Source organism: Haliotis cracherodii, unplaced genomic scaffold (genome assembly GCF_022045235.1).
Source record: "Haliotis cracherodii isolate W230 unplaced genomic scaffold, xgHalCrac1.p SCAF_19, whole genome shotgun sequence".
Taxonomy (NCBI): Eukaryota; Metazoa; Mollusca; class Gastropoda; order Lepetellida; family Haliotidae; genus Haliotis; species Haliotis cracherodii.
In genome coordinates, this window is record NW_027266274.1 from 10,026,327 (window position 1) to 10,083,395 (window position 57,069).

Below are 57,069 nucleotides of genomic sequence, written 5' to 3' on the forward strand. Positions count from 1 at the left end.
TCTTTTACATATTACATAACAGCACTGCACAACATTTGAACAGTTGCAGTAACACACTACGGTAATCGCATTAAACACCATTTTCAACTGTACATCCAACGGGTGTTCGGGAAAAGGTGAGCGTATCCTGCCACACAAGTGGCACCCATCACAAACACATGCAAGGACAAGTCAATTGTTCACCTGACCAAAGCACGGAAACACACAATGATGCCCGTCCTCACTTTTACCGAGCATGTAAATTATATTGTCCGTCTAAAACATGGACGAGTATAAACAATATGTTCATTCGCGTAATACATGTCATACATTTTGACAAAATGTATTGACTCGGAGCATTATTGTTAATCACAACGTATAGACTCGGCATGCAGTTGAACTCATCACCCATCCCATTATTGATAATCCTTCTTGAAGATCTATGAAATCAGAAGCTGCAACACTTTATCTTTTAATTGGTATGTCAGACTTCTATTTCAGAACTCAGTTTTATTTGCACGGATCACTATGGAAGGGACATTGTCGCATTGTCGCATTGACGCCCTTACAAAAACAAGCAAAACGTGTCAAAATTAACAAAAGCGCGACAATTGGCTATTTGTCGCATTGTCGCGTGTTTGCATTGTCGCTCTTTGAATAATCCTTTTCTTTATTTTACAAAAGGACGACGATGCCGTAACGCGACATTTTCATGGTCAAAATATGTCTCGTTGTCGCATTGTCGCATCATCACAAATGTGTATAAAAGGCGTAAAGTTTAGTTAATGCTGCAGTTAGGAAGCGATAACCAAGTTACATCTGTCTTAGAAGTTCAACCTGATACATGTAAGTCTTGAAATGAAAACACAAGTCCGTCCGCGAGTCCCTAACGTTTTATTGTGAGCTCTTCTCTAAAAGTGCTTAGTCTTCGATTCCCAGTTCCAAACACGTAGTACCTCATCAACAATCCACATACCTCTAGTGCAGTGGTCTTCCGGATGATCTTACTCTTGACCGCTTAGACAACTGACGAATGCACCGCCTGACCTGTGACCTCGTTGCACCCCTCATGAGGTGTTTGCCGAAGGGAGAGGGGTAGGAAATGTGTGCTCCAGCCCAGCGCAGAGCTCGCGACTCACTGTATACTGAATGTTGTATACAGTATATTGCAGTTGATATACTGTATACTGCATGTGATACTTATTAGCGGAAATGTTACAACTTTCAAGATTCAAGATTCAATTTGCGTTTATTTCATATACAACAGACCGCCGTCATATATCACTGGAATACTGCTGAGAGCGGCGTTAAAACAATTTGTTTTCATAATGGAGCGCTGCAGTCATTTAAAATAGAACCGTAAACATATGTAGTACCAACTCACTCACTCTGTTTCGAATAATCAGCAGAAAATATATTATTAACCAGGTCTTTGGGAAGAGATATCAGATTTTTATAAGCAGTCACATAGGGATGATAAAGGACCCCTCGCTGACTAGGTTCTTGTTTACTTAAGAGCAGAGTTGGCCATGTTAGATGATATAACCAAAATCCAGGAGCTCCGGCGGGGGTCAAGCTGGTCTTGTTAGCGCATGGTATGAGCTGTGGCGTTGTCCCAAGAGAATAATGTAAAAGATGAGACCAACTCAAATCCATAACGATTGGGAAAGTCTAGATTTCCACAGCCCTAGCCTGAAATTAAGAATTGTTCTAGGCTCCATTTTATTTGTATTATGTTCATTTTGTAGACATGGATGGACCAACCAGGAGAGAAAGTGATGGAATATAAATATCACATGTTACCACTGATCCAGTTAAATTCATCACACAATAATATATTGGTATTTGACATTACGGCATTTGATTATTAGGGCATGATCACGTACATGTTCACTGTAGTAATTGTGCACACCAGTCAACTTGATTATAATTTTTATTATAGTGTAGCGCGGCATCAACGATTACTTTATGATATCCTCACTTGTCATCGATGTATTGACATTGAACAATGGACGACAATTCGAAATTCTTATAAATAGCTTCAATAGGGACAGCGCCGGTGTCAGTACAATTTTCCTAGTTAAAAATATGTCTCTACAAAATATAATCTGAAGCAGACAAGAACAATATTTTTTTATTAATGCTTACTTTCATGGATAGAATTGAGGCAATCTAGGCTTGCAAAATCGTTCTAGACTTGAGCCGGATTCCTTTTAAATTTAGACGAACGGGCGTCAGTATCGCATGGAGAACTGGGACATCCTGAATCAGTGTGATCGGATATGTTGTTGAGTTTCGGTTTGGGGCTGTTTGATGAATAGAACAAGGGCTCATGAACATGGGCACAATGTAGAGATTAAATCATTACCACCTCTCTTTATATCAGATATGTTATTGTGATTTGAAATCTCTTTTGGATAATTGCGAGTTATGTACAGTATACTCTGTATTCTTTCGTCATGGTAGCATATATATTTTCTATGTTGCTTTTTTAATTATCCAAAAATAATGATAACTACAATGTAAACCTCTCTTTGGAGATATACAATAATACTACTGAAGGGCATATCTGAAAAATGGGACTTATCGACAAATATTTCTTTCTTAAATACTACCTGTTACAGGCATTCTGATCATTATATTATACTTTGTACAGTTTAAAAGTCAAATAATGGCAAATTGTGTATCTTTCTACATTTCGAATTAATTATAATTTCTGCAATAAAACCTTAGCATCAGATAGTGATATAAACGAATATGATCTATACTGTGATAAATGAATTATCAATTTCGTATTATGAATTAGATAAACAGAAATATGATAGTAAAACAAATTATTTTAATCTGTTTGTGTGAGTAGGTAACGAGAGATCTAGGCAAATCATTAACGTAGCCATTTGTGAAAAATGAAATATTAAAAGTTTAGGGGGTTGAACATGTACATTGAATGACAGGGAAGAAAGCAACGCAATAATTAAATTATGAATCAAATTATGTTATAAATATAACAGAATATATAGAAATATAATTTTAATTTCTCATTGTTGGAAGATGTTTAATATGAGATTTTGCTTGTTGTTTAACGCCGCACTCAGCAATATACCAGCTATATGACGGTGGTTCGTAAATAATCCAGTCTGGACCAGACAATCCAGTTATCATCACCAAGAGCACCGATCTACGCAATTGGGATACGATGACATGCATCAACCAAGTCGGCGAGCCTAACCACCCGATCATGTTAGTCGCCTTCGAACAAGAATGGGTTGTTGAAGGCCTATTCTAGCCCTGATCTTCACGGGTAATGTTTTTAATAATAAGGTACAATGAAATTCTGTATATGTCCATAATAAGTGTGTATAAGTAAATGGATAATATATCGATACACGCCAATTAAACGGCTGCATATGGTTCTTTGATTAACTCTTTTACAAGTCTATATTTCAAGACATGTATTTGATATTCATAATAACTCCACAATGGCGACAAAACGGTACCAGCATCACATATCTATATAATTACTTTTAAGTTAAATCATGTATCTAAAAAGTAAATTAGAAGGATTAAAAATATACACTTCCGACATTTTTCGGGTTGTTTTTCGTTTGGATAGAGGAGTAGTGACAGTAGTGACTGGTATCTGATGGGTGCAAACAGGTGTCGAGTGGCTCTAATTTCGTAGCTCTAAAGATCAAGACGGCGATACAGACCGTGATGCAGTTTGTCTCACAGTCCCTGAACCATATTATTTTCCCTTCCGCCCAGGCCTTACTGCAATGCTATAGCCCCAAATGAAACAAGCCTAGATGTTCAACGGGTTCAGTTTGAAATTTCCATCTCACTTGGGCTCCATAAATTTAAATATAGTTTCTCGTTTTAACCAAAATAATGTATTTTCAGGGACTAAGCGTTTGTCTAACCGTGAAGTACAACTATCCAAAAGATCCCATGCATGTCTATATTTCTTCAGACAGCCTCTCCATGTTCCTATCTATATGTATCAAAAGACAAATGAATTAAATATTACAGCACTGGTGAATAGGTTATATGCGCATGTAAGCGTCGATCTACAATATCCTTTGCGCAAAATACATATATCTGATGAATTAACGTAGTAATACTACGCAAATATATGCCCAGATGTATACATAAGTTTCATCTCGTGATCTTTATTCGTGCTTTTAGCTCTTTTTCTACATTGGATTATGAGGTGTTACATCACACCAGAAAGCCAGGTCCAAATTCAAGTCATAATTTCATGGTCCGTCTTGTATTTTGGAAACCAATATCGCAACATGGCTAAATATTGCTAAACGTGGTATTTACCCGATTACTCACATAATTATTCCATTTTCTTCGTGCACGTTCTACAAACATCTACGATCACTATCTATAAGGAGGTATATCTATATTCATCCAAATGTACATACATATATGTCCACATACATATGTATTAAGCAAGTCCCACATTCTTCCTTAAAAGATAAATGCTAAGCATTTCCTCTGTAGGTATTTATATATGTAAAAATCGTTTTTATGACTACAGTGAATTTTGCAAGGCTACTCTCATAAATATCGGAGGCCAGGGTTCTTCTATACTCGCATTAATGTGCTGACTTATTATTGCGTTAATTTCATGATTTACAGTATTCATGAAGAACATTTCACGTGGGACCAACAGAGGGAAATATGACTATCGACTATTTTTTTATATTTAGCTAGCTCAAACGATCTATTGGTTTGATTTATTGTTATGGTATCCACAAAATAAGTAGGATCCGTTTTTTCCCGTGTTTGTTGTTCTTTGTGTAACGCCACACGTAGCAATATTCCAGTTATATGACGGTTGTCTGTAAATAATCGAGTCTGGACCAGACAGTCCAGTGATTGATATCACGACCACCGATCCACGTAATTGAGATACGATGACATGCATCAACCAAGTCAGCGAGCCTGACCACCCGATCCCTTTAGTCGCCTCTTACGACAAGCATAGTCGCCCATAACGGCAAGCATGGGTTGCTGTAAATCTATTCGGAACCGGATCTTCAAAGGTCAAGTGGGATTCAACTGATATGTTAAGATGAAATAAAACTGAATTATATGTGCTGTTTACATATCAAAGTTTGCCAAATTGTTACAAAATGTTTGGCCACAGCAAGGCTACGTATTCACAACTTATTGTGGTAGGCACAGTATAACTCATGAGTCTGGACTGAGGGAGGGCCGTATTCCTCCTTGTGGGTCACCTGCTTGGCAATATGGGACGGGAAAACTGCAGGGGGTAGGGCAGTTAAGTTGATGGTACAGACAGATAACAGAGATCATTTTACAAATGTCAAACCTCATTCCACAGCGAAAGCTGAAACTTGGTGAGATTTACAGAACAAAGGCAGTTATTTCTAGTTTCTTACTGACTCTCGAGGATACATTTAATAAAAATTCGTGTGTGCGACACTAACTTTGGGTCACAATCTTTCTGTCTTCTTTCATTTGTCATCTGAAATACCATCCCTTCGTGCACTTGTGCTTCCTGCTCAAGTTACCAAACACATCCTGTTTACGTACACCTGCAAGATATATATTACGCCGAGGAGAATTTACGATTATACGTTGATACGTCTAACTGCTGGCCTGGTACGCAATGTCATATTTCCTATCGCCAGGGATCACAGGTGTGATACCAGTCTCCCTCAAGGAGACGTCTGATTAAACTCTTTGCTTCGTCAATGCGTCGTCTAGCCCAAATCGGTAACTGGTACCACTAACAACGATACAATGGCGTACAAAGACTTACAATGAGTCAAGCATCCGTCACTCGATTTTCATTTTGATTGATTGTTTGATTGATAGATTGATACATGGTGAGTGAGTGAGTGAGTGAGTGAGTGCCTGTTTCACTGGTATGTCCGGATCTGGGTACGGGTCACCGGCTTAGCGTCACCGATCTAGATATATCTATGCAGGAATAGGTCATCCATGCGGATAGCGTAATCTCGATTAATGTATTCAGGAACCTTTCGTGAACAACATTTATTGAAAATGCTACCGAAGAATCAAACAACTTTAAGATTTGGCTTCTGTGGTGGAATCATTCTAATATTTCACATAACCGTTAACGTACTTCTTGAATGTTGTCACGCCATTCATTCAGACAGATCTCGAAGATATGTTAATATCTATGCGAGGACAGCGGATTAGATATCGCGAGGCCGGTTCACAATCCGTAAAAGCCTGTGATATGCCATGAATAGCCCATTGCATCTCCCGTACAAAGACTTTCTTTTGTACGTGTTGTCACAGAGCCACAAACTTAGGTCAATGGATCAGATAAAAGCAGGACTGCTGGAATCGGTTGAGGTGAACCATGACATAAACTCCTACTTGACAACCGCTTTAAGAAAGTGCCGCCATTTATGTACACAGCCCTGTGGATGAATGAACGACCTAGCGAAGCCAGTAGCGCCACCTAGTGAGATCAGAGACCATATAATAGATGGTCTCTGGTGAGATATAATGGAAGAAGAACAACCGAGAGTTGAATCTTGACATACTCCGGTGCCATCTGCAGAACCTTGTTAGCAATGGCACAGTGATTTATGAGAGTTTAAGTCAGTCGGATTTTACGCCGCATTAGCAATATTACAGCAATATCACGTCGGGGGATTCCCACATTGTGCCTATGATATGCAGAGAATCGAACCTGGACTTTCGGCACGAGGAGCGAACTCTTTTACCACTAGGCAACGCAAGCGGCCTTGATCATATGATCAACCTAATGTGTTTTCATTTTTCAGATGTTAAAGTTTGCAATCACAGATAATATTTATCACCACTGTAAAATGCAAGGATATCAGCATATCATCACCATCACCATCATCATCATCATCATCATCATCATCGCCGTCACCATCATTATCATCACCACCACCATCAGCATCAGCATCGCCACCGGTATCGTTATCACAGGTATATACGGTCCTCCACACAGAGATTAACGAAGGGCATCTATTTGATCAGGGGTTAGTTAAATATCTATAACAGCTGTGTGTCAGTACATCCAGTTTCTGTCAGTGCAGAATAATACCAAGTCGGTCAGCTGTGAACACGGTTTTCATAGGCAATAGACGGATTAGCATATGAACTATGATTCTCTTTAGGTAGAAAAAGATCCACGATGTTCGACCTGGTAGACGTGTGTAATCAAACAGCACAGCATTGGTCTTTGATTGACTGTGGCGTCAAAACAAACTCATTCATGTACTTGAACTGAATGTTCATCTTAATTGTTATGGATAGTCACGGAGCCGTGATCCAGAGAACAGGGTGTCATTAGATAAAATGAAGTAATAATAGGATTACCAGAAAAACGGGGTATAACACCCAAGCCAATAACCTCCCCTCAGGAACACCAGAGTAAGTCAGTACAAGATTGAAAACTGCCCCATAAGTATGTATGACAGGCTAGTCGGGTATTGCTACTTGTATATGTGAAAACAAAGTTATTAAAATTAATAGCAAAACTGATGAAAGTCACCAATAAACGTGTATAAGTGTTATATCGTCACTGCAAAAATAATGAGTGTTGTCTTTAGTATTAACATTCAAATACGTGATATCTGTATTAACGATATTGTCTACGTTCCACCGGTGAGTAAGCGTTAGCCTTACTATCTCGTAGTATAAATGTTGCAAGAAATTGTATTTCTGATGACATCACGATACAGTTTTTTACGATGCATCACGTCTGCACCAGCGCTTGATAACAGCCTTGTGTTTGGGTGTTTCAGTAGTTTAAACTGCTGTTCTTGATGTTGTTGAATCAACTTTGATACTATGAACAATATAAGGTTATATGAGAGTATGACTTTAGAATGGTAACTTTCGTTAATGTATATCTGATATAAATAAATATATATATATATATATATATAAAAGGATGACATAAATAGAACAATGAGTAGTACGTCCAGATTAGTGTATAGGCAACATTTAAAAGTAGATAAAAGAACACAATCGTCCGGAATACAATGTATAATTCTAGTGCACTTCCATGTGACTATATAGCATACAATAAGCTTTCGGGTCCAATTTGGGTCGGTTTGGGTGGCAGCTTAGATATCCATAGAGTAGGTTCATCTCGGAATCTCCCATATAACTGGGGCTCCTCTTCATTTTAAATGGAGTTACTTGTTTCTTTCAAAACTATACAGTTTTAGAGACTAAGCATTAGCCTGAATAGATATCACCAGTTTGGAATTTGAAACTAATCTGTTTACAGTAACAGAACACTGTCATGTACAAATGAGAAAGTGGAATCCCGTCAGTTAGGCGGACGAACCTTAAAACTATTAATAAACATTAAAATAAGCAATATCGGGAAAATGTATATGCATATACTATCTGGCAATAAACACCAAGATCACCTTCTAAAAAAATAAGTTTTAAAAGCCGGTTGATATTCTTTTGCGTATTTGACGATTATATAACTTTTGAAAGTATAAATCCTTTTCCTATACTCAGACTTTCCTGAGCCTTGCGCTTTCCTAATTATTTTGACTAAAATTATTACCGTTATCATTGTATTTGTTAACGGGAAATCCGTGCCGATCAAGTACGTGCCATAAATTAAAGCGACATTGTACGATTCCGAACTCATCCTGAGACTGTGTTTATGAATCACTGTCAAATAGTGGTGACGTATAGTGGAAACAATGCGCGAAATCGCGCATGCACAGAACGGAAAATTTGGACAAGGCATTAAGCAACCCGCATGCGCAGAACGACTGATTTCAGTACTTCCGCTAAGCGCTTCGAGGAAAGCGTCAAACTCGGGGCCTGTAATCTGACACGCGAGAAATGACCAATGAAATCTGAGAAGTAGGAATACCGGTAGACGCTGTTGCTTGATTGACAATGCCAATCAAGAAAGGGAGGAGCTTGATGATATCGTTCTCTCCCAGTAAATTCCGATGTCAAATAACGACGTTATTTGGACGGAAAAACGATGGTTTGAAAGCGTCCAAATAACGTCGTTTTTCCGTCCAATGACCATATACGGAAAAAAAACGACGTTTTCGTGTTTGCAGTGATTACTGACAGAACAAGGAACATTCTCGGGTTAATCTGGATTTTGATCCATTGTTCCACACAAAGATATGCTGAAGGCGCCCGAAATACGATAACTCTGGAACAGTGCGCAATCATCTTGCCATCTTAACCAAATGGGGATCTTATAACCTGACCTTCTGGTGTGTCTTCTCATTACCATCCTATTCTACCGAGAACCTATTCACCACTGCGAGTACAGGGTCAACAATAGGAACAGAGCCTCTAGCCTAAGTTTTACCACCTGTTATTCGATGGCCAAATTAATCTGGCGGTGTCACCTGTTATGTAGTCATGGCCGTCATTCCTTGTTGGAAGCTTGGCACTAATAGGTCCACAACATGAAGAGGAGACTAAGCTGGGCCGAGTTATCTGGCTGGTTGGCTGTGTGCTATCATTCCCCGATGGACCGTTGTTCATGTTTTCAGTCATTGGTTTGTTTTATCCAGAGTCGATGGTGAGTCGTAGTATGGCTGGAATATTGCTTAATGTGTCGTTAAATACGTTAACAGTATCAATCACGCCATAGCAGGGAAACCTACTTGTGATCGTGAACAATACATTTCACCACTCCAGTCTGTCTCTCATTTCTAGTACAAGGTTAAGAAACATTTGTGCCTTCATCAAATTTAGTCCAAACCCATAATGAGTGCCATCAGGAGTTGCTACTCCTTTCGTCATGTTAAACGTATCGAACACGGTCACGCCATATCGTTCCATCCTGTCTCTCATCAACTGGTTAAACATCCTTGTCTTGTACAGTTCTTCTTCGATGTCGACTTTGCTGACAATCACAGATCTTGAATGGACTGTAGACCAAATTACCTTTGGCCACACGCTACCATTGTCTATTTGGTTTTGTAGGAATGGCCATAAGAATTTATGGAATACTTTTGTAAAATCGTAGTCCTCATGTAAACCAATACCTGCCACTAATAAGGATTTGTTTTCACCGTAAAGGCTTGTGCCTAAGTCAAGGAATGTTTGGGAGAAGGATGATCTAAAATATTCAAAAAACTGAAACCTGACAGAATTGTTACAAACAGTTACATTCCGTTTAATCCAGAAAAGGCAAACCTTCTCAGTGAGTATCTTCCATCCTGCACATCGATTCTGGATATCTGTAGCAAGAAATGATTAAAAGGGGTTATTTCATAAACAGAACAGCGACATGAGTTTTGAGCGGAAAAAGTATACCGAATGTCACATCATAGGCGTATTTACCATGGTAAATCATTGACATGGGTATGATGCTGACCAACAAGGAATAATACTTGTAAAGAATCTGTGATTCAAGCCCACGATAAAAGTGTCTTGGCGCAGCTATTGAGGGTATTTTTGATTTTGTTGTTTTCCGCAACAATCAGCAATATCTCAACTATATGATAGCCGCTGAAATGAAGTGAAAATGGTGGGGTGAAATGAGGTTAAACGGCGCGTCCAAAATTATTGCACTTATATTGCGACGTGCATGCATGTGTGTGTGGCTGCTTGTACTAGTCCAGACTAATGCCGATTTTGTAGTGCTACCCCACTGAGATACCATGCAGCAGTTTAACATGAAGACTCAGGCACAGTTTACTGACTCCAAGCCGACCAGCCCTTGTCTTAGCCCCTTAATGCCGAGCGCCAGGCAGAGTTACAAGTACCACTCTCTGATCAAACTTTCTACCAGCCGTCCAGGCTATTAACGTCCAACACAGGCATGGTGACATTTAAACGCCTCTTACGACCAACAACGGAATATAGGGAATCTATTGTAATCCGGGTTTAAATGGGTTATGGCCAGAGTAGAAACAACATTGTTAAAAGGGCGTCCTCCAATCGTTACAATTTATGACGCACAATCCTGATGCACGCCATTGTAATACTGTAGTAATATTGATGTGTTTGAACATCCTCGCTCTATCTTTGTAGTGTGGAAACAATGAGAGATGAAATACTTGCCCTATATCATGACATATTGGTTTTCGTGGTTTTCAACTACAAATATCCTACTTCATTATTCATTTGTACACTTAACAGATATACCTTTCGGAGCGTTGCTGTCAATAGCTCCATCGTGGCCATTGTTTGTGAGCACAGTGAGTAGAACAGTGTAGAGATGGCGCATCAGAGAGTCTCCGACAAAAGCAACTGTCGCACCCTGTAGAAGGTCACATGCTTCCTTGGCCGTGAAGTTCTTCACCATACATCGGGGATCTGCAGGCTGCCAGGTTGAGTACTCGGCATGAATCAGATTCCGAAGATCTTGACAGCCCGGGCACTTGCAGTCTTTAAAGGTTTTGTTGACACAAATATTATCATAGCAACATGGCGTCGGTCCATCCGGATCACACAGCGCGCGAAACCATCCATTCCCGCCATCAGACGACACGCTGAAACATTTCCCATCACTCCTCTGGAGCGTCTCTGCCACACCATGTTCCCTTCTAGCTGAAAATATATAATCATCTACTTTGTGTCTTTCCAAGGACGTTAAGGGTCGAGTCCGCCATCTTCCCCGCATCATGCATTCTCCCACATCCGGGCATTTCCCAACTCCTGCAAGCCCCAAATGGGCAAAATTATTTGTATTGCAGACATCTGGCTCCACTGTTTGTATTATTTGGTATTCTTTCTGAGTCATCATATATGATAATGTAAAGATCCCAAATAGGAATGTAATGAACTTCATTGATCTGATTTTGACACATCTGCGCGACAACATATTGAAGATAGGTTTCATCTTTTTTCCAAGTTAATGCCACTCTGAAATTTAAACAAGAGATAAATTATGTGTTGTATTAATATTATGTATACATAGCACCAATGGTTCATAGTGGGAATTTAAAATTCATAAAACAGATTACGATATATTTGAGAGAGTTGAGTTGAGTTTATAGTCACTTTTAACAGTGTCTCTGTTATATCATGACGGATCAGCTTAGTGTTAGAGAACGAGATGAAGGTACGGAGATACGAGTCTCAGATATGATACGGACAGATGATATACCAATAACAATTTAAGTGTATATATGATATACAATATATTCAAAAGGAGTAACACCCGATTATTTTCATACGTCTTCAGCAAACCCATGCTTGTCTAATGGGATCGGGTGGTCAGGCAAGCTGACTTAGCTGATGCATGCCATCTTATCTTAATATATATGGTCAATCACTGGATTGCCTGGTTCATACGCTATCATTTAAAGGGCGTAGCTGGAATATCACTGAGTGTGACGTGAAGCAAACAAATATAAGTATTCTTGAGCACCGACATTTAGGCGAGAACTAGGCATCCCAATAGTCACAAACTGTTCTCCCATTCTTGCTCATCTGTTTCTTTGTGCATATGAATCGGAATATTCTCCTCGGATTGGCAAACTCAGAACGAGATATGTTGGCCAAGAAAATCAACTCAAGCTTCAGGTCTATCGATGATCTGATATCGTTCAATAACCATCAAATTGCCAATTCCTTTCACACACCTAAACTAAAAATAAACGCCCAGCGAGGTCGCCTCGTGTGTCTCATATTTAGATGTGTGCATGAAGATTCAGAGTGACAAAACACTTTCCACAAGACAGTATGACAAGAGGGGTGACTGCAACTTTCCAACAGTCAACTTTCCTTTTATGTCGAGCAGTATTCTCGGCAGCTACAGTCTTTGGTGTCCACATTTCACAACATTTGACGTACAATCGAGCATAATCTTTCAAACACAATTTCAAAGAGCGGCATACGATTCTTCCTTAAATGCTGTTTACAGACCTTTGTGTGTTTTCCAGTAACCCACGCATGAACCGTTCACGTGAATAAAAGGACCTCGTTACACATAGATATAATCACCAAGTCTGCTATTTCATGTATTACTAAAGCTTGAAAACTGGTAGGGGACAATCAGTGCATACTATTGACCCGAAGGAAGACACACATCAACGTTGCCATGGCACCTGATCAAGCAGTCCATTCCGAAGCGATGCTCTTAATTGTTGTAGGATTATCGAGTTTTGAATAATAACGTCGACTGATCGTCTATAGAAATTAAATGGCGCAATGACCCGTGAAGATCCGCCTTGGAATTGATCTTCATTCAGCAACCCATGTAAAAGGCGACTATGCTTTTGTCGTAAGAGGCGACTAACGGGATCGGGTGATCAGGCTCGCTGACTTTGTTGATGCATGTCATCGTATCCCAATTGTGTGGATCGATGCGCATGATGCCAAACACTGGATTGTCTGGTCAAGGCCGATTATTTTACAGACCGCCGTCAGATAGCTGTAACATTGCTGAGTGCGGCGTTAAACAACAATTATAAACAAACAAAAGGCGCAATGTCAAAACTTTAAAATATATTTGAAAAGTATATGTACTACTCAAAAGAAGTTAAAGAACATCCGATTCTCTCATATTTCTTATATTGGCATGAGAGATTAAATATAGTAATTTGAAGGAATCTGGTGTTCTTTCACTTCACATATTTTGGCCTTGACATTAGCCTTATACAATGATCAGCAGTAACACTATAATTATGTACCAGTAATTGTATATTGTATCCATCTGTATAAGTTTCTATTTAAAATGTAACGCGTGACGAATGAATAGTTTAAAACGTTAAATGATATCCAGCTATCGCGTTCAGTTCAAAATGAAACTCGCAAGTATCGATTTAAACCTCTACATTGAAAATGCATTCATGTTTATCTTAGAGTTATTTCTATTGCTGTTTGCTTAGCCGCATGTAAGGTTGATATGTTGATAGTATAAGCTAATCAATAACTTTGCTGTCAGGTATTGCCACATAGTCAGCTATCTCGAGAGACCTGGACATTTGGCCTCCTGTGCTACACTCATAGACAAAAGTAAGTCTCTCTTGTGTATCATATTGTGATCCCATTCACATTGAAAGATTAAAGAGTACCGCTGTTGACTTGGTGCAATGTTGCCCAATGGCCCACTATCTACTGATTTTTAATATCACTAATTAAAAGTCGGTAGGTTAAAAAGGCGTTGTACAGGATTGTTGTAATCAACTTAAAATTGGATTTTGATCGGTAGGTGGTAAAAACTATATTGACCTGGTTTGGGTCCTTAAATATATTATGAATCCTTTTTATTATCAAAGAGATCGATCTGTACCGTCTGCGGTATTTCTAATATTAATTTTGTTTTCTGAAAGTTAATTCGACGGATCTGTAAGCCAATAAAACAATGTAAGACTAAAGTTTGAAGTTAGCTGCTGTTACCGTAACTGTGCTGCTCTCTTTAAACGAGACCCGTGAAGATCCGGAGTAGAATAGGTCTTCAGCAACCCTTGCTTGCCGTAAAAGGCGACTATGCTCGTCGTAAGAGGTGACTAACGGGATCGGGTGGTCAGGCTCGCTGACTTGGTTGATGCATGTCATCGATCCAACTTGCGTGGATCGATGCTCATGATATCAATCACTGTATTGTCTGTTCCAGACTTGATTATTGACAGACCGCCGTCATACAGGTGGAATATTGCTGAGTGTTGTTAAACAACAAACCCATCAACCAACTCTATAAACGATTTTGATATTGCCTTGTCACTACACAGAGCTACAGACTGTCCAATAGTGTTGTAACAACAGTTCTTTCAGTTACATAAAACAAACTCGGTATACTTTCTTTTGCCACGCAATTTATAAGGAAATTTGATTATGCTCATTTAACCATCACTCATTCCTCCAACAGTTTGTAAAAGTAATCTGTGTTGGGTAATCTCGTGTAAAAATATACTGGTTTGATGAAGACTGGGAAGGAAATGAATTTGCATCCACATGACCCCCTGCCAAGTTTGAAATATAAATATTTACCGAAAAGAGCGAATTTTCAAAGATAAGATGCCTGAGATACCGGTCAGCAGTTGTGTATTATGTGAAATTATTTGTTTTATTGTTTTAAATCAATTTTTTTTTTTTTTAAATTAAAAACATGTAGAAGTATTCTTTGAGTGCTGACTCAGCACCAGTACAGTTTTGAATATAATATGGCTAACTTAACGTATATTCAATTGAAAATCAAGGATATTTATTATTTTGAATCATCTGAGATTTAGAATTTCTTTTCCCCTCAGTTTATGTTCCTAGATCCAATTCTGCTGCGCACTTTATAAGCTTCCGCAAAGTGTTTCCGTTGTAATCCCCTTTCAAAGACACTTGCCTTTAAATACGAGTTTAGATCAATCAACAGTATATTGACTTTTATTGACCCATCCCGAAACATCAAACACACACACACACACACACACACACCAGTCGGACCCTGATCGATTGTCGCTGTAGTCTTTTATACATATAACTTGCTTTGTATCCTGAACGATTCCTACACATTGTATAGCTTAGTCTGCAATTAGCCTCGTAGCCCGGGGTTACATGAGGGTCTGACACGAAACACTTTGTTTGTCGCTTTTGTCGTTATCGCCAATGGAGACCCAGCCGTTCACTGGGCTATGTAACTGTAAGAGATGACCTCTTTTTCTACACTCAGATAGAGCTGTTGGGTTTAATACTAGAAGAAGGTGTTAATTCAAAGTGTACTTTTACCACAACGTTTTATTATTAATACTTCACATGTATACAAAATGTACACAAAGAAGGCATAATCATATCATATTGCACGTAGAAATAACGACTTCTCTGCCTTTAATAGAAAATGGGCTTTGTTTACTCAAACTGCAAAATAACTTATTGACTTGATGCTTGCAACATAATTTGATGTACCATAAATACCGCATCTTCTTAATTGTATACATAAATATACCTTCATCTGTACCATGATGTGGATTATGCCTTAGGCCTCCTCTGTACCACATCCTTTTGAGAAGTACCTGTATTCATAAAGCTGTACTGGGGGCACGGGTGGCCCAGTCGTCTAAGGCGCCGCGATTCGCTGTGCAGAGTTGCGTCCCTTGGGCACGCCAGAAACCTATGATTGTGGGTTCGAATCCCGGTTCGCCCCGATTATGTTTCTAGGTTTGTTAGCACCATACCCGTGCTCGTGGGTTTCATCGAAGTGGTAAACGTCTGAGACCTGCATCACTTCTTGCTTTCCTCCCACATTAAGCTGACACGCCGTGATATAACTGGAATACTGTTAAAAGCGGCGTTAAACCCAACTCACTCACTCACTCATAAAGCTGTACTGTTTTCCGAGTGCATATGTATCCTGTGTATATGACTGAATAAAAATTTATTTTAAAAAAAAGGCACAATCATAAAACACATGTTTGCATCTTACTTGCATCCTTTTTTAGCATATATAACATGTAAACGTCAAAATGGCATACAGTTTATATCACTTTATTTTGTTTGTTTGTTTGTTTGTTGTTTAACGCCGCAGTCAGCAATATTCCAGCCATTTGACTGCGGTAAATAAACGAGCCTGGACCAGGCAATCCAGTAATTGACATCAAAAGCATTAATCAACGCAAGTGGGATACGATGACATGTATTAATCAGCCTGACCACCTGATCCCGTTAGTCGCCTCTAACGGCAAGCATGGGTTATTGATGCATGAAGACCTATACTACCCGGGTCTTCACGGGTCTGATGATGTTGGTAAGTGAATCGATTCCATATAGCTTCTCATGTCTATATTTACTCTAGATAAAAGCGACAAATGAGCGTTTATGATAAGAAGAAATCTCGGCCCAAATCACGCCCGTGCAAGACGATAGCGGGCAGTGTCGATGGGCTTGTGTAATCATATAAAGGAGTTTGTTTATTTTTTATTTATTATTCAACACGACACCTTTTCAGGTGACACATTCCCACATAACAGCAGCAGCAGCAGTAGTATTAGTAGTAGTATTAGTAGAAGTAGCGGTAGTGGAAAGTAAGCTGTTTATTAAGAAAGGCATACACATTTAATGTACTATATAAAATAATAGCGTCCAGACAAAATTCACGTTGGAGATTCAAACTTAAAGATTTATAGTACGGCATTTCCATTACAAAAATAAATATATAAAAATTAGAAATTTAATAAACAACGTTTTAATGATCAAGGAAGAAAAAACGCAGATCATAATAATCACTCCAGAGAAAAATAGATGTGTTCTTGCAGCTCAGACATGTGAAACAAGAGCTCAGCGTTAGTGTTCGCTCAACGCACGAGGCGTAGTCACCTGGCATACTATTCACAACATCTACCCAACACCAGGCATAGTACGGCTTTGTTATCATGGAAACGCTTTCTTTAGTTTAATATTCCTGTCACAGCGCACGGAAATGCCCAAAAGAACAACAGCGAATTGGATTAGTTATTCCCATCCTACAACCCGAATTGAACTCTACTGTAACTGATAGCCCGTTCAATATTGAACGAACAAAGAAAAGTTGTTAAACAATATCCAACATAGAAAGGTTAAAGAGAAAACACAATTGCACTAACCTTAAAATCGCCATTTATCCAAAAGTCGTATCTGTAGAAAGGTTTACGTTCGAGCTGTGAGTCATAGGACAGCATCAGGTAGGTCACCTATATAATGAGGCCCTTTTAATCTCAGCAATATGGGTTCGTACCCTACCCTGTCTTTGAACACTCTAAAGAGACAGATATTATCGCAAATCGCACACGGGTCAAGTACAGCCAGTCAGGGCGTGAGCTAGTATGTGCAGGTCAGAGCGTAGTGATAACATAAGTTCACGGTAGGAGTTGCCAGGTGCAGCAGACAGCCCGCATATCTTCCCGGCGTGGGCGCGGCCGGGTACCTTTGTGATATTGTTGGGATATTGCTAAAAGCGGCGTAAAACCATACTCACTCACTCATGTGAGGCATGCACCGATAAGCTCTCTGGAGATATGACTAGTAACTGGGTGGTTAGTTTGCTTTAAAACGGATAAAATACCTCCATAGATGGAAACAATATGTTACACAGAACAAAATAGAATCACATGGATTGTGTTTCCAAACAGAAGTGTACTCGAACAGTATGCGAAAAAAATAATGATAATGAACTCGTAGAATTTTCGGGGGCACGGGTGGCCCAGTCGTCTAAGGCCCCGCGATTCGCTATGCAGAGTTGTGTCCCTTGGGCACGCCAGAAACCTATGATTGTGGGTTCGAATCCCGGTTCGCCCCGATTATGTTTCTAGGTTTGTCAGCACCATACCCGTGCTGGAGGGTTTCACTGAAGTGGTAAACGTCTGAGACCTGCATCACTTCGGGCTTTCCTCCCACATTAAGCTGACACGCCGTGATATAACTGGAATACTGTTAAAAGCGGCGTTAAACCCTACTCACTCACTCGTAGAATTTTCTATTAACAATATAAACAGTCAATATATTTAAAGATACACATACTGTATTTTCAATGTAGAGCTAGCTAGGTTACTGCGCGTTCGGTTCCAAATTCAGTGTAACGTAGCTCAACATTGAAAACAAAGTATGCTTATCTCCATTCTACCATGACTAAATAAAACGCGAACTCTTTTGTGTTAGCAAATATATTGAATGACGCGGCATGGGTTGAGTCCAGTGTTTAGAGTGGGTTGTCGATCTGATTTACGGAATCACTAACAACAGCCTTAGAACAAAACATGGCGTTACATTCTTTTTAAATTACTCAGATGCTATTGCATCCCAGCTAATACGAAAATGTTATAAAAAAACATCCGAAAAACATTTTCCGAAACGTTATGGAAATGTTATAAAAATGTTTGTAAAATGGTAATCCATGCCGTGTCTTCAACACTCAGTCAACAAAGAATTTAAGACTCAGTTCTGTGGAGATTTTAATATTTTTTAAAAACTTTTACAACTTTCTAAATTATTGATTGTCAGAATCTTTTTTCTTTGGTTTTGCCTTGATCCACTTTTTTGAAACATAAAACAAATTCTGAAAAACTCTAAAGCAGGTATTTAATATATATATATATATATATATATATATATATATATATATATATATATATATTTAGTAAATTTATTGTACATTATAAAGTCGATATATATATATATATATATATATATATATATATATATAATATAGATACATCCCACTTATTCCATTTGAGATAACGTTTTATCAGTATTCTAACAATAATAGATTTGTAGGTTTGGGGTGGAAAAATATTTTGATATTCATTCAGAAACAGATGAATTCTTGTGGTAACTACAATAGTGTAACCCCAACCCATTTAACGGTCAGTGGCTGAGTGCAGATACAAATCCTAATCTGGCATTAATTTAAAGCCACAAAACCATCAAAAGATACTCGATCTCGTTGCTCATCGTATTTAACAACAATTTCTGCACTTAAGTTTGCATCATTCACAACCTCTGGTATATTTGGTTTATTCCTCAATAGATCCACTATCTCAGTGTGTATCTTCTGGAATGCTGTTGCCTCCTTTTGCCCCTGGCTGCAGCGAAAACAACAATGTTCCACATAACAAAGTTATAACTTGAACTATATTCAATAAGCATTATATTGCTAATCCAAAGATGAAATATATCATATAGGTTCATAACATTATTGGGGGGAAATGTTAGTGCACATTTAATATCAACATAAATAACATCAGAAAATAATACATGTACATCGGCTTACAGATTAGTAACGCAAGTACTAAAATTAAGAAATAATCTAACATATTTTTTCCACATCACTCTCCAAGTGGTCCCGTAAATAATGGAGCCTTGGCGAGGCAAACCAGTGACTGACAGTGAGAAACGTCCTATGAACTCGAAGCACCAAGACTCACAATCAACCAATCCATTTTGTCACCCATTACGATAAACATGGATTATGATCTGGAGACATTCTAAACCGAAATCCAAACGGGAATAGATGTATGAAACACGCATTGTGACATAGCTACGATTCATGCAGTCATTGCGGAACAGTTAATATAAAGAGAGCAGTTTCGTAGCATTATAACCAGCTGGTAACCACATTCGTTCAGTCTTTGGTATCTTTTTACCTCTCATTGTAAAAAGAGTGAATCAAGTATATGAACTTCAACTATTTGGTCCAACATTTAGAGAACAGAGCCAAATCAAGTTCAATATAATTCAACACGTCCTACTTTAATTCTGATAACCCATTTGTCCAGAAACTCTCCATGCTGTGGCCAGTCTCGGTTAAAGGTATTTCCAAAATTCAACATGCTGTTTTTATACATGCTGTGTGCAAACTAAGGAAGACAAAATTAAAAAATAACGTTTTGAAAACTCAAAAATTAAACCACACTCTTCAAAAAAGGAAACTCACAGGTAGATTTTTTAGTAAATTTATTGTACCTTATAAAGTCGATATATTTAATTTAATATCATAGATACAAATATGAAATTTTGGAGCTTGATAGTCACATGTTGTCGTGGTACAAAGGCATTGAAAACTGTTTATTGTCATGTCACATAAGGCCACAAGGTTGCGCTGAACTAAGTATGTCGTGTGACCGCCCCGGGCAGCAATCAGTTTCTATCAGTTTTATTTCACTATTGTTTCAATGTCTCTCCCCGGGTGTAACAGTGTTTAGTTTGAGGTAGGCTTTGTGTCTCTAAGAAATGTATAGCAATTATTTTACTATATTCACATCGTGTAAACTGGACTTCAGTTTACATTAAAATAGATTTGTTTCTGGAGTATATCCCTGATATCTCCATGCATTGCACAAGGAGGACTTGCACAAATAATAAGCTACAGAAGACTTTGCGCATCTACTAACAAAGAAGTTGCCGATTACTGTTTGGGTACTTTTGACCGATTCGCTTCATCTTCAACCGATTTAACTGATTTGAAGGATAAGTGTTAATATACTCCTGAAGAATACAATGCATCCCAAATGAGTTAGTGAGTGCGTGAGTTGGGTTTAACGCCGCTTTTAAAAGTATTCCTGTTACATCGCGACGTGTCAGCTTAATGTGGGAGGAAAGCAAGAAGTGATGCAGGTCTCAGACGTTTACCACTTCGGTGAAACCCACGAGTACGGATATGGTGCTGACAAACCTAGAAACATAATTAGGGCGAACCGGGATTCGAACCCACAATCATAGGTTTCTGGCGTGCCCAAGGGACGCAACTCTGCACAACGAATCGTGGCGCCTTAGACGACTCGGCCACACGTGCCCCCGACTTTTCAAAGGTCCCAGTCACCTCGTGCGCTTGTTCATTAAAAGGGGCAGAACCTATTCAATCGTCACAAGAGTCGAGTGTACGATTCCGACTGTATCATGAACACGAGTTTATGAATAACTACCGAATAGTGATCATACCAGGTGTGAGCGTATCAAACGTCACAAACACATGCAAGTGCAAGTCAGTTGTTCACCTGAAAAAAACACGGGAACGTATGGTACAAGTCAAATTTTGAATTGCATCAGACATAATTTTTGTAAACCGATGCATCGAATTTGGAAATGTCATCTATATGTTTACCATGAAATGTTTTGAAAGCTTCAATAGAGCCTTGAATGATGTAACCCTGATCAAACAACTTTGGAACAAGAGTCATGTTACGCTCTTTGAAATCTTCATGGAAAGAGCATGGTCGATTGTAACTAACAAGTTGTGAAATATAGATGCAAAAGTCTGGAACTGATGGAATATTTCTCGTCATAAAGAGAAACTTGACTATTGGAAAGCTGAAGACATCCCTCTTGTCAGACAGTATTGTGGAGAGTTGTTAGTCCCTCTGAATCTGTCTGCATAGGTCTGAATATATACAGTAGACGGGTACCCATGAGCGTATTGGCGATCATTGACGTTCTGTGAACGTTTTATTGAGCTCAACGCAGAGACAACGATGGGCATTGATGGTGGGGAGCAGTTCATAAGCGTAGTGTGTCCCACCCATCAAGTGAAAGGCTTAAAATGCAACTGCCTACATTATGAAGCACACACCTGTGGTGATTCCGTGTGAGAATATATTTTTCCAGCAGGATTTACTTGTTCTAAGAGGTGAATAAATGGATTAGCTTGCCAGGCTCGTCGATGAAAAACACTTTCTTGTGATCTATTTTTAGCATCTTTATTACATCATGTTTCCACGTTTTTTACAACTCTGTACAATACCTCGTGGACAGGCGCCTCACAGGATATGGTTTCCATGGTAAAAGTAATACACTTTAAAATAAATAATACAAATGAGCATCACGATGCGAATATTGTCACTTTAAAATGTTAATGACATGTAAGGGCTCGTGGACTAAAAGCCTAAAACAATAAGCGTAGTCTCTTATCTCCTGAACGTTTTTCGTATTTTCGACACCATCATTTAATGTACACTTGAAGATGCTCATCAGTTAGCAGAGCCACAGACTCAATTCACCATGAAGTGTTTTTTTCAGTTACCAACATATAAGAGTAACATTTACAACGGCTGACACTGGTTAAAGCGTTTTCAAGTAATTATCCTGTGGTATAGCATAATATAATTTGCCTGCATTCTCTGGTTATCAATTCAACTTTTCATTGCCTCATGCTAAAACACATCTTGAGGCGATGCAGTCAGTATCGCTCGCGTTAATTCATACTGAAGCATTTTGCTGATACCACCAATTGTGTTTAATACAATGTCACAGCCCACACTAACACTAACTTACTTATGGAACAAAGCAAAGCATGAAATACTTGTGTTTTTTGTTTGTTATCAATTTATGAAACGTTTTGGTTATCGGCCTTTTATGTATGGCGACACTGATAAGTTCTTCAACATCATATACACTTGCATAAATATGATTTCTTCCATACACATTGTTCAGGATAATTGATTTAAATGAAACTACCCTTGTAATATGACTAGTCGTCAAGGATAATCGAAGGATGCTATCGTTTACACCAATATACAGTGCTTCACCTGACCCATCCATGTCGAATCCCTGTATATATGATCCCTGATATATCTCTGTCATGGTCTTCAGTTCAAAGTTTGCTTTAATTATCTTCTTACAAAGACACATGTAAAGAGAGTCGCCTTTTGGGTCCACAGACATTGCAGATGGATAATTATGTTTATGCTTTGAAGGTTGGCTTATGTTGAATAACAACTTGAATGTTTCGCCATCTGGTGTCATTGCGTAAATGGCAGGTATAAGCATGCCGTATCCTACAGCTAATATAAGATTGTGTCGTTTAACATCTTCAGCCATTGCAGTACATACGATTTTCGACTTCATTGTCTTAACAGTGTTACCGTCAAGAGAGAAGTAGGACAGCCTAGGTGGCCATGTCTGGGAGAGCATAATGCTATTTATAGCGGCAAAATATGTTACTGCTTTGACCCAGTGTACAGTTAGATTCGAATACAGGGTCATAGTTTGGTTGTGTAGGTGGAACTGATGCACAGGCCGTTCTCCAGCGGACATGTGTTCTATCAATAGAAGTCGCGACCTAAAGTCTTGTGTCTGTCGAACTTTGTTTTCTGAAACTGAAAAGAAGCATAAGAAAGTATAAGCAAATTGTGAGGGCTATCTGTGTTAATGAGTGTGATTTTCCAATATTCCAGTCCGGTCGCAGATGAAAACAAATAACGAATTTTACAAATGGCACCAATGTGTTTATTTTGTTGTGAGAGAGCTCACACAACCCAATCGAAAGAAATATGTTGTCAGATTACCGACCCGCTTACCCTGTTATAAATCAACAGGTGGAGACAACGTGGCTCACCTGTACTCAACTTGTATTTTTTATATGTGTGTGTTTCATTCTGAAAAATAAACCCAACCTACTCAGTCAGTGTCGATGTAATCATTTTACACAGATGTATGGGTATTTCAACACTTCTTGGTTTGTCTTTGTCACGACCCTAACTTGCAAAGGGGTCTCTGGATTACAAAATAGTTAATTTTGCTTTATTTAGTCAGTTTGATCATTATTTTTTCTTGCCTTTATGAACATTGTTAGCACTCGAAATTGTCCCCTGATTGAAGACAATCCTTGAGTATTTTCCACGTTGTGTTCGCGGTCACATATTTCAATAATCATAGACTGCTTGTTCAGTATTTCCCACGACCTAAACTCAAAATTAACTTTGAAAAAGGTCATACTGAATGAAATAGTACGATAGGTTGATTTTGTATTTGATTGTAAATATGGGTTGGAAAATATTTTGTTCCTACCTGTATAAAAATTAATAGCACATGAAAGTTTCCCTGCTCTGTTGAAGAAGATCTTTGAGTATTTTCCACATGTTAAGTTCAAGGCTGCCAACATCTTGGTGTAATGCTGCAGAATAGAATATATTCTTGTATATTGAGGTACCGAAATGTAACCACCAGAAACAGTTGAAAGGATATGTAATTGAAGTGTCAAGTACTTTGAAACATTTAAATACAACTAATTGGAATGGTTAAACACACACAAAAAACACTTCCTAGCCCTAATGAAAAATGTGCAAAGCACATCTGAAACAAGAATTTACCTCTGTGTTGTTGACATGGACAGTCCAGCCATTAGAGAAACCAGCTTGATTCTCTGGAAGAACTTGGCAGGTAAGATGGGAACTTGAATACAGATAAACCGAGCATCCCAACATGCTGTGGCAAAGTTGTTTACACATTTTCGGTCCTGAAAATCCTCTTGTCTCGACTTTTCTGATTAGGATACTCAGTAACAGAGTGGCCACAATGGGGTCAGACATCAGAAACATGCTGTTAATTTTTTCTGTGAAAGTCTGAAAATATATTTAAAAGATGCCTTTTGATTACTTTGTGTGGCAAGGTCACTTGAAAACCTCTTTAGGACATCCTGATATGCTGTGGCATATATGAGTGTGTGGCATATAGCAAAGGTGTCCGAGAATAATTGGGGTCCCTGTCAAGAACATGGGCACTCAGCAATATTCCAGCTATATGACGGCGGTCTGTAAATAATCGAGTCTGGACCAGACAATCCAGTGATTAATATCATGAGCATCGCTCCACGCAATTGGGATTGATGAGATGCAACAACCAAGTCAGCGAGCCTGACCACCCGATCCCGTTTGCCGCCTTTTACGACAAGCATAGTCGCCCTTTATGGCAAGCATGGCTTGCTAAAGATCTATTCTAACCCGGATTTTCACGGGTAGACTACCGCTTGTAAAACATTCTTGTCGTCATGGTAGAATGGCGAAACCCCTACTTGTTTTGATGTCAATTTGTCGAATCTACACTGAGACTACCTCAAGTTCAAAATAAATAAATTCAAGATCAAATTTCACACTAGGAACGTACCTGTAGGCGCTATAGTGGCTTGGCTCGATTGTTGAAAGCGTTTTCGAGCTAGATACTGTCGAAGATCTATGCTTCGTGACATGTTAACAGGACCTTTACGATGAATATTTGAGGTAGATTGTCTGAACAATATATTCATATACCTCTTTGAAAGCAATATGGTTAGAATTATCTACTTTGAATAAGTATAGTAAAATGTGATGTGATTAACGCCACAAGGGTCTATATATTAAGGTTAAATTGTAATTATTAAACCATTACTGTATTTGGAACGATGAAAGGAGATTTATTACAAGAGTTTAACCTATTTCTTAAAAAAACCCAAAGATATTATTGTATTGGATAGCACTGTTGGGATAAGCAGATATAGTTTAGTTCCTCGTTATTTTCATCAGTATCCATCAAGACAGAAATTATCCTCCATGATGTCCCAAAATGATGTCAATGTTATGAGAGGTTTTGCTCTTTATTTCAAAAGAAATTCGTCAGTTTCTCGTTGAGCAGAAATATTAGCCTGTGTTGAAGATATAGATTTTATTTATGGATATATATTTCGTATTTAGAAATGACGTAATACATCCAAATACAACTATCGTATTTGTTATAAGAAATGAAAGTGTACTCCTTTACAAAATTACTCTAATGGCCGACAGCATGAACATTCAAGGTGGCCGTTTAATATTACATCTTGTTTATGTATAACGAAGCTTGTTGAGTTAATGCTTAATATTACTCGAACATGCATACCATTTGATATGACCACACGACTAAACATTCGTCATATTGCAAGGCTGTCTACATTCAAAGTGTCGACATTCAGCTTCTTGGGTCGCTGACAATTAGAGTAAACTCCCTTCGTAACAGATAAAATGTAGCGTTCGTAAAATCTCTGAACAGCAAAACACATTCATACATTGCAGGCTGAATTTGGCCGCTACGTTGATAAACCAAGCATGTCATCCACAAGTAATACCAACTTGAGCAACTAGTCAATGAATTATTGAGCTGCGTTTAACGCTACTCTGAACAGCACTTCAATCGTATCAGCGAATGACATCTTGTTGTGGTAGGAGAGCCGAAGGTAGATGTTTACTTCTTTGATGTAACCCTTGCGTAGCAAGCTATAAAAATGATGTCCGATAAATTCCTATTTTGTACTATATATTCCCGACTTTTATTTCAGGTAAACAACTGACTTGCCTTTGCATGTGTTTTTGACGGGCAGGATACGCTCATCTTTTCGTGAACACCTGTTATTATCCATTTGATAGTGATTCGTAAACACATGCTCATGATATATTTAGAATATTCCATCATTTGAGAAGAGGTGGGTTCATAAGACATGCATCAACCATGTCAGCGAGTCTGACCACCCAATCCCGACAAGCATAATCGCCTCTTACAACAAGCATGGTTTGCTGAAGTGCTTCGCGGGTTGTCAAAACTGTGTGTAGTGATGAAATGTGATATGTACAAGAAACCATATTCAATTATCCATTTGAGTATACTAGCGTCGATGTCTATTGTATTTACGCCCCGAAACAGTACTTTGAAACACATATTATTACAAGTCATATACATGCATGGTACCATGAACTTAATCACTACTATCTCCTTCAATGGTGTGAATTTGCTGGGATCAGAGCAGATATTGTGACGCTGAAGTTACCAGAGTACGTTCCATTTACACCCCCTGTTCTGGCACTTATGCAAGACCATGGCAGTTGGTGACAGCTGATGATTTATGTCCTTCAGGTGACAAGCAGGCGACGCAATAATAATTCCACAAAAAGAGAAATACAAACATTAACACAAACAACTCTATCATCTTTTAATTATAAGAGTTTCGAGACAACAAACTGCGCTCAAGTTTATCACTTTTCTGAGATTGTATTGTATTTAAACCTGTATCGTCCTTGTTTCAAGCTATTATTTTGGTGTTTATTTTCAACCATATCTACAATGTATTTTTAAGCAGTCATCCGAATTATTCTTGCATGTTTTTGCAGCTCAGTATGGCTAGGCCTACTTTCACCTACAGGGAAGTTCGGCAACAGTCATATAATTACACCCCTTTGTTGGTAATGGATCAGTCCCAAAAGCAGCCAGGTATAATGGTCACGGTGTATACAGTGCTAGTAATGTGTATTGTGGTAGAAACTATAAAGAATGAAACATTTCGTCACTTAACGTTGAGTAGAGGATAGGGTATTGATATGATATTAATGAATGCAACTGATCTGAAACAATAAATAGTTATGGGAGATTTACATAAGGTGTATGGGGGGTGGTCGTACATGAATAAATGTTACATTAAATGGGTGTCAGTTTGTAAGGTTGAAAGTGAATTACATCCGATAGTGAAATGCGTCATTAATTACTTGGTAGTGACAAAATGTACATATCTTTTGTTCACGTGGATTTTTTTATTACTGGTTTTAGAATATAATAAAGGTTAAGTAATAAATCAGAAAGAAGTAAACATTTCTCCAAGTCTGGAGAGTGGTTAATAATCCGGCGCCCAAACTGATTTCTGTAGGTGATTTAGAAACGGACAATGTCCGCCCATCACTTTTCAGGTACTTACCCAATATTTCTTCATTAACCTTTATGAACATAGTATTTTGATCCCAAACTTACAATGTGATACCCCTAACCGACACATGAGGAACCAGTAAGTGTTATATCATGGTAACATCGTCTGAGACTCATCTGATGTCAGCTGTATCTACCTCACCATTACCAACACCCCAACAACCCAAGCCTCCAGAACGCGAGTTACCCTGATTCACAGACCTGTAATTCTGGTGTTTGGTATATATACTCAACAACAAAAGTTCCTGTGACACCAATATTTTAGTGTTTTTTTATCACTAGAGTTTGGTTTTCAATATTGTAGTACATGTATGGAATCAAGTTACAAAAACGCAACTGCTACAGAAAAGCATGCATTCCATGCAAAAGTTGACTTTTAAACAAGTCCCATGCATTACACTACCCAAGAATGGGTATAACAAACATGTGCGTTAACGGGATTCCATATGAATTGTTTAGCATCGTGCTGACAACAATTACGCAATTATTCAACATTACAGAAGACCCACCAGACGTCCCATTTTGACAGGAAACCGCCGTCAAGCATGATTAGCAGACAGCGTCTACGCTGGACGGCCATGCAGTGGGGATAAGTTCTATTCACTGACGAGTCTCGTTTTCACCTCAGCCACAGCGATGGACGGATTCGAGTGTACCGACGTCGAGGTGAACGTTGCGTCAATCACTGTGTCATGGAAGAAGATCGGTTCGGGGGCGGCAGCGTTATGGTATGGAGTGGGATTACAGCAAGACAGAGGACCCGTTTGATAGTGATAGAGGGAAATCTCAATTGACAGCGATACCGCGACGAGATCATCGGCCCTTTTGGTCTACCGTTTTTGCGTCGTCATGGCCCAAGCATTACCTTTCAACATGACAACGACCGGCCTCAAATTGCTCGACCTGTTCAGGATTCTCTTCAACAAAACAACGTGAATGTCATCCCCTGGCCGGCTCGCTCCCTGGATCGGCGCCTACGACTCAAACCACGTGTTCCACAGACACTTCAGGAACTTCGAAACATGCTCCAGCAGATAAGGACAGATATCCCACAGGACTTTGTGCGACGCCTGGTCCATTCAATGAGACGAAGATGTGTTGCTTGCATCGCAACCAGAAGTGGACACACACGCTATTGATTTGTAAATTGATATTTTGGCATGTTCCTGTTTTTTTTAAATGAAATCACGCATTTTCTGTAGTCAGTATGGCAAATTAAACCATTTGAGCACTTAGAGGAGTCTTTTATCTTTTGCAAAACGAAATTGATTCAGATTTGGTAAAAAATATAACTTTGCATTAAATCTTATTCAATGTCACAGGAAACTTTTGTTGTTCAGTTTATATATATTTGACATAATGAATCATTGTTGTGTTATCATTCCGCCCTTTGAATTGATACTTGTGCGGTTTCGGTGAGGTGAAATGGGGTTTAACGCTGCGTCGGAGATTATTGCACTTTTATAGCGACGTGCATGCACGTGTGTGTGTGGGTGCTTGTACTAGTCCGGACTGATGCCGATTTATAGTGGTAGCACACTGAGATACCAGTTTAACATGAATACCCCACTCAGACACAATATACTGACTCCGAGCCGACCAGACCTTGTTTAAGCCCCGCCAGACAGGGTACCAACAACTTGCATCTATTAACGTCTTTTGGTATGACGCGGCCGGGGAGCGAACCCCGGACCTTCCGCTCCCCGGGCGGACGCTCTACCACTACACCTGACCTGTGCGGTTTTGATAATTTAGTGAGCCGCTAAATTAGTGACTGAACGAATATGGTACAGTAAACTACGTTTATAACGAACACGCTTATAACGAACTGACCGATATAACGAACTTATTTTTAGTCCCGGCCATTTGTTGTATAATATGCCTATAACGAACTACGGTTATTGTGATCTAAAATTAGTGGTCCCTCTGAGTTCGATTTAACCGTAGTTTACTGTAGTTACACGTAGCAATCCTTGAGCAATATTACATAATATATCATATGTTTCGGCAGATATTCGAGGTTGTTTATGCTCTGGCGATGACGTTCTAAAATATGTGAAAACATACCTTTGTAAGGATCTTATATAAATGTAGTTGTACTTTTGCGATAAACTCCTAAAATGTAACCAAAGAAAGATTGGTTCATTTAATACAAATGAACATATGCCGCAACGTGGAGTCCAGGCCACCTGAGGAGGAAGTCATCAGGTCACTTGAGCAATCTTGCACAGCTTACAACATGACATCAGGCCACCTGAGGAGGAAGTCATCAGGTCACTTGAGCAATCTTGCACAGCTTACAACATGACATCAGGCCACCTGAGGAGGAAGTCATCAGGTCACTTGAGCAATCTTGCACAGCTTACAACATGACATCAGGCCACCTGAGGAGGAAGTCACCAGGTCACTTGAGCAATCTTGCACAGCTTACAACATGACATCAGGTCACCCTAGGAGGAAGTCATCAGGTCACTTGAGCAGTCTTGCACAGCTTACAACATGACATCAGGTCACCCGAGGAGGAAGTCATCAGGTCACTTGAGCAGTTTTGCACAGCTTACAACATGACATCAGGCCACCTGAGGAAGAAGTCATCAGGTCCATTGAATAGGCGACATGGATTACGACATAACATCAGATCTCAACGGAAGGCAGTCACAGCTTACAACATAACATCGGGCCCTTGTTAGCAGTCAGAGCTTATTACATAAAATCAGGTCACTTAATATTAAACATCAAAGGTCCTTGTTAGCACATCGGGTCCATTCACCAGCAGCCCTGTCGAATCACTGCAACAGAAAGTCACAGAATGCAACATAATATCAGGTCACTGGAACAGACAGTCAAAGGTAACAAGAAATCACTCCAGAAAGCAGCAAAGTCGTGGTATCTACAGCCAAACGTAAGATGATTGGACGGCTCTTGTGATACGATCAGGTGAGAGGAGACGATGTCGTGGCAGCATCTGCATCCTAAGATCAGGTGAGAGGAGACGATGTCGAGGCAATATCTTCATGCTAAGAACAGGTGAGAGGAGACGATGTCGTGGTAGTAACTAAATCATAAGATCAGGTGAGAGGAGACGTTGTCGTGGCAGTAACTACATCCTAAGATCGGGTGAGAGGAGACGATGTCGTGGCAATATCTTCTTGCTAAGATCAGGTGAGAGGAGACGATGTCATGGCAGTAACTACATCCTAAGATCAGGTGAGAGGAGACGATGTCGTGGTAGTAACTACATCATAAGATCAGGTGAGAGGAGACGATGTCGTGGTAGTAACTACATCCTAAGATCAGGTGAGAGGAGACGATGTCGTGGCAATCTCTTCATGCTAAGATCAGGTGAGAGGAGACGATGTCGTGGCAGTAACTACATCATAAGATCGGGTGAGAGGAGACGATGTCATGGCAGTAACTACATCATAAGATCAGGAGACGATGTCATGGCAGTAACTACATCCTAAGATCGGGTGAGAGGAGACGATGTCATGGCAGTAACTACATCATAAGATCAGGTGAGAGGAGACGATGTCTTGGCAATATCTTCATGCTAAGATCAGGTGAGAGGAGACGATGTCGTTACTGTAACTACATCCTAAGATCGGGTGAGAGGAGACGATGTCATAGCAGTAACTACATCAAGTTTTGTGGGGCGTCCGCCAGCTGACACAGAAGTAGTCGGCGACAGATGGTTACCATTGTTGCTGAAAATAAATTACCGATTATTGATTGAACAATATTTAGCATACATGTGGATAAAGATAATTTCCCTGACGAAGCATATGCCATCACCATTTGACAAGTGGACGCTGACGTTTAACATAAAGTCAAACTTGAGGTTCAACCGACGAAAATTACATCTGAATTATTTGACCATTGATCAAAACAAACACACGAACAAACTCTAGGAACAAAGAAACTACTAAAAGAATACAGCCCCAAATCAGCTACTTTGCCGGGCAACATGAAGTGGGCCCCCCTGAAGATAATGAAGTACGCCTAGCAAGGCTTAGTTCTACACCGCACGTCACTGTTATGACGTTACACCACTCATTGGGACGCATAACATATGACGTCAGAGTTAATATAGAAAAACGCACAATTTCAAGCTTCACATTGTCCCTTAAACTCTATTTTTACTGTCTTAGTCGATTTCTATCATGTTTTCTGTTCAAGTGTATACATACTTTGAACATGGTAGTAACCGCAACTCTGCATTCAATAACCTATAATTGTACACATTATGCAAATGCTCAAATCGGATTGTTCAGTCAGAAGTGGTTATTGTTATTTGATACCTCTGATTGACCAATCAGAATCGAGTAATTTTCAAATTCATGGGAGAATATTTGCATATCACCGTGGAGGAAGTTCCACAAATAGTTGTTATTAAAGAAGAATATTGAAAATTTGGGTATATCAGTTGAGATTTTGGCGTTTATTTTCATAGTTTACAGGTTATACGATAATGAAGAAACGTATTTGTATATAGATTCTGAAAATGTTAAGCCTGTGTCTTTAGCCAGCTGTATCAGATGGATGGATGGTTTGTTGTTTTACGCCGCACTCAGCAATATTCCAGCTATATGACGGCGGTCTGTAAATAATCGAGTCTGGACCAGACAATCCAGTTAGTTACTGATATCATGAGCATCGATCCACGCAATTGGGATCTATGACATGCATCAACCAAGTCAGTGAGCCTGACCACCCGATCCCGTTAGTCGCCTTTTACGACAAGCATAGTCGCCTTTTACGGCAAGCATGGGTTGCTGAAGACCTATTCTACCCCGGATCTTCACAGGTCAGCTGTATAAGAAGCTACATATCATTATCTGTGATGTGAATGATGAGTTTACCATTGAATGAGTTGTAGGGGCCTTTTCGCCACCAGTCTGAGACAGATGTGAGATACGCAGGGACAGCCAGAAACACTATAGCCAGGGGCACTAGGAACCTGACCGGCTGGTAGGCTATGGCGGTCACTGACAACGCCAAGAAGAACACGACGAAGATGATTGGGAACACCAGGGGAACCTGAAACAGTCCATGTCTCCTACACAGTGGATTCTGTGGACGTGGCATGTTTATAGAGAAGTTTCAGCGGATCCCGGGTGTGCGTCATCACTCTCCTAACACTTCATACACCTCTGCGTGATCACTTCTCTAGCACTCCATACACCTGTGCGCCATCATACTCTAGCACTTCATACACCTGTGCGCCATCATACTCTAGCACTTCATACACCTGTGCGCCATCAGTCTTCTAGCACTTCATACACTCGTGTGTCATCACACCTCTAACACTTCACATACCTGTGCGTCATCAATCCTCTAACACTTCATACACCTGTGCGTCACCCTTATTCTAACACTTCATACACCTGTGCGTCATCAATCCTCTAACACTTCATATACCTGTTCGTCATCATTCCTCTAGCACTTCATACACCTGTGCGTCACCACTCCCCTGACAACGTATTAACCTATGCGCCATCACTCCTCTTACACAGTTTCTACATGGACGTCATCACCATCTAAAACTATTAATTCGTTGACAAATGGATATAAGACTAATTAAATATTCAACTGGCATAACCATTTCCCACATACATATAACTCACCTTGTACACGTCATGAGTGTCTGGGAACTTTCTCCTCAGACGCAATATGCCCATTATAGCCACAGCCTCCGGCAGAGCCCGAACGAAGGAGTAAGTTCCGATGATGCTCTTCACATCCCCCAGACATACAACGACCAGCGAAAAGGCGAACTTAAAAGGATAAAAAGTAAGGTAAACGTTAAAACATTTTGACACTTTGTCGAAAACGTTCCACTCAAATTTCTTATCTCATACAGACCTGCGAGACTGAATAATAAATAATACGAATAATAAAGCAGTCTACACTGACAGCAACGGTGACACCATCGCCTGTAACAATAACTGAGACATCATCGCCAGTAACAGCAACTGTGACATCATCGTCTCCAACAGTAACGGTGACAACATAGTCTGCAACAGCAACGGGGACAACATCGTATGTAACAGCAACTGAGACACCATTGGAAATGGCCATGGGTATGAGAAGCATTAATTATTAATTATTATATTAAATATAGATGCCCTTGAAGTCTGCTTCCTTACCACGAGTAGTACTGTCGGCATCGGCGTCCTGCTTTTAGCATTCACCATTCCCAGGAATCGAGGGAAGACATTGTCTCTGCCGCCAACGAAGTTTAACCTTATAAAAAGAACGTTAAGTCTTTTCAAATCGCGCAAATGCAGACGCACCAAAAAGTTCCAAACTTAGACCAAAGAAATCAACACATACCTTTCACTGTGCCTACTAAAGGCAATTATGTATTTGGGACAGGAAACCATTGACACCGTCTTTTCAGTAATCATGTTTACCCATCGGATAAGATGAAGTGCAAATGTTGACAAACTGTCTTGAAGGAAATATCATCATTGTATGGAACCTTTGTAAACCTGTGAACAAGCCTGCGTTAACAGTCATATGATGACGAAGCAAAAGAAGTGTTGATTTAAAAGAAGAAAAATTCCTTGCGAACGGTTTATTCCTTGATATCAAAGGAGTTTACTTGGACGAATATGAAAGGCAATGGATATTGTCAAATATAACAGGTAATGAATATGTACACATATGCTTTAGAGCCATTGCTGTTGTGGTCGACGACTATCACGCACCTGCTGGAGGTGAAAATGATGGCGTTGGCGACGCCGGCTGCAGACATCCCGATGCAGGGCACCATCGCCCACTTGAGAGGGCCTAGCATTCGCTCACCAAACACCTAATTGCATTGATATGTATGAAGTTGGTTACGATTGCAAAAAGGCGTCAAAATAATGCAATTGTTTTTTTTAGAAGTTATATAAGGTTCCTGACGACGCGAGTATGGTTGAGGAAGCATTCTCTCTCTCATCGATGAATCTGTAGGAATTGAAGTTTTATCATCTCCTAAAACACCATTTACTATAAGCAGTCGTCAGGAAGATATTATATTTAGATGCTAGTGTGGTGTGTAAACAAAAGTAATAAGATAACAAAGGGGGAAACTTAACAAGTGAAGCCAACAGTTAATTGGCGCTTATAGGCGATTAACAATGAAGTATATACTCCGAAACTATTTTTACCTTTGTTATCTTATTACTTTTGTTGTTCTTACAGGTACATGTATATTGTCTGTGCTTCATAGCATTAATTCACCTGATGAAGGAGTAAGTTTATACACCGAAATGTTGTGTTCCTCATGATAAAGAAGTTGACATCCATAAATTCTCTTCACTATGTGTATCACTTCTAAATGCCATTCAAAGACCTGATAGTTATACACGTAACTTTTTTCACAAGAATTGAAGAACATTTTACAAAATGGTTTCTATTAAGGCACGGGCAAACACTTCGACGTGTGTAAATATGATTACATGAAATTGAATTAATTCAAGATAATTGAGAAAACGGTATCCTAAAAGTTAGGTTGACGGACCATACATAACTCCTCAATTTAGAGGTTTCATTTGCAATTTCTTCCGACGTAAAATCACTCATCAACGTAAATTTAGAAGCAGATAGGTATACAACATCAAACGCGTTATTGATGACTTTGTTTACAGATCTGACGATCCGAAACATTAGAAATGCGGATTAAAATAACAAATTTTTACATTCTTTGCTTTTGGCCCAAAGGTATATTCAAACAATTCATGAATAGTCGTTTAAAGGGAAATGTAGACAACCCGTTTATTTCCGGTTCATTCATTCTTTGCACATCTGATCGACAGTATTTTTATATATCACACCGGATCTGGTGGACTGAGGGTCTGCCCGGATAGAGGAACGTCGGTGGTTCGATCCCTTGGCGGTCTCATACCAAGAGATCTTCAAACATAGTACTACTGGTCAGCCTAGAGTCAATATGATATGTCTGAGTGGAGAAGCCAACTATTTCTCAGAGGACTTTAGCTAGCACTATAACACCGGCGTAGGTCCGGACAAGTGAAAACAGCTACACACACTCACACGTGCATGCACGTCGCTACATAGGTGAAGTAATCCGTGTGCGCGACGTCAAACCCCATTTTACCTCGCCTGATACTAAAACCGTTATTTTAGATAAAGAAACATCTTTTGAATCTGTTCATCTTTAAAACATAAAGAAGTGCCACTATACATGAGGTTAATCTCCTATTTCAATCTCTGGCAATGAGACAATCCCTATCCACCTTGCTTGTAAACAACATGAAGAAAGACATTTTACAACTGCAACTGCAACTCCTGACAGAATCTCCTGATTAGTCATGACTGCGTGGTAGGCTACGTTGGCCGTGATGTAGCAGACGGCGGGGATGGCAAGACCTCCGAGAATAGCTATTGGCATCGTCCTTAAACACAAAGAAAGTCAATTCTGTTTCTTTTTGTTCTATATTTGTTTCCAAAATACTTGAACCTTCAAAGATAAGTTTTCAAATTATTTACCTGCACATTGACTTCATGAGGTGAAGTTCTCCGTACTGCTTGTTTGATCCACAGGAATACAACCTACATGTACATGTGCGTTAGGCAACATGACTTGAATGAGTGACCAAGAAGCTCTCAGCAGAAATTCACTCATTTCATATACTGAATACGTGAATCGGTTTCATGACACTGGTCATCTTTCCGGCCAACTCAGATTAACTAGCTTCGGATAGAAGCTGTCTATTGTTTGGTAATCGAGGGGTCATCTCAACACGGCAACTCGCAAAAATATCTCGTCGCGGTATTGTCTTTGGTGTGGTATTCGCAATATTTTAACGGCGCAGAAATAAAGCTGTTTACAGTATTTCAGTATACAATTGCATGATTGCTTAGTGTAGGCACACTCTACACAGCTCATACACGTTTAATTCATTTTGAGAGAATCCATTACACATTGGTGTTAACAGATTATGGATCAAAATCATAGGAACTCTCGGATTTAAAGCCACGACAAACGGATCCTGACATGACTAAAGGGAGCTTCGGATCGCTGGGCCAACCGTGTGTCACCGTGCCCCATTGAAGTGATGGGGCCTCAAATATTTTTTAAGAGCAGTTAAATTCTCTGTACGTACCTCTGTGGTTGGATTATTTCCTCCACTGCGTTGTTGATGTGATCCCTGCAGGATGAAAAATACAGTTAACACATACAATGTGATCCCTGCAGGGTGAAAAATAGTAGAACATACAATGTGATCCCCGCAGGATGGAAAATACAGTTAGCACATACAATGTGATCCCTGCTGGACGACACACATATAGTCAGAACATACAATGTGATCCTTGTAGGATGACACACATATAGTCAGCACATAAAATGTGTCCCTGCAGGATGTAAAATACAATTAGCACATACAATGTGATCCCTGCAGGATGAAAATACAGTTAGCACATACAATGTCATCCTTGCAGGATGACACACATAGAGTCAGAACATAAAATGTGTTCCTGCAGGATGAAAAATACAGTTAGAACATACAATGTGATCCTTGCAGGATGTAAAATACAGTTAGAACATACAATGTGATCCTTTCAGGATGAAAAATACAGTTAGAGCATACAATGTGATCCTTTCAGGATGAAAAATACAGTTAGAGCATACAATGTGATCCTTGCAGGATGAAAAATACAGTTAGAGCATACAATGTGATCCTTGCAGGATGACACACAGACATTGACAACATCAACTGCCTGCATAATCATACACAGATAATGAGAACATAAACTGTTATCCCTGCAGGATGACACACATACAGTGGGAACATAAACTGTTATCCCTGCAGGATGACACACAGATAGTGAGAACATAAAATGTGATCCCTGCAGGATGGCATACAAACTGTTAGCTCATGCATGACCGCTGCAGAATGATACAGACTTAGCACATACATAACCCCTGTCGGGGGACACCACAATGAGAACATACAATGTGGTCCCTGCAGGATGACGCATATCTGCAGAACAAGGCAGAGTCAAACTTACCATCCTACATAAGCATACAAGCCTGCATACAAGGCCAAGGTAAAGTCACCAGGGTTGAGATTGCTGATGACGAACGGGTCTCTGAAGTTTTCATTGTGACCTATAAAATTAATTTTAAGCATAATTATTTTAGAAATGTGATATACGACAAGTATATAAGAATTTAATATCCCTTAAAGATAATTTTACAGCCATAGAAATATAAAGGAGATGCATAATGATATTTTCTCTTTCATATTTCCCCTCAAATTATTAAGTTGCACTGTCCACAAATCATTGTCAGATTTGAGGATGCTACGCCAGCTCCTATAATGACGGTGAGGGAGCTGACCTTGCAGACAGTGGACCTACTAATTATTAGGTGATACACACCAGCCACTATTATGACGATAAGGGAGCTGACCTTGCAGACAGTGGACCTACCGTTTATTAGGTGATACACACCAGCCGCTATTATGACGATAAGGGAGCTGACCTTGCAGACAGTGGGCCTACTATGTATTAGGTGATACACACCAGCCGCTATTATGACGATGATGGAGCTGACCTTGCAGACAGTGGACCTACCGTTTATTAGGTGATACACACCAGCCGCTATTATGACGATAAGGGAACTGACCTTGCAGACAGTGGACCTACCGTTTATTATGTGATACACACCAGCCGCTATTATGACGATAAGGGAGCTGACCTTGCAGACAGTGGACCTACCGTTTATTAGGTGATACACACCAGCCGCTATAGTGACTATGATGGAGCTGACCTTGCAGACAGTGGGCCTACTATGTATTATGTGATACACACCAGCCGCTATTATGACGATGATGGAGCTCACCTTGCAGACAGTGGACCTAATATGTGTTAGGTGATACACACCAGCCGCTATTATCACGATAAGGGACCTTACATTGCAGACAGTGGACCCCCCTTTTATAAGGTGATACACTCCAGCTGCATAACGATGAGGGAGGTGAACTTGCAGACAGCGTACCTACCTTGTATTAGGTGATACACACCAACCTCTATAATGACGAGAGCAAGCTGACCTTGCAGACAGTGGATGTACCTTGTATCAGGTGATACACACCAGCTACTATAATGACGAGAGCGAGTTGACCTTGCAGACAGTGGATGTACCTTGTATCAGGTGATACACACCAGCTGCTATAATGACGAGAGCGAACTGACCTTGCAGACAGTGGATGTACCTTGTATCAGGTGATACACACCAGCTGCTATAATGACGAGAGCGAACTGACCTTGCAGACAGTGGATGTACCTTGTATCATTTGATACACACCGGCTGCTATAATGACGACAAGGGCGCTGACCTTACAGACAGTGGACGTACCTTGTATCAGGTGATACACACCAGCTGCTATAATGACGACAAGGGCGCTGACCTTGCAGACAGTGGACGTACCTTGTATCAGGTGATACACACCAGCTGCTATAATGACGACAAGGGCGCTGACCTTGCAGACAGTGGACGTACCTTGTATCAGGTGATACACACCAGCTGCTATAATGACGACAAGGGCGCTGACCTTACAGACAGTGGACGTACCTTGTATCAGGTGATACACACCAGCTGCTATAATGACGACAAGGGCGCTGACCTTGCAGACAGTGGACGTACCTTGTATCAGGTGATACACACCAGCTGCTATAATGACGACAAGGGCGCTGACCTTGCAGACAGTGGACGTACCTTGTATCAGGTGATACACACCAGCTGCTATAATGACGACAGGGGCGCTGACCTTACAGACAGTGGACGTACCTTGTATCAGGTGATACACACCAGCTGCTATAATGACGACAAGGGCGCTGACCTTACAGACAGTGGACGTACCTTGTATCAGGTGATACACACCAGCTGCTATAATGACGACAAGGGCGCTGACCTTACAGACAGTGGACGTACCTTGTATCAGGTGATACACACCAGCTGCTATAATGACGACAAGGGCGCTGACCTTGCAGACAGCGGACACTGTCTGTATTCCGGCACCAACGCGGACGCTGTAACAGTTACAGGCAACGATGAACGCTGTGAAAAAAAATGGAGTCGAACGTTTATGACATAGGTATCATTTAACAGAGATATTATTTAACATTATACTTTACATATGCCTCGATCTGCCCGATGAAATGTCCGATATCTTTATAAAATTTACCTACTCCTCGAGCTGTCTGATTTAATTCTCGCCAGACAATACCAAAGAAATATTTTACCTTTATCCTCGAGCTGCCCCAGGTAATTCTCGACAATATACCACGGACATATTTACATATTCCTCGAGATGCCTGATGTTATGTCTTATACCAAGAACATATTATACCGATGCTTCGATCTGGGATTCCAATCTTCGGTCATCGGTTTCTGGCACAACTAAGGGATACAACTCTATTGACTTCACCCTCTGAGATTGCATCATCAAGAATTTACGGTTATCAATAATTAAAAGGATTCATAAGACATACATATTTATCAAAAGGGTAATTCGGTTTTATTTGTGAGTGCACAAGATTGTTGTAACATGACGTCTTTGACGAAATGGTCTAGACTTTCTTGAGCTTTGATAACATTCAAAGTTCTAAGAAGAGATACAATTTTATTTTTAACTAACTCCTACATTCCACACCTCATTTCTGATATAGTATGGCGTACGGGTGTTATCAAATTTTATAACGAAAATCGGGAAACTGTAGGGAAACAAATTAAGCAGTCTTAGTCTATAAAGTTGCACGTTAGCCTGATATTTAACACTGACCTAGTATAGTCGTGGCCAGCAGAATTTTGGCTGATTTTGGAGCCAAGTCGGGACACTCCAGGTAGAAAGGCCTCATGATGTATTCAGCAGTGACCAGGCTTCCTAATACGGCCGCTAGGGGGCGCACGACAAACAGCTGAGCCCACAATACAGTAAATCCGGCCATGTCTCCAAACGCTGCTCTTACGTACGTGTAACTTCCGCCAGATTTCTTAATACGGGTACCTGAAACAGCAGACACAACGAACACACACAATTGGAAGGCTGTGCGTTGCAATAGCCACCACCCCTGACAGACTAACTATTGTCATACGAAACGGTCGGGTAGTCTTTAACTTCTTTTGGGTAGTGTACATTACTAGGGCCACTAAAAATTCTCAAAAATAATTACCTTTCCAAATTGGACAGCATGAAATTACAGTCAGTCAATGGGGTGTTCAATGCAACAAAAGACGTCCATGGGAGACATCGAAAAATAGATCTAGTCTGTTTTCAACGCAGAGGCCACGAACATAGATTCCATACTTTTTTTGTAATCTAAAGATTTGAATTAGAAAAAAAGTTAAGATATTGAATCGAAATTCGAAACTTCTACACTGAAAACATAGTAGGTTATTTCCATTCTACCATGAAACAACTCTTTTGTTATAGTGGACATGAATAGTGATGTGGCATTGGTAGATCCTAATATTTTCCGTAGGTTGAAAGCTTGAATGCAGGAATTAGTGAAGATCGGTTTTAATCTGTATATATGTAACCTTTATGTACCCAAATGATAAATTTCACCATAATATGTGAACCACTTCAATGAGACACAATAAAATCATTGAGGCAGATATCCTATGTTCTACAGGGGCGGTGAAGTAGCCTAGTTGCTCAAGCGTTCGCTCGTCACGCCGAAGACCCGGGTTCGATTCCCCACATCCATGGGTTCAATGTGTGAAGCCCATTTCTGGTGTCCACCGCCGTGATATTGCTGGAATATTGCGTAAAACGTTACTCACTCACTCACTCACTCACTACTCACTTCTACAGATGGGACGCCGTAATCATGATGTCATAGTACGTAATCTTTTAGGGCACTTACCTATCTCTTAAAGACTTCGGTACTAAATTATCGAATACCCAGCTCTTCACTGAACTATCGTCTACCTATTTCTTCACTTAACTATCACAGTTCGTCACCAAACTATTCCTGACCTCGCTTACCTAATTCGGCACTAAACAACATCCTACCTAATTCGGCGCTAAACAACCACCTACCTAATTCGGCACTAAACTACCACCTACCTAATTCGGCACTAACTACCACCTACCTAATTCGGCACTAAACTACCACCTACCTAATTCGGCACAAAACTCCCACCTACCTAATTCGGAACTAAACTACCACCTACCTAATTCGGCACTAAACTACCACCTACCTAATTCGGCACTAAACTACCACCTACCTAATTCGGCACTAAACTACCACCTACCTAATTCGGCACTAAACAACCACCTACATAAATCGGCGCCAAACAACCACCTACCTAATTCGGCACTAAACAACCACCTACCTAATTCGGCACTAACTACCACCTACCTAATTCGGCACTAACTACCACCTACCTAATTCGGCACAAAACTCCCACCTACCTAATTCGGCACTAAACTTCCACCTACCTAATTCGGCACTAAACTACCACCTACCTAATTCGGCACTAAACTACCACCTACCTAATTCGGCACTAAACAACCACCTACCTAATTCGGCGCTAAACAACCACCTACCTAATTCGGCACTAAACTACCACCTACCTAATTCGGCACTAACTACCACCTACCTAATTCGGCACTAAACAACCACCTACCTAATTCGACGCTAAACAACCACCTACCTAATTCGGCACTAAACTACCACCTACCTAATTCGGCACTAACTACCACCTACCTAATTCGGCACTAAACAACCACCTACCTAATTCGGCGCTAAACAACCACCTACCTAATTCGGCACTAAACAACCACCTACCTAATTCGGCACTAACTACCACCTACCTAATTCGGCACTAAACAACCACCTACCTAATTCGGCGCTAAACAACCACCTACCTAATTCGGCACTAAACTACCACCTACCTAATTCGGCACTAAACTACCACCTACCTAATTCGGCACTAAACAACCACCTACCTAATTCGGCACTAAACAACCACTTACCTAATTCGGCACTAAACTACCACCTACCTAATTCGGCACTAACTACCACCTACCTAATTCGGCACTAAACTACCACCTACCTAATTCGGCACTAACTACCACCTACCTAATTCGGCACTAAACTACCACCTACCTAATTCGGCGCTAAACAACCACCTACCTAATTCGGCACTAAACTACCACTTACCTAATTCGGCACTAACTACCACCTACCTAATTCGGCACTAAACAACCACCTACCTAATTCGGCGCTAAACAACCACCTACCTAATTCGGCACTAACTACCACCTACTTAATTCGGCACTAGACTACCACCTACCTAATTCGGCACTAAACAACCACCTACCTAATTCGGCGCTAAACTACCACCTACCTAATTCGGCACTAAACAATCACCTATCTAATTCGGCACTAACTACCACCTACCTAATTCGGCACTAAACAACCACCTACCTAATTCGGCACTAAACAACCACCTACCTAATTCGGCGCTAAACAACCACCTACCTAATTCGGCACTAAACTACCACCTACCTAATTCGGCACTAACTACCACCTACCTAATTCGGCACTAAACTACCACCTACCTAATTCGGCACTAAACAACCACCTACCTAATTCGGCACTAAACTACCACCTACCTAATTCGGCACTAAACTACCACCTACCTAATTCGGCACTAACTACCACCTACCTAATTCGGCACTAAACAACCACCTACCTAATTCGGCACTAAACAACCACCTACCTAATTCGGCACTAAACTACCACCTACCTAATTCGGCACTAACTACCACCTACCTAATTCGGCACTAAACTACCACCTACCTAATTCGGCACTAAACTACCACCTACCTAATTCGGCACTAAACTACCACCTACCTAATTCGGCACTAACTACCACCTACCTAATTCGGCGCTAAACAACCACCTACCTAATTCGGCACTAACTACCACCTACCTAATTCGGCGCTAAACTACCACCTACCTAATTCGGCACTAAACTACCACCTACCTAATTCGGCACTAAACTACCACCTACCTAATTCGGCGTATGACAACGCTCCACAGTAGCTGATGAAGCCACAGAACCCCCAAACACAGAGGGAGAGCCCAACAGACGCTCCAGCACCAGACAGCACCGAACTTGGGCTAACGAAGATGCCGCCACCAATGATGCCGCCAGTGACGTAGCTGATGGCGCTGATGATGCCGAGCTGCCGCTTGAGTCCTGCTGCCATGTTGCTGATACTACCAAAGTAAATGATTAGTGAAAGTGGGTTAGTTTGACGCGATTTTTAATAGTATTTAAGTCGGGGCGGACAAAAGCCTACAGGGCCAAAGGTCTCCAGTATTATTTGACTTGTACCATATATTCGCTTTTGTTTCAGGTGAACAGTAGACTTGCCTTTGCATGTGTTTTTGACGGGTGCCACCCGCTCACTTTTCACCTGGTGTTATCACTATTCGATTGTGATTCATAAACACATGCTCATGATGTAATCGGATTCGTAGAATCAACTCTGCTTTTAAAAGAATTTATGAATATGGAAAGAGTTATGTCGCTTTTATTTACATTTATTTTGCCCTGCGTATTACTTGATTCCACTCAAATGCGTTGAACATATAATTGGGCCGCATTAAATTCAAACATGCCGTTTAAAGACAGCATGTATGGTGTGTCTGGTTCATATATTTACAGCTTACCCATCTGATATATCGGCATGAGTGAGATCAAATGCTTCGTTGTTTTTTTCTAATGGTAACAGTGCATGGTCGAATTGGGCTACATTCATGTTCAACGAACACTGGAAATCGACGTTCTTCTAGTTCGGAAATAATTTACGTTTTCAGTTTTTACATCTCTCGTTACAATGTATCGCAACTGATATGTTAGTCTTGAAGAAAGCACATGTGGACAAGTCGGTGTCTATTCTATGTTTATATTAGGATAGAGAGGTCTGCATTTTTTTGTGAAATTTTGTGACAACCCATTTGTAGTAAAGGATATATGTGATTGATGGTGTCTTGCCGCCAATCACGTAGGCAAGACATTTCTCAGTGATCCTATAACGGCTGTATTCGTAAGAAAAACATGAAATTATTCTTTCAGTAATATATCATAGGGACCGTCTCCGTGGTCTTGTGGTAGAGCGTCCGCCCGGAGAGCGGAAGGTCTGGGGTTCGATCCCGGCCGCGTCATACCAAATGACGTTAAAAGATGGTATTTGTTGTCACCCTGTCTGGCGTTCGGCATTAAGGGGCTTAAACAAGGACTGGTCGGCTCGGAGTCAGTATACTGTGTCTGAGTGGGATATTCATGTTAAACTGCGGCATGGTATCTCAGTGGGCTAGCACTATAAATCGGCATCAGTCCGGACTAGTACAAGCAGCCACAAACACACACACCTGAATGCACGTCGCTATATAAGTGCAATAATCTTGGACGCGACGTTAAACCCCATTTCACCTCACGTCACCATTTCATTTAATACCTACGACGTATCAGTTAGGAGTGTATGAAACATAAAATAAACTGTGCTGTCCAGTCATTCTAGATTCCAAGGGTACTGAAACCGGTGTCATAAATATGCACAGAGATTATTATTATTGTAAATGCTAGAAAAGTAATGAAAAGTATGACTATATTTACACACTTCTGTAATTAAGCAATAGAAATTGGCATTAGTCCTATAGTCCTACATTTAACAAGTTTTGGCCACTTTGGATATATAAAAAGCGAAACTAGCCAAGCACTAGCCAAGCGGGATCAGTTTCCATATCTGTCCTTGTAGACTTCTGCGGCTTGGAACCTTTTCCACAAATTAAAACAGTTGGATTTGGCCGAAATATATTCAAATTTTTACTTTGTTTCGTTTTATTGCTGTGTGTACATCCGACTGCACTTCGTAACGTTATGATAGGACAGGCAGACTGTCAACAACGTCTGACTGTGGCCGTGACGTTTCACAGACTAGGGTTAGAGTAGCTTCCCTTTGATAAAGGGCAGTTACTCTATCGGAAAGATCAATGGATTGCCGCGAAAGGCAAGTAAAACAATTTGTGTAGGCAATTGTTGTTTTGCATATATGTAGCTACGCCACTGTATAAGAAACAGGTTTCTGTTGAAACTATATTTGCTTCTGTCACTGTCCGACTGACACATCACTTACCCTCTGACATTAATATAATTTAATGCACACATTCCAGGAAAAATTGAAATGTTTAGGTAATGTTTGTGAGAGATGGAAAGCGATTTTCGAGCACAGAATTAAATAATGACATTATATGATAAAGAGGTTATCATGCTTGTGTGTTTGGGGATGGGAAATATCCTGTATAAGGATAAAACACAATGTATTTAGCTCGCCAAGGCTGGCTAAATACAATGCTTATTCCTAATACAGGATATTTACCATCCCCAAATAACCTCTATTTATTTGAAGACCCACGTAATATACATGTGCTCACACTTATCGGCTGACAGATGACAGAACAGCATTACCCATTTCAACACTGGTATCATAAATCTCAACAACCTTGTAGTAGCTGATAGGGTTCAATCCCAATGTGCCTTCATCCCAATTTTCAAACAGATATTTCTGGGAACTCAGAAAAATTTGGAACTCAGTTTCATTTCTATTTAGGCAAATGGACTGGATCACTATTGTTTGTCAGTTTAATGCTAAGATAAGCATAGGCACACTGTGAAGACAGCGCTGATAGAGTAACGCTGGTCATATAACGAAGTTAGGGCCTATATGATATTATGTACCCCTGCCTTCGTATTTTATCGACTCATATTTTGTATAAGCAATCATTGGATTATTTTCAAAATGATTTAACGTTTTTCGCACATGAGTTTGATAAGAAGGTAAAAGTGTATGACGCTTACCTTCCAGGAGGGTGGCGAACAGGAAGTGCATGTGTTGCCGCTGAAATCGATGGTACCGCTATTGAATGACAGGACAAATATCAACACACTTGCCACGCCCTCATCGCCGGCTCCAACTGTAAACCACAAAATTATTTGATCATATGCATATGGAATAATGTATTATTTAAATCAGGAAACTTAATCTAATGTAATCAATATATGCGCATGCATCGTTCAGCTAGTCATTTATAATAAATACTATATACCACATGTACCGATCAAAGAAGGAAGGTAACTCGATCTTTACTCTATCTTTACAGTGTTATGTGCTCTTCAGAGTTCAAGGAAAATCATCGACGTTATTATCCATGGTTATTATTTTATATATACTGATAATGATTATCAGCTGCGCTGTTCGAATGAAGATGTAATACTAATAAGGGCCTATATTTTCTGGATATAACAGGTTTTGCACCGATACAGGTAATTGCTCAAGCGAATAATTCTGTATCACCTTCCTACCCAGAGCTCCTTGCAGCCGGCAGCCAGCATAGTACCTCTCCCACAGGCCAGCGCCATGTGACGATTCGTCACATTTTACACAGTTTATTCAAGATGTTGCATGTGTTTTTCATCTGTTTTATTTTTTTACAAGTCTACACATCTAAGTAAACATATATCAGATATTGGTTAACTTTCACTGAGAATACACTCTTCAAAAAAAGAAACGCACAGGTAGTACGTAGTTCATTGAACCTGACTTCACAAAAAAAATCCGGTATATAAATTGGATATATGTTATTGGAAAATGTTGGCGGCCTGATATACGACAAACGGCGTGTCAAAACGCAGCCATTATCGATTTGCAATGTCTTAAACGGCATTGTTTTCACACTTGTCAAAATGGCATGGAGGAAAACAGTTTAAGTAAAATACACGTGCAAGTTCTGACATTCGTAGCTTGCTGCTATAAAAAGGCAAGCATAAGCCAATAATTTGTCATTCAATTGTCAACATTTTTTAAGTTCGAAAATGCCGAGACTCAGCGGTGCCGATCGGAACATCGCCATAAGACGTATCCAAAGAGCGGAATCACAGTCTTCTGTTGCACGCCACTTCAACGTCCACAACAGCACCATTCGCCGCCTTTGTGACCGATACACACAGTTCAGTTCCATCGCAGACCGTTCGAGAACCGTCCGACCAAGAGTTACCACCCCTGCACAGGATCGCTACATTCGACTGTTCCACCTACGTCATCGCAATGACACAGCTACGGAGACTGCAGTACGCATCCCTGGTTTGAGGAGGATATCGGACCAGACTGTCAGGAACCATCTTCGCGAGGCTGGAATCCGACCCAGAAGACCAGTTATCGTCCTTGTTTTGCAACAGATCAATCGACAGGGACGCTTGCGTTGGTGCCATATCTTACAGTCTTGGAATTTGAGGAACTTGAGACGAGTGTGGTTTAGCGATGAATCACGATTTCTCCTTCACCTGAAGACAGGTTTTGAAGACAACATGTTTATCGTCGTCGGAATGTCCGTTTTGCCCTTCTTTGTGTACGTGAATTCGACAAATATGGTGGCAGTTGTGTCATTTGTGGGAGGCCATATCCTACACTACGAGATCTCACTTGGTTGTGGTTCAGCGAAATTTGACAGCAAATAGGTACATGAATCAGATTCTTCAACCTCACCTTCTTTCAATCATCGACCGTCAGAGGGAGCTGTTTCAACGGGTCAACACTCCACCGCACACCTACCTAATGCCAACATCAACTACTTGCCCTGGCCGTCGAGACCTTCAGATCTCAACCCAATCGAACACCCCAGGGATGAACTCGATCGACGTGTACGTCAACGTCGGAACACGCTGCAGACACTCCCACAACTGACCAACGCGTTACAAGCAGAAGGGTGCAGAATTCCGCAGGACAGAATTCATACACTTATCCAGTCAGTGAAGAGGAGTTGAGCAACCTTGTGGCCTTATGTGACATGACGATGAACAGTGCCTTTGTACAACAACATGTGACTATCGAGCTCCAAAATTTCATATGTGTAAATATATAGATTTTTTAGGAACCAATAAATATCCTAAAAATCTACCAGTGCGTTTCTTTTTTTTTTGAAGAGTGTATACCCTAAAACGAAAAACACTATTTCCATTTGAGAAGTTATCCTTTGTTTACATTGGTTATATGGCTCCACATGATGTCATCGAAGCCATACGGAGAGCTAGAGATACTGTCACTTTTATGTATAAAGATATATTGTCATGCACCTCATTGTCGTCATTGTAGTAGTGTATCTATATAAATATGCCAAACATTATGTAAAGCGCGCCAAAGGGCTTGCATAAGGCCAGTATGTTCCCATTTCAGAATAAAACGCGCTTGTTTACAAACAAGAGTAAAGTCCGGTCACGTGGTCTGCAACTTAGCCTGTGGCAGTGGTGTTATGCTAAGTCACCACTTCGCCAGAGTGATTCTGCATATCAAATATACCTATACTGCAGTAGAGGTCACTTCTTGAAGGATACGTAAGACTTTCTCTTTGTGCGAGTTTGCCCTCACTCAATAGCGGTTCATATTCCAATAACCTCACACAAAGTGAAAGTCAATTCAAATAATTTTTCATCACAATTTCTTGCCTAAAAAAATGTAGGCCTAGATCAATTTCATATAGTACGTGTGACGTCATGTTTACACTGACAGCCATAATACCAGCTCTATCGCGGAATAATATAGTTCCCCAAAAAGGGTGGTGACATAAGCGTGTTTATGCACAACTTCCACTTCAGAAGATCCGACACAAGACATGTATACAAAAAATACCACCATCAGATGAGACAGGTCTATTAAGAATTACCCCAGTAAGCCAGTCACAAAGACAGCGCGTCGTAATATATTTACATCAGGTACAAGACGTCGAAATGGCCGACACGATAGATGGGAGAGATTTCGGAAGTTATTAATGAAACTGTAGTGGTTCCATGTTTTATTAACCACGCGGTGAAAATACAGGTGGTAAGATACTAATTCCGTACGTCACACGTGTGTTGTACAAGGTTGACCTCGTTTTATTCGTTTTGTTTGGAAGACCGTGACCTCTGTCACACCGGGACTACTTTTTTCATTCATAAAAAATCGTGAGACGTCATTCTCTTTTACAACTACAATAGAGGAATTTCACGAAAGCAAGAGACAATTATGCACACATTATTAAACCAAACAAGATCGTGACACGCATTAAATTCGCGGATCGAGAGTCCATCGGTAGCGTGACGCACCCAACCCTTTCGCGACTTTCAATTTGATTTAACGTAAAAGGTTATGTGTGATGAAATGAAGAAAGTTTAAACTATCTGGACAGATATCTAGACCAACGTTTAATAATCCGGTTGTGCGATCAGTGTCGCCATTCGAAGCGTATCTTGTGACACTGCTTCCGAGGGTGTTTGTTCATGAATGACCAGATCACTAAAATTGAACATTTCCGATACAAATCATTAGAAAACTCCGTAGAAGTGTGCCTGGCTTCTAAGTATGTGACCAAAAACATCCTAAATGTGAACAATAACATTCCATATCTCTAGCGTAAAACGCTGTGAGTAGATCGCGATTGTCTCTTATTATTCCCGTGGTGACCAGGCCTTTCGTTCGAAGTTGTCACTGACATGCAAGGATATTTGAGTTTGTTGATTTTCACGTCTTCACTATAGGGTGGTACAGTTAACATGAATGTCTTTAGCGAACACTCTGATTTCCCTCTTCCAAAATGGTACGGTATAAATTCAGTGACATATCAAGAAAACCGAACCATTTTGATTGCACAGTCGGGACCCCGGCAGTGGGAGTGACCGACTGTTGGTCCGATATTCAAAGCGCGGCGCTTGTCCTATAGGTGTCCTGCGTACTAACAACAATGCGCTTGAATTACCATAAGTTGACGATATTCTTCGAAAAGGATCTTGGGCGTCGTAAACACAACAGCAAGAGCATGTCGTTAATGCGTATTCATAGAAATGCCAACAATACCCATATTTGGGCATATATTAATATTCATGCGCAACCAGATTTTGCAACCGGTTTCAGTTGGGTCTGTCAACGAAGGAAAGTTATTTTGTATTTACACTTAAATATATATTTAGCGTTGGTAACAAATAAAAAAACACATTCCTTCTCGTTAGATACATTTTTTTAGAAAAACGCTTGAACTTTCAATATAGTGTAAACTTCAAATTAAGAAAATATTCCTTTGTGTTGTTACACTACACACACGAACACGACGTTTTTTACAATATATGGACATTGGACGAAAACAGGACGTTTTTTACAGTATATGGACATTGGACGAAAACACGACGTTTTTTACAGTATATGGACATTGGACGTAAACATGACGCTTTTTACAGTATATGGACATTGGACGAAAACACGACGTTTTTTACAGTATATGGACATTGGACGTAAACATGACATTTTTTTACAGTATATGGACATTGGACGAAAACACGACGTTTTTTACAGTATATGGACATTGGACGTAAACATGACGCTTTTTACAGTATATGGACATTGGACGAAAACACGACGTTTTTTACAGTATATGGACATTGGACGAAAACACGACATTTTTTACAGTATATGGACATTGGACGAAAACACGACTTTTTGGGGGACGCTTTCTAACCATCCAATTTGACATTGGAATTTACTGCGAGAGAACGATTTCATCAAGCTCCTCCCTTTGCTTGATTCACATTGTCGGGTTTCCATTGGCCAACTCTCGCGTGTTAGATTACGGGTCTGAGTTTGGCGGGTGCACGTGGCTCCAAGTGGAGGTAATGAATTCTACTAGCAGAGTTTCATGCAGATTGTTTTCAACTTGCTCAAACGTGCCATTCCACGCTTACGTGACTTTGCGGATTGTTTACAGTACGTAATTGATCTAAGACAACGCGACAATCGCATCCTGTCAAAATTATTAGAAAAGTGAATGTTGAAGAAACAGCCACATGTACTTTCCGTTTCGTGGTCAAATGTAACCAACAAATACGTAAACAAAAATCTGTAAACTGCAACTGAATAAGTTGCTGGCTGCCACAACTTATCTTTGTTGGGGGTGACAGTTTGGTATACATCGCCAGAGACAACATACTATAATTCGTCTCTGATATGGCTTGCAATTATAGAAGCAGGGAGGCTAATTGTATGATAAATAGTCAGATGGCAGTGTAACAGAACACTTCATATTATCCTGCGCAGTTATGTTTCAACGTATATTTTCAAGTCAGGAAAAAAGTAGTTAAAAGGTGTAATGTCAAGTTCAATTATTGAATATTTCCCTTACCTCGAGGATACTGGAGTACCACATTTTGTATTAACCTGTATCAAAATCATTGAAAACGCTCAGACTTAGAGAAGGTAAAAAAATAAGAAATACATATACTTTGAAATAGATATTTGGAATTTCAAAGAATCTAGTTAATAATAAATCATTATCTCCCAAATATAATGAATAAATACGCAACGAAATATTACACTTCAATTGAAATATACTATTCCAAAAAAGAAACGCATAGGTGTTTCTGAATTTAAATGTCAACTGAATCGATAAAATATGCTATAAATCTGTTTATAGGAGACTTCTATGCAAATCTGTATTTTAAAAACCACCACCAAAACGCAAAACGTTGTGTTTGATAAGACGTTTTACAAATTTCTGAAAACACATCACTCATTTTGCATTGGGCCATGAGTTGCATGCTATATCTGTCTATAAAAATGCCATGTCGCATTCGAAATGCGAAATCAGTTTTGAAGAGTTTTACGAAGGAATCATTATACCACGTCTAGACGCTGCGACTCCCAATATCGCCATTGGAAGGCTAGGGGCTGGTGAGTCGCAATCTTCAGTTGCAAGACGTCTAAATGTAAGCCAGAGTACGATTTCTCGACTCGCAACACGCTACAACCTTACGGGTACCACAAACGACCGTCCACGCACCGGAAGACCCCGAGTCACCATAGCAGCTCAGGATCGCTACATCCGGGTCCTCCATTTACGTGATCGTACTGTTACAGCTGAGAGCACAGCGGCCAGGGTGCCTGGACTTCGAAGGCCATCGGGGCAAACAGTACGGAAAAGACTGAGAAAGGTTGGACTGAGAGCCCGGAGACCCTACTTCGGGAACGTGTTACGACGTCAGCATCGCATCCAACGTCTCCGCTGGTGCAATAACATGTCGGCCTGGAACTTACGAAACTGGAGGCGCATATGGTTCAGCGATGAATCTAGGTTTCTTCTACAGAGACGGGAATGACGAAACAGAGTTTACAGACGGGTCCATGAACGTTATGCTCCTAACTGTGTACGTCAAGTGGACAGATTCGGTGGAGGAAGTGTCATGATGTGGGCGGCCATATCCTACACCAACCGTACTAATCTTATCCATGTCCAAGGAAACCTGACGGCTGTGCGCTATAGGGACAATATTCTTCAGCAACACCTTCTCCCAGTCATTGACGTCCGGCGAGAGTTATTCCAGCAAGACAACGCCAGGCACGTGTCACCATGGAATATCTGGCAAATAACAACATTCCTGTGCTCCTCTGGCCATCTCGTTCCCCGGATCTCAACCCCATAGAACATCTTTGGGATGAACTTGATCGACGTCTACGTCAGCGTGTACGTCAACCTCAAACTCTTCTGGAGTTAGCTACATTTCTTCAGCAGGAGTGGAGGAAAATTCCTCAACCAGTTATACAGCGTCTGATCCAGTCCATGACGAGGCGGGTCCGAACTGTTATTCGTGCAAGTGGTGGATATAACAGGTACTGACACTTCTGTGGACGCTGAACAAAATCATGACTGTTTAGCCTGTGATGATCATTATTATCGTATACACACGTGGTTCTGTCATGTGCAAGTCAAATTTCATGCTCCTGAGTATGTTTGTTGAATAGTTATACACGTTTGAATTAAACCTTTGTCTCTTCAGATTTCTGCCTTATGCGTTTCTTTTTTGGAATAGTATATATTACACTTGCAGGCTATAATAGGTGCCAGTAGTGTGAATTCTAATAGAAACTATAAAGAATGGAATATTTTGTCACTTGACGTTGAGTAGAGATTAGGTAAAACATGTACAGTTATTGATATTATGATATTAATGAATGCAACTGATCTGAAACAATAATAGGTATAGGAGATTTACATAAGAAGGTGAGTAGATTCCGATTGTTGTTTAATGACATAAGACCACCGATCATACCAAACACTAAGATTAACAAACAGATTAATTATTTACCACACAATTAATTCGAGATAACATTGGAGGGAAATAAGTGTTAAGTCAATGTGTAAACCCAGGTTGTACCACAATGTATCAACCGAGTTTCGATGGTTTTATGTGTAATGTGAAAATCATTGGAGCTTGATGGTTGGTTGATTGGTTGTTTAACGCCACTCAGCAATATTCCAGCTATATGAAGGCGGTCTGTAAATAATCGAGTCTGGACCAGACAATCCAGTGATTAATATCATGAGTATCTATCCACGCAATTGGGATCGATGACATGTATCAACCAAGTCAGCGGTCCTGACCACCCGATCCCGTTAGTCGCCTCTTACGACAAGCATAGTCACCTTTTACGGCAAGCATGGGTTGCTGAAGACCTATTCTATCCCAGATCTTCAGGGATATCGAACAATATTTTAGCAAGAAGGAAGACTTTTTAAATTATATTTACTGACAGCTGCCTGGGTGAATCGACAATGTAACTGAAAGGGTAAACTTGAAATTACATAACTCACTGGTGCATAAAGTTGTTTTGATAACACTGGTGGTGAACTGCACTGATGACGTCCCATGTGTTGTATATTTCAATACAAATAACCAAACAACCAAACAAAACAAAAGAAACATACGAAAAATAAACTCAAACTGAGTATTATAGATTCATATCAATACGATTGCATGCACGATAAATTGAGAATGCAACACGTGGATGCGATGGCAAATTTACATGTACTTTGCAGGACAATGCAGCCGTCGTATACATGTAACAGAGATAAATGTATGCAGTACTGTATGGAGTGAGTGAGTTGTGTTTAACGCCGCTTTTAACAGTATTCCAGTAAGCACAAAGTGATGCAGATATAACCATTTCGGTGAAACCCACGAGCACTGATATGGTGCTGACAATCCTAGAAACATAACCGAACCGGGATTCGAACCCACAGTCATAGGTGCCTGTCGTTCGAAGGGACGCAACTCGAGCTGCCGACGAATTTAAAACTGGGCCACTCGAGCCTCCCCCCTCCCCCCTTAAACATGCGGCGTATCGCCAACAGACGTTTATGGTGTACACTACTTCGAAACTGAGGTAATCGTCGCTGGTCACGTGCCATGTTTTCAGATGAGTCCTGATTCACTTTGCACTTTGTCGATAGACGTGGTCGTGTCTGGCGACGTCGAAATCAACGTCAAGCACATGTAAACCTGTGAGGTAAATCGGTTATAGTGTATGTTGGCATCACTATGACTGAGCGATCCCCACTCGAGGAAGATCACTGGACAGAACCATCGGGACAATATATTGACACCCTTTGTCCCGTTTGCAAGGCATGTGGGTCGACGTTTTGTCTTTCAGGACGACAACGCTCGTGCTCACGGTGCATGAATCGTCAATGCTCACCTCCAACAGCACAACATTAATAGAACCAATTGGTTGGTTGGTTTGTTGTTTAACGCCGCACACAGCAATATTCCAGCTATATGACGGCGGTCTGTAAATAATCGAGTCTGGACCAGTGATTAATATCATGAGCATCGATCTACGCAATTGGGGTCGATGACATGCATCAACCAAGTCAGCGAGCCTGACCACCCGATCCCGTCAGTCGCCTTTTACGACAAGCATAGTCACCTTTTACGGCAAGCATGGGTTGCTGATGACCTATTCCACCCCGGTTCCCCCATTGAACACGCCCGGGACATGATAAGGAGACGTGTGCGTCAACGTCAAAGGCTGCCGAGCTCTCCTTCAAATCGCCATTGGAAGACTCCTACACGGTTACTTCGTTGATTGAAGGACTGTTTGACAAATCGTGGCTACTACTGATCCCAAAACGTCATCATTGACATTTTCCATGTTACCCGAATAATCCTTCAAGATTAGTCTGTCATACAGACCCTGAAACATATACATATGTATCCAATACAGACCACGTCACTCTGTAATGTTTGGCGAGCCTAGATTACTGCAGTATCTGAAAATGAAGAAAGTCTTTTATTATATTTTATAACTATAATATAACAACTGTTTTTTAGGTTCATTTCAGGGACTAGATGTTAGTCTATATCAATAGCGGTCATAACATCTACTGTCATACTTCACTATAGGTTGTAATGTGTCCCCAATTCGTATATTATTATCATACAACTATATCTAGAATTTGATTTACAAATTTGGATATTTTAAATTATTTCCCACTATCCCCTACTTTTTTTAAAGGGTATATTATTCAACTTCGTTATCGACCATGACACAAATTTTATTAAGAGGCAAGCTGATGTGATTTATTCAGAAGAAATATCTAAAATTAGTTACCTGAACGGACTACCAAATATCTATATCGCCCTTGAAACAGTTGTTTTCACACTAAAATGTTTAACAAACAAAAATTGATGTTTGTCGTTATACTTTCCCCACGTCAGGCGCAAAATGTCACCGTCTAATACTTGTAATATTCATGCTGTGTACAATGCTGTGGAATTGAATACGATATTGCAATAATGAATGATACCTTCACTTAGCGAATTAAGTATGCGAAAACGACTTCTCTCTGGTCAGACCACCTCAGGGTTTGGTCCTTGGTAGGTTAATGTACTCGAAGGGGGCACGGGTGGCCCAGTCCTCTAAGGCGCCGTGGTTCGCTGTGCAGTGTTGCGTTCCTTGGGCGCGCCAAAAAAACCTATGATTGTGGGTTCGAATCTCAGTTCGCCCTGATTATGTTTCTAGGTTTGTCAGCACTATACCCGTGCTCGTGGGTTTCACCGAAGTGGTAACGTCTGAAACCTGCTGTGATATAACTGGAATACTGTTTTCAAGCGGCGTTAAACCCAACTCACTCACTAGTCATTTCTCAGAAGTCATTTCGTATTTTGTGGGGGATACTATGGTCTGACGCCTGTGCATTGTCTACATTCACCAATTCATGAGGATTAAAAATATAGTAGGCGTAGCAATATCTAAACATGAAATCTGGATTATCTCCATGCCTCCACAGCTCCACACTCGCGACGTTCCGGGTTAGAATAGT

General features: G+C 40.3%; 2 protein-coding genes across 2 annotated transcripts; both read right to left on the reverse strand.

The window, feature by feature from the left end:
* Positions 1 to 9,651: 9,651 nt before the first annotated feature.
* On the reverse strand, positions 9,652 to 17,568 carry LOC139467132 (uncharacterized). Its single transcript, XM_071248849.1, has 3 exons — positions 17,490 to 17,568; positions 11,119 to 11,838; positions 9,652 to 10,208 (listed from the first exon to the last, which is right to left on the reverse strand). The coding sequence occupies exons 2-3, from the start codon at positions 11,813 to 11,815 to the stop codon at positions 9,652 to 9,654; spliced, it is 1,254 nt and encodes a 417-aa protein (XP_071104950.1). The 5' UTR covers positions 11,816 to 11,838; positions 17,490 to 17,568.
* A 13,917-nt stretch (positions 17,569 to 31,485) lies between these two features.
* Positions 31,486 to 44,096, reverse strand: LOC139467094 (cystine/glutamate transporter-like). Its single transcript, XM_071248811.1, has 11 exons — positions 43,898 to 44,096; positions 40,653 to 40,877; positions 39,803 to 39,928; positions 37,876 to 37,975; positions 36,969 to 37,013; positions 36,134 to 36,257; positions 34,563 to 34,666; positions 33,999 to 34,095; positions 33,477 to 33,626; positions 32,712 to 32,889; positions 31,486 to 31,556 (listed from the first exon to the last, which is right to left on the reverse strand). Exons 1-11 carry the CDS (start codon positions 44,094 to 44,096, stop codon positions 31,486 to 31,488), a joined length of 1,419 nt encoding a protein of 472 aa, XP_071104912.1.
* Between the last annotated feature and the right edge of the window lie 12,973 nt (positions 44,097 to 57,069).

What these genes read in the sequence shown, in the direction of transcription:
- LOC139467132 (XM_071248849.1), bottom strand. Translation starts at nt 11,815, where the DNA reads ATGAAACCTATCTTCAATATGTTGTCGCGCAGATGTGTCAAAATCAGA. An exon ending in TGACAGCAACGCTCCGAAAG is followed by an intron (nt 10,209 to 11,118) that starts GTATATCTGTTA and finishes TTCTTGCTACAG; the next exon opens with ATATCCAGAATCGATGTGCA.
- LOC139467094 (XM_071248811.1), bottom strand. Translation starts at nt 44,096, where the DNA reads ATGGCAGCAGGACTCAAGCGGCAGCTCGGCATCATCAGCGCCATCAGC. An exon ending in TGTGTATCACCTGATACAAG is followed by an intron (nt 37,976 to 39,802) that starts GTACGTCCACTG and finishes TTAATTTTATAG; the next exon opens with GTCACAATGAAAACTTCAGA. An exon ending in ATCATTTTCACCTCCAGCAG is followed by an intron (nt 34,096 to 34,562) that starts GTGCGTGATAGT and finishes TCTTTTTATAAG; the next exon opens with GTTAAACTTCGTTGGCGGCA.